General features: G+C 34.6%; 1 protein-coding gene and 1 pseudogene across 6 annotated transcripts; one reads left to right on the top strand and one right to left on the bottom strand.

Annotated features, from left to right (window-relative positions):
- The first annotated feature begins 42,708 nt into the window (after window positions 1-42,708).
- Window positions 42,709-49,860, top strand: LOC116031553 (transcription factor TCP2-like). 6 transcript variants are annotated; one of them, XR_004100614.1, is made up of 5 exons: window positions 42,709-43,002; window positions 43,268-43,352; window positions 43,956-45,908; window positions 48,334-48,418; window positions 49,485-49,860. XR_004100614.1 is itself a non-coding variant. In XM_031273787.1 (5 exons), exon 4 carries the CDS (start codon window positions 44,396-44,398, stop codon window positions 45,860-45,862), a length of 1,467 nt encoding a protein of 488 aa, XP_031129647.1. In that variant the 5' UTR covers window positions 42,711-43,002; window positions 43,268-43,352; window positions 43,697-43,791; window positions 43,959-44,395; the 3' UTR covers window positions 45,863-45,908; window positions 49,485-49,860. The 6 variants fall into 6 exon arrangements, 5 of the variants coding, with proteins under 5 accessions (XP_031129647.1, XP_031129645.1, XP_031129648.1 ...); XM_031273787.1 differs by lacking the exon at window positions 48,334-48,418 and adding an exon at window positions 43,697-43,791 and having other exon boundaries at window positions 42,711-43,002; window positions 43,959-45,908; XM_031273785.1 differs by lacking the exon at window positions 48,334-48,418 and adding an exon at window positions 43,697-43,791 and having other exon boundaries at window positions 42,711-43,002.
- Window positions 49,861-52,428: 2,568 nt separating this feature from the next.
- On the bottom strand, window positions 52,429-56,017 carry LOC116031565 (annotated as a pseudogene).
- Between the last annotated feature and the right edge of the window lie 5,414 nt (window positions 56,018-61,431).

Raw genomic sequence — 61,431 nt, 5'->3', positions numbered from 1 at the left:
TATTATTATTATTATTATTATTATTATTATTATTATTATTATTATTATTATCATTATCATTATCATTATCATTATCATTATCATTATCATTATCATTATCATTGGGACAATGCCTCTTAGTTTAGTTTTGTATATCAAGACTAGGGGTGTGTAATATGTTAACAGAATCGTTTTAACCGAAATTTTTAAGGCTTTAACCATTCACTGAATCGAATTGAAATTGTTTTCAGTTAATCGGTCGATTAACATATTAACCGAACTTTTTAAAGCTAAAGTTCTAAATCCTAAAAATAATACTTATAATAATAAATTCAATTAAAATAATACATATAATAATAAATGCATAAGAAAATATACAAAAATAATATCATAAAAAGATTACAAATTTACAAAGATTATACTTATTATATATATATATATATATATATATATATATATATATATATATATATATATATATATATATATATATATATATAGAGGGTCATGATCAAGTGTGGCCGCCTTTTAACGTGCGGTCAGTGCGGCCGCACCACTATGTATACAAATATACACCACTCAATGTTAAAAAATACATCTCACAAATGTGCAACATTAGGTACGCATCATCAAAAAATACACCACTAGGTATGTAAATATACACCACACAGTGTTAGCAAATGCACCATTAGGGGCAGGGGAGTTCTAGTTCATTATTTTGAGTGTGTGGTGTGTTTTATGGTGTTTTTGTGTATTTTAATTGTAGTGCGTTTTCTAACTTTGAACAAATTTCTATATATATGTATATATGTTTATTTAACTAAAAGAAAAACGTTGAGATTTCGTTAGTTTTTTAAGTTTTAACGTACACCACATTTAAGGACAGACATACAAACTTTAGTAGTTTATATTTTACTTTTTAAAATAATATGTAGGAAGTAATATGGTGGCGGAAGACATTGTCCCAGTATCAAATATCAAATATCAAATATCAAATATGATAATGATAATTATAATGATAATGATAATGATAATGATAATGATAATAATAATAATAATAATAATAATAATAATAATAATAATAATAATAATAATAGTTAATACCAATTTTGGTTCCTCGGCTATTAAGTACCCATTTTGGTCCCTCGACTATTAAAAATGACATTTTTACCCCTCTTTATAACGGCTAATGGATGACAATTGTAACGGAGGATCAAATTGGGTATAACTTTACTAGTTAGAGGACTAAATTGGGTACTGTTAATAGTATGGGACTAAAATCAAGTATTACCCTATAGTCGAGGCCGGGACTATTAACTCTTTTTTAAATATCTTTTAAGGTAACAATAAGTGTTTTCTAAATGACTATTTTGGTCATATCAAATTGACTATTTTGTGACATAATTCTTTGGAAGATGATTAATATGTGCATTTGTAACATATAGTATCTTAATTACTAAATTTAAAAAAATTTATCGTACTAAGATAAATAGAAATTCGAGAACCAGTTTAATATATAGAGATTATATTGGATCGCAAACTAATCTTGTATCCACCTTGATATGATATGCGTATATCCTATTAATATTGCAAAATATTCGAAAACTAGTTTAATTACTAAATTTAAAAAACATTTCTCATATAGAGTGAAGTTGTAGTGTTAAGTGTTGTACCCAGCCAGCTTGTTCTAGACCAATTCATATTGTAATACACTAATACCACTCTCATTCTATAAACCACTAAGCGCAATAATATTTGTGCATCCAGAATGCACTGCTTGTATAACCATGCGTGTTACAGATTATGGTGTATGGAATCCTTGTATAACCATGCGTATAGAATAATCCTCAAGAACCATTCAAGAATGAAGAGATCGAAGAACAAGATCAATTATATTCAAGAACTCCCAGTACTGCTTTCACATTAGTTAACTATCTATACATATATTTATACAACATGGGGTAAAAGTGTATGATATAACTACAATTGAGATTCACGCCCACAAAAACAAAAAACAAAAAACAAAAACAAAAAAAAAACAAAAAACAAAAAAAAAACTATAAATTTATACACTATAGCTTAATTGTATAACTCTTTATTTACTTTTCAACAATATTACTAAATCCATTATAAACATGTAACTTTAAACAAACAAACAAAAAAAAAAAGAGAAGTTAATTTTATAAACTCATCAAAATCACATTAAGAAGACTTAATAACTTAATTTTATTAAGGAAAAATTGCATCTTTGGTCCCTGAGCTATACCTAAGTTCCGACTCAGTCCTTGAGTTATGACCGTATATGAGTTTAGTCCCTCAGTTATTGGCGAAGTGGCGAGTTTAGTCCCTGATCGTTAAATTTGACGGAAAAATTAAAAATATAGCGGTAAAGTAGGAAATTCACATTTTATTCTCTTTATTATATCAAAATTACTTTCACAACATTATTTTTCACTTCTTAGCCTCTTATTTCAAGATTTTTCAATTCTAAAAGCATTTCAATAACTTTAGTATGACTTATTAGGAATCTGGCACTCGTATAACAAACTTAACACTTAGAACAAACAAAGAAACATTTGATCATTGTCTTAGACGTGTGAAACACACTATCCTAACAATTTTTTATTTTCTTTACTGAGCAACAAATGTAATCAAACAAGAATTTTTGAGATACAAAATGATGTCAAGTTCAGGTTGCTCTTATGAGAAATTCACAAACGAAATAACTTGAGATTTTTAGTATTTAAAAAATAATTATTTTGTATGCAGTAGTTTAGTCAATAGTTGTTTTTTGAATTTTCATAACTGAGTCTTAGGTTCCTTATTCATTACTCTGGTTTTTAAAAAGACAGCAGAGGTGATGGACATATATAATATAATTTTCATAGATTGTCATGATATACGATTCTTGATTAAGTTATTGCAGATCTTACGAAAGAATTTTACGTACTAAAAATCTCAAGTTACTCCCTTGGTTTGATTACCCTTAATGTTTAGTAAGAGAAATCATAAACTTTTAGGATAGTATGTTTTACACGCCTGAAGACAATGATCAAGTGTTTCCTTGTTTGTGCTAAGTTTTAAGTTTGTTATACGAGAACCAGGTCCTAACAGGTCATACTTAAATTATTGAAATGCTTTTAGAATTGAAGAATCATGAAATAAGATGCTAAGAATTGAAAAATAATGTTGTGAAAGTGGTTTTGATATAATACAGAGAATAAAATGTGAATTTCCTACTTTACCCCTCAAATTTTAAATATTTTTTTAATTTTTCCGTCAAATTTAACGGCCAGAGACTAAACTCGCCACTTCGCAAATAACTGAGTGACTAAACTCAGATACGGCCATAACTCAGGAACTGAGTCGTCACTACCACTATTACTCAGGGACCAAAGATGCAATTTTTCCTTTTCTTTAATATGATAATTATTGAGACATGATTTTTATTTTCAAAACTATCTACAAGAATACTTATCTTTATTATTATTTTTATTACAAGTTGAAAATACTAATTTTAATTATATTAAAAATAACAAATTATATTTTATATTAATTAAATTTTATATTTAAAAATTATGTTAATTACTACTTATTTTGATTTTCATATTTGGTATTAGTTTAGTCACACAATACAGATATTATAACTAGTTTCAGCTGATAAAAAGGAAAACGTTAGTTTTATTAAATCTTGTATCATAATAAGATACGGAGTATATGAATTTTTGAGTTTTTTATTGCAATGAATTCAACCTGGCCCAAGAATCATTGGATAGAGTGAAGTGTGAAAAATGACCCATCAAAGTATGGGCCATTAGATGGATAATGCAGTAAAGACTTTTTATTAACAATGGCCAAGCTAGCCGATGCTCAGTAGTTATTACCAATCATTGCATGGACCATGGTCCACATAGCTGTGTGTAGACCTGACAATTATGGACACGACCCGTTAACACGATACGAAATCGGACACTAAAATAACGAGTTAGTGGTTAGCCTTAACGTGTCCCGGGTCGTTAACGGGTTGACCCGTTAAGAACCCGTTACGTTTCGTGTCCTAACGGGTCAACCCGTTAAACCTATTAAGAACCCGTTTAACCCATTAAAATTATCGTGTTAACCCGTTTAAACAAACCCGTTTAGAACACGCTAAGAACTAAGGATGAATTTACTAAATTAGGCCAAGATCCTACACCAATTATTGATGTTCAACAATATGAAATTTGAATTTTTATTATTTTCAATTTTATTCTAAAAACTAATATGAACTTCTTTAATTATGAGTTTTGGATGCTATTTTATCATTGTATGAATGTTATAAATTGAATATTTTTTTAGTTTGTTTGATGGATTGAATTGTAGGTTTTATTTCTTTTTTTTTTTATTTTTATATAACTTAACTTTAGATTTTAGTTATTTAAATATATTAATTGGTTTAGCGGGTTTAGACGGGGTTCGTGTCGAAATGAACCGAAACCTGTTAACAAAACGTGTCTATCGTGTCAACCCGCCTAACCCGTTAGTAAACCGTGTTCGTGTTCGTGTTAAAAATTTGAACCCGTTAACCTTAACGTGTCGTGTCTGTGTTTAGCCTTATCGTTATCGTGTCGACCCGTTAACGAACCCGTATACACGAATTGCCAGGTCTAGCTGTGTGGACCATAAATAAAAAGTACATTTTTAATATACTAAAAGTACATTATTTTTGTACATAAAGTACATTATTTTAGGGTACATTATATTTGTACTGAAGGTACATTATTTTATAGTACTATAAAATAATGTACCTTCAGTACAAAAATAATGTACCTTATGTTCATGGTCCACACAGCTATGTGGACCATGGTCCACACAATAATTTGCCCAGTAGTTATGCCGTGGACCCAGGTCCACCAAAAACGACGCCGTTTTTTTTTTTTTTTTTTTTTTTTTTTTTTTTTTTTAATAACATATTGGCCTGAAATGTGGAACACAAACTCTACATTCACAATTTGTAAACTCCACATTCACACATTACAGGATTATATGTTTAGTAACTATATTACCACTGTTATGCATTCACACATTCAAAACTCTATATTCACAGGTCGTATACTCCATATTCACAACTTGAGAACTCCACATTCACACATTACAGGACTACAAGTTGCTAGAACTTCTTAACTCTATTACAGATTCACACATGCATAACTCTACATTCACGATTTCTATACTACATATTCACAATTTGAAACCTCCACATTCACACATTTCTGGGCAACTCTACATTCACACAATCATAAGTCTACATTCACGATTTCTATACTCTACATTCACACTTTGAAACCTCTACATTCACACATTTTTGGACAACTCTATATTCAACAATATGTTTACTAATTTAAAAAAAAAAAAAAAAAGACAAAACGACGTAATTTTGGACCCAGGTCCACCTTGCAATATTACAGTTTTATTTGACAATATATATTATTGCATGAGCTCTATTTCTTAGTTTCATTTTTCACACACGCTAGTTTAATTAGAGTAATATTGGAGTATTATTTTAATTACACTTCAGGTTCATTTGACAATATATTTTATTCTATGAGCTTTGAATTTTAGTTTCATTTTCCACACACACTAATTTCATTATAGCAGCAGCACTAAAATATCAATTAAACTATACTACAGTTTCATTTGACAATAAATTAAATGATCTCTATTTTCTAATTTCATTTTTAATATGTACTAGTTTCATTATAATAACACTAAAGTATCATTTTAATTCTATTACAATTTTATTTTACGATCATGATCCATACAACGCTATGTGAACCATGATCCACTGTATAACAACTCACCCTTATTCTGAGCTCATTTTCAAATTGTGAGATAGTAGCCACTAATGCAAATAATTCATTTTTTTTTCTTTATGAATATATGTTCTGTGAGACCGTTTCACATGAAACATATTACTACGTATAATTTTTTTGTTAAAATATACATATAATACTTTTCTATGAATTTATTAAAAAAAAAGTTTAATTTTTTTTCTTAGAATGGTCGGTGAATCATTGTGATTACATATGTGGCGTGGATTGCATATTGAATGAGACTATTAATGTCAAGGACCTTGTAGTCCAGTGGAATCAAACCCTTCTCTTTATAGGGAGGTGGTGGGTTTGAGTCTCAGTGGAAGCAATACTAACTCTTGTGCCCAACAAAACTACTTCTCAATAAATTCGACTTATTAGGCTATAATGAGTTAATTCTAGCAATGGTCCTCCGACTATGTTGATTTTTCAAAATTAGTTCCCGACTTTTAATTTGGACAATTTAAGTCCTTTGACTTTCAAATTCTTTCCAATGTTGGTCCTTTAGTCAAATTTTGATTAAATTGAGGTCAAATGAAGAGGTAAAATTGTCTGTTCACTTATATAGTGTATTATTACTCGTATTCCTTATGTCCTATACGCTATATATATAAATATAATCTCAATCGAAGAGACTTCGACTGAGATTAATGGCTTCAATTGAGACTTCGACTGTGATTATATTCATATATACAGCGTATAGGACAGGAGAAATACGAGTAATAATATACTAAACATGTGAACGGACAATTTTACCCCTTCATTTGACTTCAACTTAACCAAAATTTGACGAAAGGACCAACATTGGAAAGAATTTGAAAGTCAAGGGACCTAAATTGTCCAAATTAAAAGTTGGAGACTAATTTTGAAAAATCAACAAAGTGAGAGAACCATCGCTGGAATTAACTCGGCTATAATCATAAAAGAAAGAATTTACTTACAACCGAAATAATAATAACACCAGTAACAAGTCTCAGTGGTGGCAACTGTTGATTCTTTGTACTTCAGTAGGTTGAAGAAGTAGCTGAACAGATACTACATTATAACAGAGTCAGTAGTACTCAAAAACAAAAACAAAACAAAACAAAACAAAAAACAAAAAAAAAACCCCAGTAACGAGTGATTCAGTTTGTTCAGTTCCTGGATAACAAATTGAAAACAAAAAAAAAATAAGAACATCACCACTTAATAAAATGAAGTGTCTACTCACCTAAAAATTGTTAAGTTAGTGTAATTTAACTCCTCTACATCCTTATAAAACCGGATTATAGAGGCCTTGGAGATGAGAAATTTTACTTTTTGCACTCAAAAAATTCATGTCCACTGACAGGGCCGGTTTTTTTTATTTGCGTGGCCCTGTGCTGGTAAATAAGTGATGCCCTATCAAAATATAAATAAACTGCGAATTGAAGAAAAATTGTAAAGAGAAAAATGCAAAAATGCTTAAACAAATTCAAACTTTATTTATTATGAACAAAATTCTAAACATAATACAAACTACAAATATTTTGGGGCCAATATAATCACAAATACATATATAAATATTGGGCCCAGGACTGGACTAGGGGTCCCCAAAATTTTGGGGCCCTATTCTGTTGCTCATCTTGCACGCCCTAAAATCCGGCCATGTCCACTGATAACTAATATTTTTGCACATTAATTTATCTCCAAATTAAAGCATTGAATTCCATGTACCAATTATTATTGTTATTATTCTCAAGTGCAGATACATCCCCTTTGCTGTAGCGGATATCCTTCAAATGATCACATGACAAGGCTGACATATCCTTCCTAGAACTTATCCGCTTGCTTGGAATCTTTTGGGACAATTTGTGTCTTAATAAAACGTTTGACTTTTGTGAAAATATGCTTTTGGTAATGATGGCTCTTTCTATGACTCTCAAGTACACCACTGCTTTGTTGACTCAAACTTATATTCGTTGCAAATCTTGTATGTTATTAGAGCATCCTAATAGACATAGATTTTGAAAAATTTTTACAGATAAAAGAAAAAAGGAAAAAAAAAAAAAGTAAAACAAAATCTGAAAAAAAAAAAGTTGCAAATAACGCTCTTAGTTGGGCGCATTATGGTGCTTTTCACGCGATAAGGGGTAATTTTGTTTTTTGGGTGGGTCCCACTTTGAAGACAAAAAACCAGGTTATGGTACATCTATTAATGATATATTCATATATTTGTATTTTGTAATACATTACATGTTAAGACATTTGAATTCGATGTGCACTTCGCTTAGTAGGGCTATTTTGATTGTTCTAATTTTCCCCTTCTCTCAAAAGTGGATCTTATTACCCTAACTATCATAATATATGCAATTCAACATATTTTCCATTACATCATTGAAATTTCAACTCATCTTTAAAATATAATAATAATAATAATAATAATCACTGCCAACTTTTTAATTTCCAAGTCTTTCAAAACTTGAAAAGCTTGCATGTAAGTAGAAAAAAAAAAATCTCAATCGTTATACAATGGACTATGATATACCTTTTAAGGTGGACCACTGCTATAAAATACATTTTTAATATATTGAAGATTTATTCTTAATAAATTTAATGTTAAATACATAAATAATAAACATTTAATATGTTACATTCTTACATTATAATTTGCCACAAAATCTTGCATGGCTACTACGACGCTAGGTTGAAAGCACATTCCTTTTTTAGGGATAGGTTTAGTCTAAGATGCTTTCATCAAATGGCATATTTGAACGATCTCTTCACATTCATCACTTGCTCTCATGATTCTTGACTAATCAATAGCTTTGGTTTTTTTTTTTTTTTTTTTTTTTGGAAAATCACTAGCGTTGGTTAAAATGTTATATCGTGGACTAGGGTTGAAGTCCTATTCAAATTATGTATTTGCAGTTAACTTATTATGTACTTTGAGTAAATACACTATGTATATATTACAATTAACATATGGAGTATTATGTATCTTAAGTTAATAAATTTTATATACCTATTACAATTAGTGTATTATGCACATGTAGTTAAAATATTGTGCACTTTCAGTTAATAAATCATGTACCTATTACCATTAACATATTATATACCTTCCGTTTATTTAAAAATACATAATATGTTAACTAAAAGTACATAATAAGTTACCTACATTTACATAATTTGAATTGTTTCGGACCAAGGTCCATAATGTAATGTGGACCCTGGTTCATCATATAATTTGCGGTGTTGGTTAGGTCAAGTAACTTTAGATTCAATCATTATTGCGTAAACTACAAAAAATACAGTATTCCAACTCATAAAATACATTATCTTACACCATAAATTTTATTATTCTAACACATAAAGTACATTTTACATTATTCTAACTCATAAAATACGTTATTCTAACACATAAAGTACATTATTCTAGCTCATAAAATATATAATCTTATCCTATAAATTTTATTATTCTAGCACATATAAACTACATTATTCTAACTCGTAAAATACATTATCTTACCCAAAATATTTATTATTGTAACACGCGTACGGAGCAATAATTTTTAACATAAAAACAACATCATTTTGGACTGTGGTCCACTTAATAATTTGCCCTCTAGACTGCGTAGAGCTCATTTTGTTGGGTTTGGGCCGCCTAATCCCTTATTGGCCCATGAAGCACCCCATCCATTAAGCATATTAGGCCGCGTTTATCACCAAAATAATACATTTAAATAGAATAATTATAAATTTATAACTAGTAAAAAAAAAAAAGAGATATTTTTAATTGAATTAAAAAATTTATGTGGTTGTATAATTATATATATTTTTAGTGTAAAATATAGAAATAAGTTTGGTTGGGCCAAGCCCAATTTGGATGCAGTGATGTTGGGAGAGGGGCAAGGGCACGTGTCCTGGTCTGGTAAAAAAGGAAGGGCCTGACTTCTCGAAGACCAGACGGAGCACGTGTCGCGGTCTTCGTGAAGCATCCACCCACTACTTTTGCCCTTTACAATTTTTTTTAATAAGGTAAAAATAATAAGGTTAATGTACTATTATTAATTATTTCGTGAACTCACTCTTATGTTTGATTTGGGTGTGGATCATTTCTTATTATATTAACATTTAATTGTTGTGCAAGTATCAAAAGTAATTAGTTTATCAACTCGTTATGAGTCGACCTATTCATAAATAACCATCTTATTTGGTAAAATAGTTAGGGTGTGTTTGGTTGGTAGGTTTAGGCATAAGGAATAGGTATAAAAGTGATTGCTAGTGTTTGGTTGGTAGCTTTTGAAAATGCTACTATGGATTTGGGATATCCCATTAATGAGAAAACGCATACCCTCATTAAATAAGGGTTTCATTTCCCTTCCTCATTTCTTCCTCAACTATGAATAATCATTCTCATTCCACCTAACTACCAAACATGCTAAATACTTTCACCAAAACCCATTACCCTTACCAAGTATTTTACCCATTCTGATTCCGATTCCCATGTGCGAACCAAACGCACCCTTAGTTTATTAGTCAATTTTTGGCTTATATGATCACTATTAGCTGTTTGACTTAGTTAAAAAATCAATATAAGTGTTTGGTAATTAAACTTTTTGTAACTTCAAAATGCTAAAATTCAAAAAGTTGTTCAAAGCAACTTTTTCAATTAACTTTTTTTGAAAAGAAATTATACGAAACATCTATCAGCTAATAGCCATTTACCAAAAAATAAAAAAAAATGTTTAACACTTAAAACTGAACAAATCAAAATATTTTTATATTTAACGTAATTTAAACGATTTTATTGACAAATGACAAAAAATATCATGTCATAATAATTCTATCAATAAACCTCATTTGGTAAACTCAATCACGTTAGCAAGGTTGTAAAAAGGGTAATTGATACAAAAGGTGAAGTATATTTTATTAAATAAAAAATTAGAATAATATAATATAATTATATATAATAATAAGAGTGTAAGTGGGGGTATAAACAAATGTGGGCAGTGGAATAGTTTATAGTTGGCCTCTTTTTAACCGGCAAAGAAGTCCGCATTGGACTGCGCCCACACGCCTCACCTCTGTTGCTCCTATATGCTAAACAAACCCTCTTTTATTTTATTTTATTATTTTAATTTTAGTTTTATATTTATTTGGTTTTGGGAGACATTAAAAAGCTTTGGATCACAATCATAGTACACAATCACACACATGTTGTTCCACTCCATGTGTTTACACAATTTGTATTGTTTACCTTAGCTTGGTGTACTGCACATTGTGATTTCTAGGCCACCATTCCCCCTTGCCTACAATTATTTTTTTACTACCTATAATGACATAAAAATGTGTTGAATTTTTATTGATTACATGAAAAGATAAGGTTAACTTAGATGGCTTAGAAAATTAGGCACGACTAATGAGTTCAGCATATAGAGATGGAAATAGGTCGAGTCGAGCTTAATTTTAAAAAATTAGGTTTAGACTTATTACGGAAATCTAAGATTAGCTAATTAGGTAATTCATGACTCTCTTGCAAGGACTACGACCTGTACTATTGCTCCTCTCCCTTTCATTTGTGGCCGGTGCTCTAGTTTCCCATTAATGTTAGTTCATTTTTACCCTTCAAAATGGAATAAAAGGAGATTCCTATTAAGTTAAGATAACCTAATCTTACAAATATTTATAATAAAATAACTGTTTTAATGAGATTGAGATATAAAACAATTTTATAAACACCATCACACTATACATTTAAGATCATCTTAACTTAAGGGATCTCTAATAATGCGTTAAACAATCATTATAATCTTTCTCGTCAAGTGAATAACACAATTCTTGTTTGTCTAAAAAAAAATTTTGTGTTTGAATGTAATGTATGCTTATTTTCATTGATTAATTTTTTTTCTTAGTAGATATCCATCCATATACCGTGAACTTTATTATGAATTAAACCATAAATTAATTATTGGGTTGTCCATTGCTACATGTTATAGTTTTTATTTTATTTATATATATATATATATATATATATATATATAGTAATAAACAAATGAGACAATCTCTTCTTATGAGTCTCGTGAAATTCACCCAGCATGCATGAATTCACACAATCTAAACTACTATTTGTGTATTCGTGTAGTAGTTTCTGTGCATTTACGAAGGGTCTCATGAGACTCATTCGAATATGGAGATATACATATATATGCACTTGAATATATATATATATATATATATATATATATATATATATATATATAAAAAGAGAGAGAGAGAGTAGAGTGGGGGGTTAGACAGTTGATCTGATTGTTGCTATCAGTCCAGGGCAGCAAACAGACAAGTCCACATCAGGAGCAAACTTAACAAATTAAAGTGTGAAAAGATAAAAAAAAATGAATTATTAAGAATGGTGTGATAGTATGGGGTTAGGAAATGAATGTTTGTACATGTAGCCTGCCCAACATTATATAGAGTATTGTAAAAAGAGCGACAAAAAATGTGGTCCAAATCTTAATCATCTTTCATTAACAAATCTATAGCATCAAAGTACCACTTCAATTCCCCCCCTGGACCATTTCCATTCTCCAACATATATTTATGCCCACTTTCAGGTGATTTTTTTTCATTTTATAATTTATATAAAATATAATTGTTCCATTCACTGTCATCTCATCATTCTCCTGCTCAAAAACTGCTAAATATCCCTCCAACCATGTACCATCCACTGATTGATTAGAAATAATAATAATAATAATAATAATAATATTTTTTTCAAAAAAATAAAACTAATAATAATAACAACCACAACAACAACAGTTGTTGTGGCTGCTACTACTACTGGGTATTGCCACTATTACTAATGCTACTGCTAGTACTCCTACTACTAGTACTATTATTATTATTTTTTATTTATTTATTTTTTTTTTTTGGAAATAATGGAGGCCAGGGGTACACCCAGGAAGGCGAAAAAAAAAACATGTACTCCATATTATTCTTCTTGTCTTGAGAGTTCTACTAATCATGAGAGTTTGAAACGAAAAGCGTCTAAATCAAAGTTTTTTTTTTGAGCACAAAGAGTTAGTATCACCTCTAATGAAGTTCAAACTCATAACCTCCCATATGGAAGAGCCAATACTTTGTCATCTGAGCACAAGGTGTTTAGCGTCTGAATCAAAGTTTAAATATGAAAGTGATAATAAGAGAAGAGATTGGAAGTATATTGGTTCGACCATTGGTCAAAAGCTCGACCAATAAAGTTTATATAGTTAGTATTTCCTTTATGTTGCATTAAAAATCAAAATAACTAGTGATAATAATAGGAAAATTAAATATTGTGATTTGATAGGGGTATCACTGTTAGGATCGGAAAGCAACGTAGATGGAGGTTTCAACTGCATTATTTGGACGTCACATCTGCATATACAATAATGTAAAAGTAGAGAGTACTATTTATGGCTATTGGGCATGATGATGATGAGCGTTTGCCTGTAATTAACCGCTCATTAATCAACAACATGCTGCATTTAATTATTCTAATTAAATTAAAAAGATACTATATAATACACACAACTTTTATTGTTTAATATTTTTACACAAGTTGCCCACCACTTGCAGCGTAGCTAGCTAGTAGCTAGTAGCTAGACATTGATGGATCTTTTTGCCATTACAAAGTTCGTTGCACGTTTCTAATATTATTTCTACATCATTCTCCCAAGAATCTTTTAGATGTTGTCCAAAACTCCATGTTTTACGTATTCTAGTGATTCAGTATCCTACCCTATCTATAATTCTACTGTGTATATATAGTCTCTCTCAGACTCTGTAATGGTTAATAATTATTCAATACTATATCACTTTTTCATCTGGTATCAGTTAGTCTAGATTTACCTCTTGTTAGGGTTTACGGTTGAGCCTTCTGTTGCTTCGTCCAAGCGCACGGTTTCAGATGCAGCCGTCTCCTCTGTTACGACGGCTATGAACTGGTTGTCTACAGCTCACCACTTCATCAGCGTCAAGCTCATGTACAAAATTTTTCTGTTCTGGCGAACCCAAGTGGTGAGGGTTTCTAATGGGGTTCATTGATGGAACCGTTCCTGCTCTGGCTGCCACACTGTCGGCGGCTTCTGAGGGTGCGCTGCCCACGCCCAATCCGGCATACCTCGCGTGGCGTCGTCAAGATCAAGCGTTTTTCTCCATGTTGGTGTCGTCTCTTTCCGATGAGGTCATGCCTCTTGCTGTTGGATGTCGCACAAGTCGGCTGCTGTGGGAGGCCGTTACTCAGGCACTCGCTTCATCCACGAGGGCTCGGGCCCTCAATTTGACCGGTCAGCTTCATGGGCTCTAGCAAGGCGATCTGTCCGTCGCTAATTACATTGGCCGCGCGAAGGTAATTGCTGAGGAGCTTACGCTTGCTGGTCGGCCAGTCACCCTTGACGAGCAAAATATATACGTGTTTCGGGGGCTGCGGCCGGAGTACGGGTCCTTGACGGCTTCTCTCTTTATTTTGTTCGTGGGTCTCCAGTGACGTTGCAGGAGCTGGCTGACCATCTGGGAGCTCAGGAGTTCATTGTTGATGAGACCTATGGTGGGGTGTGTCGCCGACGTCCTACAGTGTGCAGCGCAGAGGTGGTGGTCGTCGGCCTCCTCGTGGTGGACAGCAGCGGTCTGGGCAGTGTGGTGCTGCTGGTTCTGGTCAGCGTGGTGGCCGCGGGCAGTCCAGAAGAGTGCAGCCCGGTCGTGGGTTCCGTGGTCGCGGCGGCTCGGGCGGTGGTTGGCGTGTTATCTGCCAGATTTGTGGCCGTACGCGGCATTCCGCGGCAACTTGTTATGATTGGTTTAATGATGCTATCGGTCCTCGAGCGAATTTGTCCTATCATGGTGGTGGTTCTATTGACTCTCAGTTGTGGATTCCAGACACGGGTGCAACGAATCACATGACTCAGCTTAAATGAGATCTTTATTCTATCTTTAATTCGTTTCGTGTCATGGTTGAGCGTTCTTTTAATCGTAAGATTACGTCTTTTCAATCTAATTTAGGGGTTGAGTATAAAAAATTTCATTCCACTCTTGCTCAGTTAGGGATTCGTCATAGACAGTCCTGTGCTTACACTCATGAGCAGAATGGGCGTGTTGAGCGTAAGCATAGGCACATTGTTGAGACTAGTCCGACTCTCTTAATTAGCTCATGCGTCTGTTCCTTCTCATTTTTGGGATTATTCCTTTGAAACTGCTGTGTATCTTATTAATCGCATGTCGTCTCCTACATTGAATAATTCTAGTCCTTATTCTCTTCTTCATAAATGTCCACCCTCTTATTCTTTCCTCCGGGTTTTTGGTTGTCTTTGCTATCCGCACTTGCGTCCTTATAATCGCCACAAGATGTCCTTCCGGTCGTCTCCGTGTGTTTTTTAGGTTATCCAGATTCTTTCCGAGGGTACCGGTGTATGGACTTGTTGACTAATAAGGTGTATGTGTGCAGGCATGTTCGTTTTGATGAATCTAAGTTTCCTTTTGCCCAGTATGCAGTACATGTGGCTTCATCTCCTCGTCTTATGCCTTGGGCTGAATCAGTTCTTCAGTCTTGTCCAGTTGATGATTCAGTGGCTCCGCCTGTTCCAGCCGATGACATGGTGGTTGCTAGGCCGCGAGGCAGGCCGCGTGGCAAAACTGTTCGGTCGACCACTCGGACTCATGCCATGGACACTAGAAGTCGTTCTCGGGCTCCTCCTGCTGCCCTAGCTGCTAGTGTGTGTCCATTTGATCCATCTTGCTATTCACAAGCGGTACGTCACTTGGAGTGGCGTGAAGCAATGGATCAAGAGTTCAATGCGCTGCTACACAATGAAGTGAGTAGGCAATAAAGTGGGGAAGTCGATGTAGTGAGGAGGTAATGAAATTAGGAGGGATAAGATTGAATTATTGGAATGATACATGATTTAAATTAAGTAATAAATTTTGTTATTATAGGGGTAATCAAATCACATACGTGTGTTTTAAAAAATTTATTAACCAAAAAATATGTATCACTTTTATTCTTATTCGTTGTGTCTAACTTCATGAACCAAACACATCTTTAGTGTAAAAAATTAATTTTTTTTAAAGAAATCATCATTTAAAAAAAAAAAAAAAAGTTCAATCAATTTATATGATCAAAATACTCTACCTTTTTAATTTCGATACTAAAGGGCAGAGGCACTGTCATCTAAGAATTTTCATGTGTGAGAGAGAGGCTACAAAACAAAAGGGTAGAGCAGCACGTGTAGAAGGGGTGGGTATGCCACTAATCCTTTTCTTGTTTAATTATGATTATGGGGTTATGGGGTTATGGGGTGTGTTGCCCCTGTCTTTTAATAATGATTAAGAGGGGTGTTTATGTACAAAATATAATTAATTATTCATCAAAGTGCCCAAAGAAATGTAAACAAGTAGTCTAATGCTGTTTTATTTGGGAGCAAAAGGATAATTAGTGGGAAGGTTTCTGCTATTGACAGATGGCCCATCATATGCTATCTTCCATACACTCATCATTATAATTAAGAATATTAATTGATTTGTATTAAGAATATATTCACATAATTGCTTGCATAGAATTAATTATTTTAACTCGATTTTACTTTTTATACATGTAACTGCTATATAAAAAATTCAGATCAAAGGAAGGTTTTAGGTAAAAAATAAGGTTAAATCATCACAATCATAGATTTAGTCTAAATCAATCGTCTAGAATGAAAAAATTTTTTTTTTTTTAAAATACGATGTGGTATTATTATAATTTTGAGTAGATAAGTTTAGATGTTCTTTGTTTTCGAGTGCACATTTTTCCTTCTTCGACGGTATATTTTCCCTTTTCCAATGCATATGTTTTGTCTCAGTACATAATTTTTTCTCCGAATGCACACTTTTGGCCTTCGAGTGCATATTTATGTGCCTTCAAGTGCACATCTTTGTGTCTTCAGGTACGCATTTTTGTGCCTTCAAGTGCATAATTATGGGCTAATGTTTATTATATCTTTTGCCTTCTTGGGACGAAAGTACCCTTGGTGATTATTACTTTTATTATTACACAAGGACATTTTAGTCTTTATATCACTTTTTTCCTTCTCATTCCCAATAATTTTATTCTTCCCCACCAAACAATGTAATTTGAATTCCTAGAGTATTCCTACCTTATTCTTTTCCCACCGAATTGCAATTCATTTCCTTCATAATTCCTTTCTCCCAACCAAACACCTTATTAAGTTGAATAACTTCTATTTTTTGTACCATAAATTGTTTCGATTGCACATCTTTGTGCCTTTAATTGCATAAAATTTGGCCATCGAGTGCACAACTTTGTGCCTTCAAGTGCACAGTGCACATTTTATGTTTTTAAGTGCACAATTATGGACCAGTGCATAATTTTGGCCTTCAAGTGCATATCCTTATGCTTTCAAGTCCACAATTTTTGCATTGGAATGAGAATTTTTATGCCTTCAAGTGCACATTTTTGCATAAAATTTTTATTTAAGAGTCAAAGACCACATTTATCTGCATGGGAGCATTTTTGTATAAATATTTTATTTTAAGAGTCATTGATCACATTTTACAATGCAATATCTATTCATATAATGGAGCAACTTGGTGTCACGGGATCACAAGGTACTTGGCGCCTATATATATATATATATATATATGGTTATAATCATATGAGAACCACCGTACCCTCTCATGAGTACATGAGAACCAATATCGTGCATTAAAAAAATTGATCTATAGATGAAAATAATTAGGGAAATTCAATATTCGCATGTGCATATGGAGATATATAACAGTACTTTGGTGCGAACAGACGCACAAGAAAGAACTAGGAACCAATTACAGTCGACCAAATGATAAGATTTAACGAATAAGATCTAATTCTTATATAAAAAAAACAATTATATATACTCTCTCTCTCTCTCTATCTCTCTCTCTCTATCTATATATATATATATATATATATATATATATATATATATATACTTTTTTCAGATCAAATTCAGACAAGCATCTGGTTGCGGACAAATATAGTCAATTTTTATATTTTAATATTTTTAATTTTAAAAATAGAAACGACGTCCGTTATTTTAAATAACCGACGTCGTTTCTTTTTTATTTTTTTTAAATAGAAACAACGTAAAAACCGACGTTGTTTCTATTTTTAAAATTAAAAAAATATATATAAAACTTGACAATAATTTCAAAAAAAATACAAAATACAAAAATTACAAATAGTTCTAATACACAATAATTTTGAATACTCAATAATTTCAGAAAAAGTACAAAAATTACCACCTATTATAAACAAATAATTTGAAATTATTTAAAAATATTTATAAGAATTCACAAAAATATTTTTAAAAATTTGAAATAAATTAAAACTATTATTTTCAAATAATAAAAATTCATTTATTAAAATAATACTTCAAACAAAATTTAAAAAACTAATAAGGAGGAGATGAACCGTGGTTCATGGCTACATACGGTGGTAGTGACGGCGCGATGGCGGTGTGGTGACCATGGTGGATGGTTACGGTGGTAGTAAGGGTGATAAGAACAAGAGGGCGGCAGTGGTGGAGTGTCGATGGTGAGAAAAGAAAAGAAGATGAAGATGAAGGAGAAGGAGAAGGAGAATGAAGGAGGAGAATGAAGAAGAAGAAGAAGATGATGAGGATGATGAATTGATGATGATGAAGAACAGGAACAAGATGAACAAGAAGAAGATGAAGATGAAGAAATATGGGCGGACTGTGGCGATGAGGAGGAGAAGAAAACAAGAAGATGATGATGATGAAGATTAAGAAAAATGGGTATATCTAGATATAAAAATATGTGGATCTAAGATAGGACATCGATTATTCGAAATAACTGACGTCATATCTTGATTTTTTTTAAAGTTAAACATATAACGTCGGTTATTTATTTGAAATAACTGACTTTATATGTTTTTTATTACACTAATGACATTTAGCGACAGTTCTTTCTAAGAATCGACGCTAAATTTTATGCCGATTTTTTTAACTAATGACATTTAGCGTCAGTTCCTTCCATGAGATTAATTAGGGAAATTCAATATTCGCATGTGCATATGGAGATATATAGCACTACTTTGGTGAGAACACACGCACATGAAAGAACTAGGAACCAATTACAATATAATCGACCATATGAAAAGATTTAACGAATAAGATGTAAATTTTATATTAAAAAAAACAAGGGATAAGGGTCAAATAGACGCTCAAACTATACCAAGTTGTGCAATTAGGCCATTCAACTTCAAAAAGCTTCAATAGGCCCTCAAACTTGTTATTTTGGAGTAAATAAGCACTATAAGCTATTTGTGACATGTAATTGCATGTCAACTATAATTCCGACCAACTCTAGCGAACATCCGGAGAACAAATCAAAACATCAACAACTAGCGATCGTGACGGTCGCCGGCAGTGTAGAAAGCGACCAACTTGGTCTTGTTCTCCGGCAATGGAGAAGGCGACCAAGTTGGTCGCCATCTCCGGTCGACTAGAGATGGCGACCAATTCAACTAGTTGCCATCTCCGTCAACTGGAGATGGTGACCAATTGGTCACTATCTCAAGTCGACCGGAGATGGAGACCAACTTGCATGGTCGCCTTCTGCACGGCCGGCAATGGTGACGGTCGCTGGTCGTTGATGGTTTGACTTGTTCGCCGGTCGGAGATGGTTTGATGGCACAATTGTAATTATAAAAATTGTAAAAATGTCATCATATTTTCTCCCTTTATATTGATTTTCAAACTTTGATCATGTTTAAATGGATGGACCAAGTTTATCTGCACATCTGAATACTACCTACATGTGAACCTGGCTATATATATATATATATATATATATATATATATATATATATATATATATATATATATATATATGTTATACAACATCTCCATCACTACAAACTAATTAATACTTGGTGTGGGTTGCACCCTCAAAGTCTCTTACTTGATGAAAAGCATGACCCGTAGAGTGAAACTTTGACATTATATTAGACTCAACCAAGAAGTATGTATTAATAAAAATCATACTTGTAACATTTAGATACTAGAATAATCTTTCTCCCATTCGCCTATCCTTTTCGATGTTATCATATTGTTTACTGAATATATAATTGGATGTGTAAAATGGGACCAGAACTACTTGATTGTTTGAAGATAGTGAATAAGAATAGGAATGAGTGAGGGAGTTCTCAACTTGACATTTGGGAGGTGGAAAAGAGCTTTTATTTTCCACCATTTAAGGAATAAGGAGCTCAATGCTTTCTCTAGTCCTTTTACATCATTCTTGGTGCAAAATCCAATGCCTCTTTCATTAGCATGTATTGACTTCATTACCCTCCCCTCATACCCCACTAATTACACAATCTCAATCCATCCTTAGATGTTCTCCATTTTATTAACTTGGAATTTTTTTTTTCATTTTGTGAAGAAATAACAAATTGGAGAAAGGAACATTAAAAAATGTGTTTATTTATATATATTTTTTCAATTTGAAAATAGAGAATGGAGAGTAAATCAAAATACTATACAATATTTTATAAGTTTTTATGTGGTGTTTGGTTCTCAAAATGAACACGATATAAAATAGCACTTCATGAAAAATGCCTATTTCACTGCTTGGTTAATTTCTAAAACCACGAAATAAAATTTCACAGAATCAATTATTACCTTTGTAATGGAATTAAATAACTATTCCCAATACGACATTCCTAACTCATTAAGAATATTTAAATTTATTAAATACCACAAAAATACCTTTAGTCAAATTTACTATATTATATATTTAAATATATACATATGCATATAATTATCTTTTTTGAGTATATCCACGAGGTGTTCCGGGCCTTTCTCCGTCCGTTTAACGGTCTGGATCCACCTGATTAATCGCTCCGGAGGTCAACCTGACTAATCTCTGCTCGCCCCGGGAGGCACGAGAGCTCACTTGCGACTTGAGCTACCCCATTGGTTATATAATTATCTACACATATGAATATATACATATATACAAACGTAATATATAAATGATACATCACAATAAATTAATTAATTAATTAATGTATACTAATTTAAATTTTTATATATAAATAAAAATTTATTTATTTATGTCTTTAGTATTTCAAGTATGGATATTTTTGTTATTTGATTATATATTCATTTTTTATTTTTTAACCAACTAACGCATCCACTGATCTGAGGCTTAATCTCATGATCTCATATTTGAGAAAGTCACTACATGTCATGTGACCAGCAAACACTTGAATATAATTCCTTATCTAATTCTATAATCTAACCAAAAAAATGGAATAATATTTTTATTCTATTTATTATCTATTCCTTTGCTTGTGTATGTCTATTCAGTTTCCATCTATTGTCACATTGGTGTGCAATAAGTTCTTTTTTCGAGGGATAAGTTCATGAGCCTTTATTTTCTTTATTTTATGGTTGTATTACAATAAATTAATTTTTATTTAAAAAGTAAAAAATAAAAAAGAGAAAAATAAATAAATAAATAAATGTGTGTATATGAATTGACTAACTCACAATAAATTAATTAAATATGCATATATCATTAAAAAAAAACAAGAGTCAATAATAATATTTGAATCTCATCATTGTTTCTTCTGCTAAGAAGAAAAGTACACCTCAAGCTAAGTATGGGATTAATTATACGGCTACATGATTAACGCTAAAAAAAAAATGGTGTGTTTGATTGATGGGTTTAGGCATAAGAGTTAATTCTATTAAAGGTCCTCCGACTATTGTGATTTTCTAAATTTGGTTCTCGTCTTTTAATTTGGACGAATTAAACCCTTGACTATCAAAAACGTTTCACCATTAGTCCTTCCGTGAATTTAGACGCTAAAAGCAGGGGTAAAATCGTCCATTCATATGTTAGGTCTCTTCTTCCAATTAGTTCCAATGGCCTAAGAGTGCTAGAACCAAACAAGAAACAATACTCATGTAATAGAATGAAATTAAAAAGAAAAAATATATATTAGATGTAAAATAAAAAAGCAAACAAAAAAAAATCTTTTCAAGAACATGAATATTTCATTCGAATGACGTGGGTTTGTCATAGTTCTGACGAGAGGTGGTTGTTAGAGTTGCAGGTTGACCGACGATAACGACAGCAGTTCCGACAGTGATCTAACAGTGGGCATCCGCGGTGACTCAAGCAGCAACGAACAACCCTTCGCCACCACCGCCGACATCTCTACCGTTCTCTCTTTTCGCGCCGGTGAATATACTCCGGCGAAGATAGCAGTAGCAGCGAGCATGGAACCTCCATGGATTCCGGCAAAACAGCATCCGGCTAACAGCAGCAACGTGAGCAGAACAATAGCAGCAAGACAGCTTACAACAGTGGCTTAAGGCAAGAGTTCGACGGCGACGAGGCAGATTCTCCGGCGAACTTGATGATGTTGTTGTTGAGGTAAGAATGATGATGGAATGATTAAATATTGTTGTTGAGGCAGATTCTAAACATTTTTTTGTTTTGTAGTTTGTTTGCAGTGATGTTTTGCCTTGCAAACAATTCTTCAACACTTTGAACTATAATCACACAATCATTGTGGGGTTAGAGTCCAGACACAATCATCCTCCCCCGAACTTACAATATTGTAGTCATCCCAGAGAGATATAGTCCATATACCCCATCCAAATGAGCTCCCTTGATCGTAGTTCTGTGGCTTGCTCACTTCATATACAATGACAAGGGTATCTAGAGATCCAGTTGTTACCTTGCTGGAGAGTAACGAATGACAGAGAGGAAGAAGAAGACACTAAGTACATGAAACATCTATTTTACCCCTTATTTAAACGGCAAACTAACCTTAGATTGACAGAAGGACTAATGGTGGAACGTTTTTGATAGTCAAGGGTTTAATTCGTCCAAATTAAAAGACGATGACCAAATTTGGAAAATCACAATAGTCGGAGGACCTTTGCTGGAATTAACTCTTAGGCATAAGGTATAGGTATCAAAGTGATTGTTATTGTTTGGTTGATAGCTTTTTAGAATACTACTATGCGTTTGGAATATCTCATTAATTGGAAAACTCATACCCTAATGAAATAAGGGTTTCATTTCCCTTCCTCCTTTCTTTTCCAACTATTAATAATCATTCTCAGCTCATTCCACCCTACTACCAAACATGCTAAATACTTTCACCAAAATTCATTACCCTTACCAAGTATTTCATACCCATTCCGATTCCGATTCCGATTCTCATGTGCGAATTATCTTCCTTTAGGGTGTGTTTGGTTCGCACATGGGAATCGGAATCGGTATGGGTATCAAATACTTGGTAAGGGTAATGGATTTTGGTAAAAGTATTTTACATGTTTGGTATTACGGTGGAATGAGAATGATTATTAATAGTTGGAGAAGAAATGAAGAAGTGAAATGAAACCCTATTTAATAAGGGTATGTTGTTCTCATTAATGGGGCATTCCAAAACCCATAGTAGCATTCTCAAAACCTATCAACCAAACACTAGCAATCACTTTCATACCCATTCCTTATACCTAAACCTCCCATCCAAACACACCCAAAGTATCAAGTGGCCCAGCATCTTGTGATCAGATGACATGTATTGGCTTTCCTATATGAGAGGTCATTACATCGAGCCTCTTAGTTGTATTAAAAAAAAGTATCAAGTGAAAAAGAAACCTTAGGTGAGAAATATGATGTAATTTCAGCACTTGATTCAGTTCAGATCAACGTTCAGTGCACATTGTTGTGCTTTCCAGTTTTTAAATCATACGTGCTTATATATATATATATATATATAAATCTGTTCAAATGTGNACACAATCATCCTCCCCCGAACTTACAATATTGTAGTCATCCCAGAGAGATATAGTCCATATACCCCATCCAAATGAGCTCCCTTGATCGTAGTTCTGTGGCTTGCTCACTTCATATACAATGACAAGGGTATCTAGAGATCCAGTTGTTACCTTGCTGGAGAGTAACGAATGACAGAGAGGAAGAAGAAGACACTAAGTACATGAAACATCTATTTTACCCCTTATTTAAACGGCAAACTAACCTTAGATTGACAGAAGGACTAATGGTGGAACGTTTTTGATAGTCAAGGGTTTAATTCGTCCAAATTAAAAGACGATGACCAAATTTGGAAAATCACAATAGTCGGAGGACCTTTGCTGGAATTAACTCTTAGGCATAAGGTATAGGTATCAAAGTGATTGTTATTGTTTGGTTGATAGCTTTTTAGAATACTACTATGCGTTTGGAATATCTCATTAATTGGAAAACTCATACCCTAATGAAATAAGGGTATGTGTTTTCTCATTAATGGGGCATTCCAAACCCATAGTAGCATTCTCAAAACCTATCAACCAAACACTAGCAATCACTTTCATACCCATTCCTTATACCTAAACCTCCCATCCAAACACACCCAAAGTATCAAGTGGCCCAGCATCTTGTGATCAGATGACATGTATTGGCTTTCCTATATGAGAGGTCATTACATCGAGCCTCTTAGTTGTATTAAAAAAAAGTATCAAGTGAAAAAGAAACCTTAGGTGAGAAATATGATGTAATTTCAGCACTTGATTCAGTTCAGATCAACGTTCAGTGCACATTGTTGTGCTTTCCAGTTTTTAAATCATACGTGCTTATATATATATATATATATATAAATCTGTTCAAATGTGGTCGCGCCTTCCCGTGCGGTTCACACCACTCAATGTCAGAAAACGTACCACAATTAAGATACATAAAAACACCATAAAACATACCACACACCCAAAATAATGCACCATAACTCTCCTGCCCCTAATGGTGCATTTGCTAACACTGTGTGGTGTATATTTATATACCTACTGGTGTTTTTTTATGATGTGTACCTAATGATCCACATTTGTGTGTTGTATTTTCTAACATTGAGTTGTGTATATTTGTATACATAGTGGTGCGGCCGCACTGACCGCACATTAAGGGGCGGCCACACCTAATCATGACCCTATATATATATAAAAGAGCATTTGATCATGAATCAATCACTAATTACTAATTTTAGTTGAATATTGTGATATTTTATGATTTGTGTTGAAGATCATGCATTAAATTAAATTTAGTTTTTTCAATAGTTGTTTCATATTTTTCTATTTCCCATGCACATTTTTGCCTTTTCAGAGTTTCAGTGCACATTGTTGCGCCTTACAATGCACATTGTTATGTCTTCCAGAACATTTTTTTTAAANAACGGCAAACTAACCTTAGATTGACAGAAGGACTAATGGTGGAACGTTTTTGATAGTCAAGGGTTTAATTCGTCCAAATTAAAAGACGATGACCAAATTTGGAAAATCACAATAGTCGGAGGACCTTTGCTGGAATTAACTCTTAGGCATAAGGTATAGGTATCAAAGTGATTGTTATTGTTTGGTTGATAGCTTTTTAGAATACTACTATGCGTTTGGAATATCTCATTAATTGGAAAACTCATACCCTAATGAAATAAGGGTTTCATTTCCCTTCCTCCTTTCTTTTCCAACTATTAATAATCATTCTCAGCTCATTCCACCCTACTACCAAACATGCTAAATACTTTCACCAAAATTCATTACCCTTACCAAGTATTTCATACCCATTCCGATTCCGATTCCGATTCTCATGTGCGAATTATCTTCCTTTAGGGTGTGTTTGGTTCGCACATGGGAATCGGAATCGGTATGGGTATCAAATACTTGGTAAGGGTAATGGATTTTGGTAAAAGTATTTTACATGTTTGGTATTACGGTGGAATGAGAATGATTATTAATAGTTGGAGAAGAAATGAAGAAGTGAAATGAAACCCTTATTTAATAAGGGTATGTGTTTTCTCATTAATGGGGCATTCCAAACCCATAGTAGCATTCTCAAAACCTATCAACCAAACACTAGCAATCACTTTCATACCCATTCCTTATACCTAAACCTCCCATCCAAACACACCCAAAGTATCAAGTGGCCCAGCATCTTGTGATCAGATGACATGTATTGGCTTTCCTATATGAGAGGTCATTACATCGAGCCTCTTAGTTGTATTAAAAAAAAGTATCAAGTGAAAAAGAAACCTTAGGTGAGAAATATGATGTAATTTCAGCACTTGATTCAGTTCAGATCAACGTTCAGTGCACATTGTTGTGCTTTCCAGTTTTTAAATCATACGTGCTTATATATATATATATATATATAAATCTGTTCAAATGTGGTCGCGCCTTCCCGTGCGGTTCACACCACTCAATGTCAGAAAACGTACCACAATTAAGATACATAAAAACACCATAAAACATACCACACACCCAAAATAATGCACCATAACTCTCCTGCCCCTAATGGTGCATTTGCTAACACTGTGTGGTGTATATTTATATACCTACTGGTGTTTTTTTATGATGTGTACCTAATGATCCACATTTGTGTGTTGTATTTTCTAACATTGAGTTGTGTATATTTGTATACATAGTGGTGCGGCCGCACTGACCGCACATTAAGGGGCGGCCACACCTAATCATGACCCTATATATATATAAAAGAGCATTTGATCATGAATCAATCACTAATTACTAATTTTAGTTGAATATTGTGATATTTTATGATTTGTGTTGAAGATCATGCATTAAATTAAATTTAGTTTTTTCAATAGTTGTTTCATATTTTTCTATTTCCCATGCACATTTTTGCCTTTTCAGAGTTTCAGTGCACATTGTTGCGCCTTACAATGCACATTGTTATGTCTTCCAGAACATTTTTTTTAAATCGTAGGTGACGAACTGTTTTTTTAAAAGATCAATTACTCTTGATCAGTAATTATTAATTTGAGTTGAATATTGTTTATTTGTTTATTATTTATGGTCGTTTATGATTTGTGTTGAAAATCTTATATTAAATTTAATTTTTTCACAATTAATCTTAATCACTAATTACTAGTTTGAGTTGAATATTATTTACTTTTTTTGAAGATAAACGTAGCTATTCCATTAATTCATAACATAAAACGTTTACATCAACGATCAATGAAATGGTAAACCATTCCTTACAGTCAGACATAGAAACAACTTTTCTAACTATGCTATAGAAAACTTGAATCGCAGACTGTTTCATAACTAGGAAGCTATGTTCCTTCAAGGAGCTTAAAGCTTCATCAAAGATCTGGGTCTTCATCATCATTCTTTTTTGCTCGCCCAGGATAAGATCAACACTTGCCGAAATCAAACTAAACGATTTATGCTAATGATAATGAAAAGCTCGTGAAAGTAACGAGAGGAAAAAGCCCGTGAAAGTAACGAGAGGAAAACACAATAATAGAGAAAATAAAAAGTGGTAAAACCAAAGTAGGGTTGGGAGTTCAAGACTACCAACACAAACCCCAATACCTACCTACTATTATTTTATTCAAAGGGAAAGAAAACAGAAGAAGAAGATCTGTAGCGGTGGTCGGAGGCGGACGGAGCTGCGACGGTGGTCGGGGCGGAAGAAGAGCGAGAGTAAACGTAGAAGGTGACCAAAACCGCCGGCATATATATAGTAGTAACTTATATACAAAAATGAAATGTACATAATAGTTATTACATATTTAGGTAACTTAGTTTGAGGAAACTTAGTTTGTTGCTCCTTAAATTTTAATACCATATGTCATGGGATCAAGCCCCATCAGCTACACTTTCATTAACTTCGTTTACTTGAAATATTCAATTCTCTCTCTTCTTTTCCACGAAGTATTTTCAATTTTGCAACTAATATACACTCTTTTTCAATTACACGACACTTAAAAAAAAAACAGAAGAAAAAGAAATGTATTACCAATATCACTATATTAGTCTTTTCCATGCACAAAAATAGATGTCTAATAGTAATACTCAGTATTAAAATTTTAAAATCTAAATGAAATCAAATTTATTTATTATATTACTCTAGTTTATAATGTCTACATATATTATTATCATTAAAAATATAAGAAAATATATGATAGAAGTATGTGCATGGTAACAATAATAGAAAAGATCGATAACGTAAGTTATAATGATAGGGATATTTTTGTCCAAAAAAATGAATAGTACAATTCTAAAAACACAATGTACTAAAAGGTCGGTGCAAAAAATACGGTCATAGATCAAGAATATAATTTAGATTGAGACTTATTATGTTTTTAGATTATAAGTGAAGTTTAATTAGTATATATTATGAGTGAGTAGCATAATTATATAGAATTTAATTCTTATTTGTTAATAAAATAGGAAGCATTATTTTATTGAATTATTTGTTTAGACTTTCTAAAAGAACAAAATGAGATAACTACAAGTGTAAACTGAGAACTTCACTTTTACATTTTTTTTTAATGGTGATGGAAATCAATATATATATATATATAGTCAAATCAAGAAAGTTAATAGCCCCGCTGAAAGTTAAACTTATAATTTTACGATTATCAAATCAACAAGCTAATCATTTTGTATGGGTCGCCCCATTCAATTTTACATTTTGAGCAATATTGTGATTATACTTTTTTTCTCTCTAGCGGTGTCTAGGGTTTTGGTTCCCCTCCTAGGGTTTTGCTAGGTCTCCGTTCGTTTTTCTTCTTCCTTCCGGTGCTTTCCGGTCTCTTTGTGTTATCAACGTGTGCATGGCGACTACTTCGTCGGATACGGGTGTGGCGGATCTTACAGCAAGATGGGCGGACATGGTTCTCGAGGATGAAGAGACGGCTTTTGAGCCGGTTGGGGTGGAGGCTGTCGATGATGCGGCTCAGGGGGAGGCGTCATGGGCGGTCGTTGGGAGGTTCCTAATGAAGAAGTTGGTTAAACTGGAGTATATGCGACAAGTCCTCGCTTCTGTCTGGCAGCCTGTCAAGGGGGTGTAGGTCACAGAATTGCAGCCGAATCTCTTCCTCTTTGTCTTTTATCACATAACAGATATGCAGCATGTTCTTAATGAGGGCCCTTGGTCTTTTGAAAATAGTTCGCTGGTATGTCGACAAGTCTGCGATGGGGTGCTGCCGGTTGACGTAGCCTTGGATTCGTTGGACATGTGGGTTCAACTCCATGATTTGCCTATGGGATATACATCTGACAAGGTGTTGGAGCAGATTGGTAACTTCATTGGCACCTTCATTAAATGTGATGATAGGTTTGTTGGTTCGCCATGGAGAAGCTTCTATCGTATCAGGGTTTCGATTCCGGTGAATAAGCCTATTAAGCGAAGGATGCGTCTTCTCAAGCGTGACAAATCTTTCTGCTGGGTCTCGTTCAAATATGAACGCCTCCATAACTTTTGCTTCTTCTGTGGCTTGTTAGGGCATTCCTACAAGTTCTGCCTCGGTGCTAGAGAAGCGGTTGTTCCGGTCGATCAATTCCTGTACAGTGCCGACTTGAGGGCGGGTGGCAGTAGAGGGCCTAGGGCGGTGGGAGAGGGCTGGCTTGTGCCAGCGGAGGAGCCCAATCATCGTGGTAGTCGTCAGGTTGGTGTGACAGACCCGGCAGCCACGGTAGTGACGGAGGAGGAGGTACGGGCTACGGAGAATGCGGCTGTCGTGGTGGCAATGTCTAAGCGGAGGAGAGAGGGGTCTGGAGGCGGAGTCAGGCGACAGGGGAGTACTGGCGGTGATGTAACAATGACAGAGGTTTCAAAAAACTTGCAGCAGGCGGGTACTGGTCCCCAGGCCCGCCCTTCACAATGAGTACCCTTAGCTGGAACTGTCGTGGCTTGGGCAATCCACGGACAATTCGAGAAGTTGTAGACCTTGTGTCTCGTAAGAAGCCTGACTTTGTCTTCCTCATGGAAACCAAGGTGAGGAGGGAACATGCAGAACGATTACGTATCAAACTTGGTTATGAAGGTTTATTTTATGTTGATAATGTTGGGTTGAGCGGGGGTTTGGCTTTGCTATGGAAAAAGAACAATACGGCAAGACTATTGAGTTACTCGAAGAATCACGTTGATGTCGAGGTGAGTATTACTGGTTGTGGTATATGGCGTATGACCGGTTTCTACAGGTTCCCGGAGCGGGTGCGTAGAAATGCTTCATGGGATCTCTTGCGATCATTGGCAAATAGATCATCATTGCCTTGGGTGGTGCTAGGTGATTTTAATGATCTTTTATTCCACCATGAGAAACGCGGTGGCAACCCGCACCCAGATGCACTACTACGTGGGTTTGGGGATGCTATTGATGATTGTTGTTTGGCTTAGTTGCCCATGCGCGATTATCAGTTTACATGGGAGAGGGGGAGGGGTACTGTGGATTGGATGGAAGAAAGGCTTGATAAGGTGCTTGTTGGGGAAGGCTGGTGTGGTATGCTGCCACATGCGGCTGTTACTAACATTCCTACTCGCACTTCTGATCACTCGGCGCTGTTCTTGGAAGTCAAGGCATCTCGGCCGTGGCAGCCAAGGGCTCGCAGGAGGTTCAAATTTGAGATGGCCTGGCTCATTGACGATGGGTGCAGGGGGCAAGTAGAGGATGCCTGGCAAGAGGGTATGACCGGTGGTTTGCTCCATTGCATTGACTTCTGTAGTGATAGATTACTACGGTGGGGTGGAGACTGGTATCACAAGTTTGGGGAACAACTTAGCAAACTACGCAAAGAACAAGAGCACCTGAGGGGCTGCACGGACCCTGCTTCCCTGGCAGAGTACCAACGCCTTGAAACACTCTTGTGTCAGCTGGAGGCGCAGGAGGATGCTTTTTGGAGATAGAGAGCGAAGCAGCATTGGCTCAAGGGTGCAGATGCCAACACAAAGTTCTTTCACAGGTATGCCTCTGCCCGTAAAAAGAAGAGTTAAAAAATGAGTCTGGTGTGTGGGTAGAGGAGGAGGGTCTGAAAAATGTTGTGCTTGATTATTTTGATGCTATTTTTATGTCGAATATTACACCCCCTACGGAGGCTTTCTTCGCCTCTGTTATTCCCCGGGTTACCTAGTCTCAGAATGAGGCACTTTTACGGCCATTTGATGCAGAAGAGGTGAAAACTGCTTTGTTTTCAATGTTTCCTGACAAGGCTCCTGGGCCTGATGGAATGAACCCGGGATTCTTTCAGCATTTTTGGGATGTGGTTGGGGGAGATGTCACTACTTTTGTGCTCAACTGTTTGCAAAATTGTGCTTTCCCGGAAGGCCTTAATGAGACTAATGTAGTGTTAATACCAAAGAAGACTGTTCCGGAATTGGTGTCTGACCTAAGGCCTATCGCCCTATGTAATGTGATATATAAGATCATGGCGAAGATGATAGCAAACAGGATGAAACCACTGCTGGAGGGAGTGATCTCTCAATCACAGAGTGCCTTCATTCCAAATAGGCTGATTACAGATAATATTCTTATTGCTGCAGAGGTTGGCCATTTTCTGAATAGGAAACAATGTGGGATTGTTGGCTGGGGTGCTTTTAAGCTGGATATGGCTAAGGCTTATGACCGGATGGAGTGGGCTTTCCTACGTAAAATGTTACTGGCTTTGGGGTTTGTGGTGGAATGGGTTGACTTGATTATGTTGTGTGTTACCACAGTATCCTACAACTTCCTTGTGAATGGGGAAAACATTGGGCAGGTATCTCCTTCTCATGGTATTCGTTAGGGTGACCCACTATCACCCTACTTGTTTATTATTTGTGCAGAGGGCCTTTCACTATTATTACAGCAAGCTGAGGCCCGGGGATCCTTTCATGGTTGCAGGGTAGCTAGAGGGGCACCTTCGGTCTCACATCTTTTTTTTTGCAGATGATCGCCTTCTGTTCTTTAAGGCTAATGCACAGGAAGCTGGGGAGATAAAGCGATGTCTGGCTGAATATGAGGAGATGTCAGGTCAGGCAGTCAATTTCAATAAGTCAAGTGTGTGTTTCAGTAAGAACACAACAGCTTCTGACAGGGACGTAGTAGCAGCTGTTTTGGGAGTCCCTCAGGCTCCCAATTTTGGGAAATATCTGAGACTACCCTCCTTTATAGGGAGGAATAAGAAAAGTGTTTTTTCATATATAGAGGACAAAATAAAGCACAGAATAGGATCTTGGAATAAGAGGCTCCTCTCCCGGGCAAGCAAGATAGTGTTACTGAAGAGTGTGGCTCAATCAATGCCTACATTCTCAATGAGTGTATTTCTACTGCCTGATTCTGTGTGCTTGTCAATTGAGAGAGCTATGAACCGGTATTGGTAGGGATCAGGCGGAGATAGGGGGATTCATTGGAAGGCTTGGGATCGCTTATGTGTTCCTAAGAAATATGGAGGATTGGGGTTCAAAGATCTGAAGGCCTTTAACCTAGCTATGTTAGGCAAACAAGCCTGGCACTTCCTTACTAACCCGGAGTCTCTGGTGGAGCAAATATATAAAGCAAGGTACTTTCCACAGACCACTTTCATTGATGCAACTGTAGGTGGATGCCCGAGCTATTGCTGGCGTAGCATCATGGCATCCCATGAATTGATTTGTTCAGGTGTAAGGAGGAGGATAGGGAATGGTAATACCACTCTGGTTTGGGGACATCCTTGGCTTCCTGATGATCCTGATCCAATGGTACAAACTCACATGCCTCAGGCCCTAAGTGGGACTTTGGTGTCAAGATTAATTGATACTGTTACTAATACATGGGACCAAGAAGTTTTACATGATGTATTTGAGTTAAGTGATGTGAACCGTATTCTACAGGTTCCAATTAGCCTCGGGTTTGAGGATGCATGGTATTGGTTTGGAGACCCTAGGGGTTGTTATACGGTAAAGGATGGCTATAGACGCATGAGTGGTGAGTATGAATACCAGCCCGGGACAATTTGATAAATGGTTAGCGCTGTGGAAAATTAAAGCCCTGCCCAAGTGGAAGAACCTTCTTTGGAGAGCTCTCAATGATGTTCTACCTATTACTACGAACTTGATTTTAAAGAGGGTGGATGTTGACCCTTCATGCCCTATGTGTCTTCTAGCTCATGAATCTTTAATGCATACATTCCTACACTGTGATTTTTCTAGAAGGGTTTGGCATGAGGCTTCAATTTCTGTTACTAGCTTGGTAGGGGACACTTTTCCTGTGTGGTTTTCTAATGTGATGGACTCCCTCTCATCTCAAGATCTACTTGTGGCCTTGGCAGTTATGTACCAGCTCTGGAATGCACGAAACAAGGCTGTGTGGAATTTCTGTTTACCATCTCCTCAGTGTGTTTGGCGCATGGCGCATGCAGCAGCAGTTGCTTGGCAGTAGGTTCACATGCAATCACCGCCTCCATCATCCGATGGCGCACAGGTGGCACCGAATTCCGTAGCAGCTGTGATGCACGAACACGCCGATCACTGCCATTGCTACTTCGACGCTGGGTTCCAACCGACGACAAAGAAAGCCTCTGTAGGTGCTGTACTCCTCACGGCGACAGGGGTGTTCGTTGCGGCGTTCAATGGCCTTCTACCGGATTGTTTTTCTCCACTTATGGCCAAGTCTTTGGCCTATAAGGAGGTATTATCCTGGCTCAGGGGTCGTGGTCTTGCTTCGGTCACTCTCTTCACCGATTGTGCCTCCCTACAACGTTTGCTCACGACTGACAATATCAATCTTTATTCTTATGTTGCATTTTCAATTTACGCCTCAAGGGCGATCATGTCTTCGTTTAATACTGTTTCAGTGAATCTGATTCCTAGATTTGCGAATCTGGGAGCTCATTCTCTCGCTTCTTTGGCCTTTTCACAGGCAAACGCTTTGTTTTGGGATCTCATCCCGCCTGACACTATTTTAGGTTTAATTTAATATACCGCTTTTGGTTGGTTTTCAAAAAAAAAAAATTATGATCACATCACCTTTGGTATCCACCTCTTAAAGTCTTGAGTAGATTTATATGAGACAATTTCAAATGAGATGTATAATATTTTTTTAGTTAATGAATGTGGTTCACAACACGAAAATAAGTAATTAAGAGGGATTCTTGCGGTATAAGAGGAGCTTAATTGTGTTCTCGATCCAATAAAGATTGGTTTCAAACATAAGGTTGTAGACCTTATTACCTTAATTAGTTGAGTAATTAACAGTGTTTAGTTGCTCTTAAACATTGTTTTAATAGATTTAAGTTATCACATGGGGATGTGCTCCAAAGATTAAAAAAATCCCTCAGTTAGGTTAATATGGTTATTATTTATTAACTAGTGTTAATTTATTATTTCCTGGCCATTTTAAGTATTTAAAAGATCTTATAAATTTTTTTTTTTGGCTATCAATTTAAAGTGATTAATAACATTGAGCGCCGTTAAAAATTTATATGGTTAAACACCGAGCATGTTTTCCTATCTTTTTATTATTGGTGGTCATAAAGTGGACACTTATTAGTGAGAAATTATTTTTTTTAAAGTAATTTTTAATCATAATTGTCAAAAAAAAAATGGTAATCATGGCCATTGGCATGTGTTTCTACTGGTAGTAGAAAACTAAAATTCTAACTTTCTGCCGGACGGTAGAAACAATATACAAATAAAAATGATTTCCTTTTTTTTTTTTTTTTAAAATCTATTTTCCTTCTTCCTTTTGATTGTCTTGATCTTTCTCTTCTATTTTTTTTTCTTATCTTTCGTGAGGGAAGAAAAAATTTTCAAAATTTGAATTAACCATCAAAAAGTAATGTGAAAAAGGTCAAATAGACATCTAAACATTATATAAAAAATAATTAGGCCTCCAAATTTTAAAAATGAACAAATAAACCTCAAACTTGTTATTTTAGTGTATTTGGACCCAATAACTAATTATCCACCTAAAATAACGTTCGGACATTAGGTTTTAACAATTGACGAATGGTCACCTGTCACCATTGTCAGTGGAGAAGGCGTTCCTTCAAGAAGGCAATCGGCGCCTTCTCCAGTAGAGAAGGCAACCAATCTGGTCACCTTCTCCTTCAAGAAGGCAACCGTTTGGTCATTTTCTCTATCGGAAAAGGTGACCAGCTGGTTGCCTTCTTGAATTGAAGGAGAAGACGACCAGATCAGTTGCATTCTCTAGTAAAAGAAAGTGACCAGTGGTCGCCTTATTCAGTTAAGGCCATAATCAGTCATGGAGAAGATGACCGGCGGTCATCTTTTTTGTAAGTGAAGGCAATAAAGGCGGCCTGCATGTACACGTCATCGAAATTTTAACAGTAGCTTGTTGGTTACCGATAAATAGTACTTATTTGACTAATTTTAATAAGTTGAATTGCTTAACTGTCCCTTTGTAAAATTCAGGGGCCTAATTGCTCTTTGCTATAATGTTTAGGAATTTATATGACTTTTTTTTTTTCCAAAAGTCTTTTACCTTAAAAAAAATGGTTAAAAAGTAAGTTCTTTTATCTTTTCTTTCTAAGGTTTCTAAATTCAAAGGTGGTTAGAAAACTTTTTTGGTTGATTATAAAAATTGGTAAAAGTCGTAGGATTTTCAACAATGTCATGATCCATGGAATATACCTTGTTATGTGCACTATATAGTTTAAAAGAACTTTCGGGGACTTGTAAATTGTTGTGGTACATTTTGTGATTTACCTCATTCACCAAAATTTTAAGGTAGAAGTAGCTCGGGTAGGATTCTCACGATTTGGATTCAATTTTTCTTTTCTTTATTAAAAATTTGAGAAAATAATATGGAGAAAAAAAAAAGAAAAAAAAAGCAAGTGTTTAGTTCTGGCTACTAATAAAAAGAAGTATACTTTATCTCTTTCATGATTATTATATCTATTGTTGATGTCATATATAAAAGATATATTATTAGAGTAACAGTACACTTACTCCCTAAAATAGCTTACATTTTCACTTATATATTGATCATGACCATTGCATCATCGGAAAAGATTTTGTAAGAGTGTATTAAGATTAGTGAAAATGTTAAAGTACTAAAAGATTTATCGAAAAAGTCTTTGTAAGAGTGTATTAAGGTTAGTGAAAAGGTTAAAGTACTAAAAGATCGATTCAAACATTATCACCGACGACCCACCAAATTCTAACTTGTAGCCTTAGTCTAAGTGTACACAAATAAACTAACAAGAAGGAGAAACATATGATGTGAAGTAAGTAGTAGTTAGCATCACCTACTAAGTACTAACATTTATTTCAGTTGAAAATTTTGTTGGTTGGAGAATCAGTTGAAGTGAAGTACTGACATGCATGTAAAGGCAATAATCTTTGGTTGTATAATTATTATATTATAATTCTAATGGTTGTAAATTAATTACCTTAGCTTGTATACTTTCATATATAACATAGTGCACCTCCATGAAACTATAGGTCCTTGCCCATTTAATTTCTTAACATCAATACGTACCCTCAAATTTATTGCGAATATATATAAAGTAACAAATGTGTATGTTTACTCATCATGTAAAGCTTTTTTAAGTAAAATATATAGTACTTGAATTTATGAATCGCAATTTCAATTCGTCTCGCGGATATTCACCTGAATCCGCCCCGCATGGATTGAATTTTTTGGGTGACAGTTGATGGTGGGTCGTGAGTTGGTCTTAAAAAATTAAACTCGTAGTGGATCAGGTTGGGTTCAAGTTTTATGTACAGAACTCGCTTAGAACCCCATCCACTCGACCAACCACATATATAAATATAAATGAATAAATATGTATATATATATATATATAGAGTAAAATAAGTACTAGTGTGTAGTTAATTATAAATGTTTCTAGAACTTTTACTAATTTTTTATTATTTTTAGTTTTAAACTAACAAGTTTATTTTTTAAAAAATTTAACAATTTAGTTATTATATTTGACTAGTATTTTCACACGTGTGATGCGCGGAATTGAGTTGCTATAATATTTTAAGAATATTTGGATCGATATATAATTATATAAATTATAACATCAAATATTATATAGTGCAATTGAAAAGATGATTTGAATCGATTATTTTATGTGATGTTATCCTTGCTTGAATTTGACAAAATAAATGTTGAATTAATAGCTAATGTGTAGATGTAAGCATCTAATGCTGAAATTTTGGGGATTTTATGTATCAGTGTTTAGGATTTGTATAACTTGGGCAAAAGTGTTCTTTGAAAAAAAAAACATAATATCACCGGTTCAAATTACAGATTATTGAAACCTCTTTGTAGACGACATTAGTAGTAGTAATAGAATCCTGTCCATCCTCGTCTACAGCTAACACCTTCAGGCCATCAAAATGGGTGACTCGGGAAAAAACACGTACAATTGACAGTGATTAAACACCAGTTTTTTCAACAATAACCCAACATGAGTTAGTGTTTGACCTTGCCTTTTGTTGATAGTCATGGAATATGCTGGCATCAATGGCAATTGTTTACGTTGGAACTTGAAGGGCAATCTCGTATCAGAAGGAGTGAAAGACATTCGGGGAATAAGAACTTTGGTTCCTTCATGTGTCTCATTAACTATTCTTGCTTCGACAATGTGATCTGCCAATCTTATGACGATGAGACGGTACCGTTGCAAAGACCAAGAGAGTTGTCTATGTTCCACAATAACATAACATGTGCACTAACCTTTAATGTCATGGTATTCAACATCAACATATAGGTCTGATATTTCATCTAAGATCAGGGCTTCAATTTCGTTTGCAGAATTTGCCCTATTTATTCTTTTGGCAAATAGCAAGATGTGCATGTGAGGGAGTCATCTTTTTTGAAATTCAATCGTGTAGTCATAAATATGTTATTTACTGCAAATACATAATCTAAATGTCATTTTGGATCAAGATTCACAATATAAGGTGGACCCTGATGCATGATATAACGATTGGGGGAGGGGGAAGGGTCCGAACGAATGTCAATGTGATATTATTGGGGGCTTAGTCCAGAAAAGTACAACTTTAATTTAGTGTGATTTTCATTTATTGAGTTGCTCTTTTCTTTTCTATTTGAAACTTTTGATGTAAACAACAACAACAGCAACAACAACAACAACAACAACAACAACAACAACAATAATAATAATAAATAAATAAAAATAAGAAAAATACTATATTATCGATCCATACTTGTTTATCTTGTGTTGTTGATTAAGGTTTAAATTTTTTATTGTAATTAAGGAGGAATGTAGGCTTGCCATTGACGCATTTTAGTTAGCATTTAATATTGGAATTACTTGTAGCATCATGTAACCAAGGGAATACTTGTAGCATCATGTAACCAACGTTAGAACACTTATGGGCTTGAGTATTATGGAGTATTAAAAGTAAAACTTTTATACCAATAGTAACGAGTTCGATTCTCTTGTTAACATTATTCTTTCAGTCAAATCAATTTATATTTCATGTGTAGTTTGTAGACTATCACTGCACACAAAAAATAAATCTAAAATGCATAATTATGTTTATATATTTATAATTGTTTAAAACAATATGTCATTGTATTGAAAAAAACAAAAAAAAAAAAAACAAAAGCCAGTATTAAGAGAAATAAGTGTTTGATATATATGATATATTTAATTTATCATCGCAACATATATATATCCGATTGTTTTGCTTTAGACTCCAAGCTAACTTAAACGATTGTATCTAAAAACTAAAAAGTGTGAATGAAAGTTATATTTTTCATTTATGTTTATTTTTTTCATTACTTTTTTTTATATACATTATAATATTTGAGTTGTACTATATAATGTTTTGGTCAAAAATACCCCTACCATTATAACTTTCATTATCTTTTTCAACTATTGTTGCCATGCACATGCATCATATCTACCATATATTTTCTTATATTCTTCAATGGTAATAATTTATAGACATTATATATATTAGAATACTATATAAGTTATTTCCTAAAATATAAATATCAAATCTATAAAAATGGTTTACATTATTATTATTATTATTATTATTATTATTATTATTATTATTATTATTATTTACAATAATATAAATATCTAAAATCTAAATAAATTTAAGATTTTAATATAGAGTACTAAATTAACAATATTAATGTATTTTAAATCAACAATATTAAATTTAGTTTCTCGATTTTTAAATTGAACAAAATTCAATACTTTAAAATGTGCATTGATATTGGGTGCGCTTTGCCCATTGAAACACGACGTTCAATTCTTTTAACGTGCGCGGGCAAAGCCCACATGATTTCTAGTCATGCCCGATAACCACTCCGGCACGACCACAATTACTACAACCTTCCAGGCATTACATCTTTAACTAAATAAAAACCTTCTTGAATGAATTATAATATGTTATTGAGTGACAACATTTGAATAGTTTCTTACTTCTTATATATAGTTTTATCTCTCATTTATTTGGGATGGTAATTTCACTCAAATCCGGTAGAAACGAGAAAATTTTCAGTACCGTTTCTTAATATTTATACTAATTTTTTAAGAGTTAATTACTGAAATGATCCCATAACTATATATATATATATATATATATATATATATATATATATATATATATATATATATATATATATATATATATTATAACAACGTACTAATCCTAATGCATAACAATGTTTTGATGTTATACGATTTCGTGTTTTAATGTTATTGTACTTTTAATATTATTTTATTGTTTTAATTGTTTTAATGTACAATATTTTGGGAGGAAAATATGATTTCGTTTTGGTGCGTTTAGCAATGTAGTTCGAAGTAGAATTTAGGAAAACAAATGGCAAGAAGGAGTAGTTTGCCTAGGCCGTGGGGGGGGGGGGGCGCCAACCGACGACTCCAGCGTCGTGGGGGCAAAGCGGACGATTGTTAGCAAGTCATCGGACCACTCCCGAGTCTATGCCCTTGGGGCCTTTTCGCCCCTTATCGGCTTGCCTTGGCTATTCATCGACTATTGGAGGGCCTCAACTTAGTTTGGCTGGCTAGGGTTGTTCGATAGAGGAGGTAACCGCTAGGATGGATCGCTCGAGCAAACTGCGTAGGCGAGCCGCATAGTGAGGTGGGGTGGGGGTACATGCGTAGTCTTCGAGTGGTTACTAGGAACCCCTAACGTGCTCTGCGACGTGGAGCACAATAAAATGTTTGGTAGGAAAACACGACATCTTATGGGGCACACGTATGGAGGAGGATTTGAGGTTGTGCAATTGAAGTTGGAGTAGAAGGGGATGAATAGGTTGAGTAGAAGGGGATGAATATGTGATAACATATTCCTAGGTGAAAAAGTGATGATTAATATGATCTATTCATTTAGACAGATCAATGATAAATAGTTGCTAAATATAAGGAGAAAATGAGTGGTATCAACCGGTTGCACCCCCACATGGTAGGGAGTGGGTTCGAGCCTCAGTGGAGGCGGTATTGGTTATTTGTGCTTCATTTGGTTGAGAAAGTATCTATGAACATATACTACATTGTAACAGAGTCAATAGTACAAAAAAATGAGTGGTATCAATATTATAAATATTGCAAAGTTAAAAAGTTTGTAAAAATTATCAAATTGACCACATCTTCATTTTATTAAAATCATCAATGACTAATGAATTTTAATAAGCAGTTGAGATTGATTATCACTTTTTACAAAGGTGGTTATCTTTTGAACATATATATATACATACATACATATATATATATATATATATATATATATATATATATATATATATATATATATAATTTAGTTCTCATGGGTTGTACGGTTAAATCTGAGTCATTGATCTTACTTAAATCAACGTTTATGATTAACAAAATAAAATAAAAAACACGGTGACAATTTGGTAATTTTTGCATCTAAGTCAAATTTAAGGTGGGTGGTTTTTCTTCTTAAAGTACGTGATTTTTTTGTGCTTAAAGTGCGTGAGTTTTGTGCTTAAGGTACGTGGGTTGTGTGCTTAATGTGAGTAGTTGTTGAAACTTAAGGTGCACCAACTTGAAGCTTAAGGTGTGTGGTTTTCTTGCGTGATTTGTATGCTTAAGGTGCGTGAGTTGTTGAAACTTAAGGTTTTTAAGGTGCGCGATTTGTGTACTTAAGGTGCGTGATTTTGTGTTAACCGCACAGCAAGCTATCTCAGCACCAGATATATATATATATATATATATATATATATATATATATATATATATATATATATATATATATATATATATATATATATATATATCTCATTAGGGGCGGACTCTAATGAGAACAGGCGCCCAGGAGAGGAATAAGAACAATTTACAGTTGTCCACGTGTCCAGATCAACGAATCAGATGTAATTTTTTTAAAAATGACGTGGTGGCATTTTCATAAATAACTCAAAATTTGGTGCAATTAAATGTGTTATATGTGCAAGTAAACTCACTTACAAGTGCACATATTTTTCACTTACAAATGCAAGTAATTTACATTATTAACATTTGTGCACCTAGGTGTACCTAATTATAACATTAGGTGCAACTAGTTATAATGTTAGGTGTACTTAGTATCTATGCCCAGTCTAAATTTTACTTGCACCTGTAATACATTTTACTTGCACTTATAATACATTTTATTTGCACTTAGGTGCACTGCATGAAATTGATACTTGCACTTGTAATACATTTTATTTGCACTTCTGATAAGCTAGATCTAGACGCGTGGACGGTTGACATGCGTTATGATTTTTCTCTTGGACAAGTGATTCTCATTTGAACGCGATCCTATAATATATACACACACAAGTATTTTTGAATATAACTATTACAGAATACATTTAATATATATATATATATATATATATATATATATATATATATATATATATATAGTAATAACATTAATTTTTTTCCAAAGTTGGTGTGTGGATAAAATATTAAACACGTAATATATTAACCCATAAATAATTAAACTCATTTCAAATATAAAATTGAATTTAGAATACGAGTATTAATGTAGAATATGCACTCCAAGAAGAAAATAATGCACAATCTTCTGAGAATCTAATAAAGTAAATATACACTAGGAGAGAAATTATGCACTCGATGAAGGAACAATGCACTCAAAGAAGGAAAATAGTGCACCAAAAAGAAAAAAAACTGAAATAACTTCCACAAAATTATCATTCTACCACTGCATTTTTCTAAAAACATTTTTCTTCATTCGGGATGCTTGATCCGGACGAAATCAATGGTTGAGATTTAACATCATTTTTATTTATTTATTTTCCAAGATAACTATTACGGAATACATTTAATATATATAATCTAATTATAGTTATAACATTAATTTTTTTCCAAAGTTGGTGTGTGGATAAAATTTTAAACGCCTAATATAGTAATATATAACCAATAAATAATTAAACTCATTTCAAATATAAAATTGAATTTAGATTACAAGTATTAATGTAGAATATGCACTCCAAGAAGAAAATAATGCACAATTTTTTGAGAAGCTAATAAAGTAAATATACACTAGGAGAGAAACTATCCACTCGAAAAAAGAACAATATGCACTCAAAGAAGAAAAATAGTGCACCCAAAGAAAAAAAAATTGAACAAACTTACACAAAATTACCATAATGACACCGTATTTTGTTAAAAACATTTTTCTTCATTTTGGATGCTTGATCCGGACAAAATCAATGGTTGAGATTTAACCTCATTTTTCTTTATTTATTTTCCAGTATAACTATTACAGAATACATTTAATATATATAATCTAATTATAGTTACGGAGTATAACATGAATTTTTTTCCAAAGTTGGTGTGTGGATAAAATTTTAAACACGTAATATATTAACCCATAAATAATTAAACTCATTTGAAATATAAAATTTAATTTAGATTACGAGTATTAAAGTAGATAATTGATGAATAATATCCTGGCATAGATTTAGCATATATATTTGATTAAAGGGTGAATGGTGTGATTTAAGAAAGACAAAAATTTACGTTGTTGGCAAACGAAAAGAAATTACTAAAAAATAAAAACGGAAGAAAAAGCAGGAGAGAGGGAGAACGGCGCTGTGTCTGTCCTTTCCCGATAAGTCCCGTGATTCGCCCCAATGCCCATTTCATTTCTCTTTTATCCCTAAACCTTAGGGCTTTGATTCTCTCCCTCTCTCCCTTCTCTCTCTAAATTTTAAACAAGTTTTCAAAGAAAATTCACCTGAATTCTTGGCTTTACAGCTCCATTAAAATTTTTCATTCTTGTTTTGGTTTGTTGTGGTTGGGGTTTTGAATTAAAGCGGAGGACATGGTAGAAGTGAATCACTGAGAGAGTCTCGTCGGAGTTCGCAAAATACTAAGATAAGCCGGAATTTCGGGTACCCATTCTTAATTTCTCCGAGCCGAGCTTCCTTTCATCTCCACTTGCCACACTAAACCCTCCTCCTTCAATTCGATCTGTATATCTTCATTTCCTGGGAAACCCATTTTTTGTGGTGATACCATTCTCCTAAAAACTCGTAAAAATGCAAGCTTTTTTTTTTTTTTGTTGCCATTATAAGGAGTGAATGGCGTTTAATTAGCAAGAATTTATGTTGTTTTTGTTGTTGTTTGTGTTAATGGGTGTTGTTGAATGTCTGGCAGGAGCTGATCCGGACAAGGTTTGAGTTGATGGGAGGGGAGAAATCACAGATCGAACAGTTAAGGATTTGACTTTTGTCACGACGAGGTTAACACTAGCTACAACCTTCTTGCGGTCTTGTGGGTACAGCCACACACAAACACAAAAAACACGATTTATTTATTTATTTATTTATTCTTTTTTTTTTTTAAATACAATACTACCAGTGTTAGATTTAAAACCCCAGAATATCTACACAGTTGCAATTTGTATTTTATTTTTTATTTTTTTTTTTTGTGGTTGGTCATTATCTTTGTGTTGAGCAATAATGTCTGCATTTTCTAGGGTCAGCAAGGCTTTAATTACAGAAAAAAAAAAGAAAAAAAAAGAAAAAAAGTAAACTCTCTCTCCATAGCCCTCACTCAAAAAGCCTTCTTTCTTGCCTTTTTCAGATCAAGCCATGCCACTTTCTTCACCCCACCCACCCATCCACCCCAAGCTAATTAAATCTGAAAGCTTCAGATCAAAGGAGGCCTGCAATTTCTGAGTGAGTAAAACCCCAAATGAAAAATGAGATGATTAGTAGTAATTAGGTTATTTATTAGGTGATGTGTAGTTATTAATTACCCCCATAATGAAAGTGATGCCTGTCTTGTTTTAATGGTTTCTGAAAATATTTGTACTTTAATTAATTGTGGGTTGTGTTCACAGAAGAAGCTGATGAGGATGATGAGGAGGAAGAGCTTGTAATAAAAGAGTTTTCAGAGAGAGCTTTTGAAAGCAGTGCCGCCAGGAAAGAGAAAAAAGCTTTTGGCTTTCTTTCTTTGTTTTCTCGTCTTCTCTCCTCTCTAGTGTTCTGACATTTCAACGGGTCCTGAACGTGATAATATCAATCCAATCAATCAATCCCCCACAACACACAAAACGTATACGTATGGGGGTTTGTATGTATATGTATACATTACACCACAAACCAAAGTACTACTGCGTAATCATCATCAATGCAAAGGACACCCAAAACCCACCTCTATAATACCCCCTCTCTCTCTCTCTCTCTCTCTCTCTGTAGCTGAGCCCTAATTTCGATTCTTGAAACCCAGTGCACGAAGTCTGATTAAAGAGAGAGGTTTTGGGAAAGGTATGAAAGTGGTATGGAGATGGAGGAGATTGAAGCTCATCAGGGGTGTAGTAAGTTCCAAAGAATCGGAAATGGGAATGGGAATGGGGCGAAGATAGCCCACAACGGAGATGACCCGTACCCGGACGAAGAAGACGACGGGGAGCTCAAGAGGGGCGGCGGCGGGGCCGCCGCCAGAGGATTGAATATTAGCAGTAGCCATGGCGTGGGGGTTGGGAGCCTCTGCGGGTGGCCTTCGTCCTCTCGGATTGTGCGGGTTTCCCGGGCTTCCGGCGGGAAAGATAGGCACAGTAAAGTACTGACATCAAAAGGGCTGAGAGACCGACGGGTCCGCCTCTCGGTCAACACGGCTATACAGTTCTACGATTTGCAGGACCGTCTCGGGTACGATCAGCCCAGCAAGGCGGTGGAGTGGCTGTTGAAGGCCGCGGCTCCCTCTATAGCCGACCTGCCTTCTTTGAACGCTCCCTTCGCCGAGCTGAGCGACGAGCGGAGGTCGAGCGCAGGCCTGCAAGAGCAAGAGCAGGGCGACATTGAAATGGAAGGGGATCACAATATGCTGCTCTTATCCAAGTCTTGTAGTAGCACCTCCGAGACCAGCAAGGGGTCGGGCGGAGGCGGGGGCGCGGGTGCCGGCCTCTCGCTCTCCCGGTCCGAGGGTCGGATCAAGGCCCGGGAGCGTGCCCGCGAGAGGACCGCCGAAAAGGAGAAAGAGAAGGAAAAGGAGAATACTAATGACACCTCGTCCCACCACCACCACCACGAGCACCACGGTGTCTCCGCCCGGCCCCACTCCCACCCCAACCACCACAATTTAAACCCAATTTCTTCCTCGTCCTTCACCGAGTTATTGACCGGAACTACCAGTCCTAGTAATGTTGCTGCTCAAAGAGACACAAACACAAATTTCTTTGCTAAATCTCCGACCCCCATGGATTATTTCACTAGCGGCCTGCTATCCCGCCCAATGGATCATCACCACCACTCTTCATCCTCGGCCTTTCCTGGGAACATTATTCATATGACGAATCCTAATAATCCTCTACCTTCTTCGGTGTCTTCCCCGTTGTTCAATATGGGTGGAGGGGAGCTTCAGCACTTCTCCTTTGTTTCAGACCATTTACCCGCCCCTGCCGGAAATAATGGCAATCCCCAACAACAAAGCACTAACAATGAGTACAACCTAAGCTTCAGCATTTCGCCGTCTTCTTCATCTTCCGGCCTTCCTGCCGGTTTCAATAGGGGGACCCTTCAGTCCAATTCTTCTTCCCCGTCTCTCCTGCCTCATTTCCAGAGGTTTCCTCCCTTAGACGGATCGTCACCGGGTTTCTTCACCTTCTCGGCCGCCGCCCCTAATGCCGACAACCACCATCAGCACCACCAATTTCTGCCCCGATTCGACGCCCGTTTGCAGCTCTACTACGGGGACGCCCACCCCGCCGCTCGCCCCTCCGACCACAAGGGAAAAGGAAAGAATTGATTTCCGTTCACTGTCACTTCATCTCAACCCTCCATCTTCAGACCTGGTAAGCTCGCTCTTCATCATTTTCCTGTTTCCCTGCACGCCTTGAGCTTTTTTTTTTTTTTCCATGTTTTAAAATTTCAAGGTGCTTTTTTGGGTTTACGTGTTGCAGTACCATGAACTGGTTCTTGATTCTTGGTTTCACCAAAAGTGGAGTCCATTGGTGTATATATTATATTTGCTGAAATCTAAATGCTACTGTTGCCTTTATGGATACCTGAGAATAGGGATCGGCTGGCTGTCTCTTTGTTTGTTTCCTTCTTTGAATTGGTTCCCTTCTTCCTAGCATGTCTATGACCTCTGCCTACTGGCCAGGTGTTAATTACTTACAGGATTAAACTCCACTTTAACAATGGCACACCCTAAACCTAAACCTAAACCTAAATCATCCTCCCTTTTTTTAAAATCCCAATTCTTTTTGTGTGTCTCCATAACAGTCTAAAATGGGGCTCAATAAATCTGCCCTAACATCCAAATTAGGTCTAAAGTATTGGTTCTTTCGTGGGGTAAATAGATGTTAATTAAAGAGATATAATAATAAGTTTTCTTTTTATGATCAACTTATACCCGGGTAGTTTGTTTGTCGCCTGACTTAAAGGTCATGACAGGAGGCGGGAGTGAGGTCTGGATTGGATCCTTGTGCGACATTCTGCGCATGTGAAAATTAAGATCTGACCAGTGGGTTGATTGCACGACTCGCAATTTACCTCCTTAATGACTCTAAGGGCAGGGTCTTGTGGGCTTAAGATTAATCCGGCGATGTTGGAATCACCTAACTAAAAAAAAAGGCTAGGGCTAAGTTTTTAGTCATACTAGAAGATAAAATGATGAACTTTGAGGAAAAAATAAAAACATGTTTGGCCTATTGTGTACCCTGTTTTGAACATTATTACCTAAGACTTAGATGGGAGTATAGGTCTAAATGAAAAAGAATCTTATGATCTTATTAAACAATATCTACTAGCTAATCATTTCTTAAAATATGATATATGAAATGATCCTTAGAATTGTTTAGGTCTTCATAAGATCTCAAAAGATCCTGGTGATCCTTAGAAGTTCATGACTGTCAACTCAAAGATCATATCAAACTTATAAGGAAATGAATCCAACTTGTCACTTTTTGTTTAAAATTACAAATTTATACCACCTATGCTCTCAGTTTACATGGTATTTCTGCTTTTATATTTCTATATATATATATATATATATATATATATATATATATATATATATATATATATATATATATATATATATATATATATATATATATNTTAAACAATATCTACTAGCTAATCATTTCTTAAAATATGATATATGAAATGATCCTTAGAATTGTTTAGGTCTTCATAAGATCTCAAAAGATCCTGGTGATCCTTAGAAGTTCATGACTGTCAACTCAAAGATCATATCAAACTTATAAGGAAATGAATCCAACTTGTCACTTTTTGTTTAAAATTACAAATTTATACCACCTATGCTCTCAGTTTACATGGTATTTCTGCTTTTATATTTCTATATATATATATATATATATATATATATATATATATATATATATATATATATATATATATATATATATATATATATATATCCTTCAAAGTGGTTTGTTTATCAAGAAAAGTAATCATATGTAATTTTTGTATGTAGAAATCTAGAGTAAGGTTTCTGAGATATCATGGGAACATACCTAAGATGTCTTATACAACTCTTGAGTTCTTCATAAAGAAGTTTATATAAGAAATGGAAGGAATTGTAATTTACATCAATCTTAATAGTCTTAGTTCTCTTTAGATACTAGTGGATTAGATTTTTGGAGTGTAATGGTCGGGTGGGTTGGATGCGTGTAAGGGGGTGTTTGGCAATGAGCTGATAGCTAATTAAATTAGTTGATAGTTGATATATGATTGTGTTAGCCGGATCAGGTTTATAAATACTTCTATCGTGTATACTTTTAACATAACACTTTATATAACTTTATATACATCATTTAATTTACTATTCAAATGGTCAAATTGTTTTTTGGTTTATTTTTCTTTTTAACATTTTTTTTTAATTTTTAAATTGAACTTTTTGTGTATTTAATAAAACTTTTAAAATAATTTTTAAATATATAAAGTTTACTCCGTATTTGCTAATACTAAATCAAATCAACTCATACAAAGAATCATCAATTTTTCATTCTTTTGATAATGTTGTTTATCAGCATGTTAGGAGATGTAATATATGTTCTTGTTAAAGGCTATTGGTTCTTAGGTTGGTCTAGAGCCTTTGAAATTCCTCCCTACCTCCTTGTATTTGTGTCTTATTTTTTTAAAACCCCTGCTTAATTGTATTGTTGTTTTTAAAAAATAAAATAGTTTTTGTCAGCTTTTGTCAACTAAACTAAGAAACACTAAATGATCTAACTTGCAATGCTAATGTAGATACCTACATATATGTATGTGTGTGCTGGTACTGGTTCAAATGCGGCTGGTGCTTCCCGTGTGACCGATGCGAATTCACCATTAGGTATGTAAAAAAGTACCACACACTGTTTGAAAATGCACCACACACCAAAAAAAATGCACCATGCCGCATCACACCTAATGGTGCATTTCCGAATACTTTGTGTTGGCATTTATGCGTACCTAATGGTGAGTGATCGCACGGAAACATGACCTTGTGTCTGCTTATGTAGAAATAGTGAATATTAGTGTAGAGGTAAATATATGTGTGCTTTATTAATTTTGACATTATTTAAGAAACGATTTATGGGCATTAAGATAGATACTCGAGGGTTGGAGTTGGGATAAGCAATCGGTTTAATAAGGTGAGTTGAACAATAAATGTGGAGGATTTTGATCCAAAGTTGTAAATTAGGAAAGAATGGTTCCAAAACCAAATAAAGGTATTGAAAGAAAGCAAAATTTCTTTATTCTCATAATGATAAGTCAGCATTCACTTTAAACTATTGTAATAGTAGACTTCAAATTATTTTAACTTTTTTTTCCTACTCTCATGATTACTATGTTGCTCATTTTATAAGCATAGGAAACTTACTTTTATGAAGGCCTTTAATTTTATCTGCTTTTTGATATAATTGGCTTACAAGAACAAGCAATATTCATAAAAGAAAAATAGCCAAAATAGCATAATATATAACAAATCCATCCCTTTTTTTCCTCATGATAAGCTGCATAACAACATATGATTCCTTGTCTGCATATAACAACCTTTGATATAAACCTAATCAATTTAAGAATTGAAAATTGATCAAAGGGTAATGAAAAGTTGCAATTAGTGAAGTAGGATTTTGTTGAGTTCTTATATTGCGATTTGTTCCTCTCGTCACAGTTCACAACCGATTTGATTTATCTATCTATGTTGAGTTTTTACTCTGAACTTGTGAATTCTTTTTGATACTTTTGAGTTTGAATATGCAATCGTGCCATACTATTATCTTTTGTTGCATATATAGTACAATCCTGGCAACCTTAGCATATCATATATGATGCATAAACAAATGCTTATTTCATTAAAGATTGCGAATGCTGAAGCGTTTTCTGATACATTGAAGCAAATTTCATTGATGCAGGCAGCAGGTAAGTGAAGATGGAAGTGTGAAGGGCGGCGCTTATTGTAATGGTTTGTGAGATGGCATTTTATGATCCATTACAAAGTGAAAATATTGTGAGGCACCCAAAAATATAGATGTTGTACACTCCAGGCAGGCAGGCATATGCATTTTGCTAGTTGCTTTTATGGCTGGCTGTTTGGGTGGTGCCCAGTGCCCAGTGCCCAGTTTGTTATTTTTGCTGAGAGATCAGATGATATGTTAGTTTGTTGATTGAAACATTATCCCTTCCCATCCCCTCCCAGATTTCGATCTCTGATCTGTGTTAGTTTCGATTTAAGTGTGCATAACCGCCATCAATTGATCATATCATATGCTACATGTTCTTTCAGCATAATCTTTTTTTCTTTTTTTTTTTGGCAAGCTTCAGCATAATCTTCTTGTGTGTGTTTGTTGAATATGCATGCTACTTTCATGTGATTTTATCTTAAGTCATAGCTTATATGGGAATGGGATGGAGAAATCTAACAATTCTTTTGCTATTTTAAGGTATTTAATAATCTTGGAAATTATTTTCTGTTTTTGTTTTTATTTACGTTTTTAATAGGGATAAAGTAACATGATCCAAATTTGTTACAATACCCCGTTTGTTTTCTTTAATGAGATTGATAAAATCGTTGGGTTGGGTGGATCCCGCTTGCGGTAGGTTAGGTCAAGCTTAATAATACAAATATGGGCTAAGAAAGTGGGCTTGGGACTTGCAAGCACAAGCAGGCTTGAGAGAGATCATAATGGGGATTGAATTATTGGATTTGTATGTTCAAAGGTTTAGGAGAAATACCTTGAGTTGTAGCAGTTCTCTGTTTCACACCTCTTGGATGAGAATACCACTAGTTATGCCGTGGATTGGGTCCAAAAACAACGCTTTTTTTTTTTTTTTTTTTTTGCTAAACATATTGGCCTGAAATGTGGAACACAAACTCTACATTCACATACACTATACTTTACATTCACAATTTGTAAATTTCACATTCACATATTATAGGATTATATGTTTAGTAACTATATTACCACTGTTATGCATTCACACATTCAAAACTGTATATTCATAGGTCATATACTCCATATTCACAACTTAAGAACTCCACATTCACACATTACAGGGCTACAAGTTGCTAGAATTTCTTAACTCTATTACAGATTCACACATGCATAACTCTACATTCACGATTTCTATACTCCATATTTACAATTTGAAACCTCCATATTCACACATTTCTGGGCAACTCTACATTCACACAATCATAAGTCTACATTCACGATTTCTATACTCTACATTCATACTTTGAAACCTCTACATTCACACATTTTTGGACAATCTATATTCAGCAATATGTTTACTATTTAAACAAAAAAAAAAAAAAGACAAAACGACGTAATTTTGGACCCAGGTCCACCTTGCAAGGTGGACCTGGGTCCACAGCATAATTTGCGTGAGAATACACCACCCTATAAATACAAGCTAGATGACATATGATATATTAAAACAAGTTTATATATACCTCCCACTCAAGACCCTAACCTTCAAGCTTCCTAATATGTAGGATTCCATATTTGATGAATATTCTATAACACTCCCCCTTAAGTTGGAGGATTGAAACAAAAATATTAATTATGCCCAACTTGTTACACAAATAACTAACTCGCGTCCTAGTTAGGACATTTGTGAATAGATCCCGATTCTCCTATTTTTACGAATTCAGTGGAGATTAACCCTCGTTGTATCTTCTTACGAACAAAATGACAGTCAATTTCTATGTGCTTGATTCGTTCATGAAATACCGGGTTTGATAAAATATGAAGAGCAACTTGATTATCACACCATAACTTTGCAGGAATCGAAACTTTTAAACTAGTCTCATTCAAAAGGTTGTTTATCCACATCACTTCACATGTTGATTGTGCTATCGACCTATATTCAAACTCTGCACTCGAACGAGAAACCACGCTATGCTTTTTACTCTTCCACGAAACCAAATTACCTCCAAAGAAAACACAATATCCAATTGTTGATCTTCGATCCTCTTTGGATCCTACCCAATCAACATCCGTAAAACACTCAATCTTAGTGTGACCATGATTTTTATACCTCTGGTCGCCTTCTCCAGGAGAAGGCCGAAGGCAACCTCTGGCCGTATTCTTCAGCAAGGGCGACCATCCTCGCCGGAAAATGCGATCAGCGATTACCTCTGTCGTCATTGGAATTTTTCACCGATCACCAGAAAAGTCGTCGCCGGTGGCTGGAATAAGCAAATGACCTGTTAACAATGTTAATTGTTTTTTTTTTATCGGTTTAGTAGCTTAATTACTTTGTTTTACTTTGTTTTTTCTGAGTTCAGTGGCTTATTTGGAACTTATTTGAGTTTGATTGCTTAATTGCTAATTCCAAATAGTTCGATGGCTTATTAGTACTTTTTCCCAAAAATAAATAACCATAATGCAGATACCAAGTATCAATTACTGAAAGGTTGATTTAATTTATAAACGAGAAAGATTTGTTGTATAAGTACCATATAGTGCAACACTTTGCACATGAGTTAATACCTCCAATGGTCCTCCGAGTATTAGCGATTTACCAGATGTGGTCCCTCGACTTTTAAATGACCTCCAATGGCCCTCTAAGTTTTAAAAAATAACCACCCGTGGTCCTAGTTCTTAAAATAACTCGAGTTTAAATTGACCACGAGACGTCCTAAAAGGACCATGTGTGGTTATTTTTTAAAACTTAGAAGACCATTAGAGGTCATTTAAAAGTTGAGGGACCACAGCTGATAAATCGCTAAATACTCGGAGGACCATTGGAGATATTAACTCCTTTGCACATTTATCATGAGAAAAACATCCATATCCTACAATATTCACAGGGAGGTAAGTAATAACAAGGGGCAACATTTTTCCAGATGTCTTTTGTACTCTTTAAAAGCATATGCCATTAACTATTAACCAAAGCAGATGTCTATTATGTTTCATTTAAAGAAAAAAGGGGGGTGGGGGTGCAAGGAGACAGATTTCAGCTACTGTAATGGGTAGATAGCACAGAATACATCATGACTCAAATGGGATTAAGAACTCATCTGTAGAAGCATGACTGGCTTAGAGTATGTATTATGTATCAATGTATGTCCAAACTCCAAAGGCAAAATTGTGGTTTTTTTTCTATTTGACTTCCGAGACCGACAGAGATCAACCTTACTCAAAAAGCAGCATTCTTCCTGAAATAGAGATATTTAAATCAACAATTTGGACCAAAGATTATATTAAGGTAAATATGCATGCATATCAATGGTGCCGGCATGGACATTTTAAACCATACCAGAGAAAGACACATTCTTATAGATGAAAAAAAGGGAGACTAATTTCACGCACAGATTGCTAAGGTCCCTCTTATTTTACACTCTTTCGTTTTCACTCAATCCATCTCGAATTTGATTCTTCTTACCCTAAACCCTAAACCTATAAAAAAGTCTAGGCGAAAAAAATTGAATGGTTTATGGATCGAATAATCACTTATGAAAGATCAGGTGCGGCATGAAGAATCGCTTATGGTTCATGGTGCGAGATGACACTTTAGCCTTAAATTTATAATGCATACTATCTAGTTAGTTAATTAGTATGTAATAATTATTACATAATAATTTGGAAACTTAAATATAATTAACAAAAATTTGTAATTAGTGTATATTAATAATGAAAAATAATTGTTTAATTATTAGAAATCATAAAAATAATGAAATTAGTAATAATTACATAATGACTACAATTTTTTGTACTTATATAAGATTAGTAATTATTTTTTTAGTTGTAATATAATATGATAAAATAATTTATGACTACTTTAATAATAATAATAATAAATAATTTATTTTTTAAGGCAATAAAAAATAATTTTTAGTCAAATTATTTATAAAATAATTTTACTTATTACGTAAAAATTCAAGTAATAAATAGAATAATAATATGCTTGCAAATAAAAGAGTGATAAATTGTTGTGTTCATATTTATGATTCATTTAACAATAGCAAGGCTGAGTTTTCACAAGTTAACCACAATGTTTGTAAACAGGCGTAAATCTGGCCAAATGATGCAAGAAGTTGGTATGCATTGGCCAAAAAAAATTTGTGACAAGTTATCACAAAGAGAGCAACATGCGAACAATGCAAATATCATAGGTATAATGATGCCATTGGATTGTACGCGCCAATGCTCTTGATACTGAACACATTTCTGAATGCCCTGAAGTTTATTTACGAGTAAACTTGACGAATGGTACATGTAAATGCAGAAAGTAGTAAGATTCACAGACCACCCTTAGAGTTGGTAACTGACCACCAATTTACACCGTAATAATTTTGCGTGCCAGCATTAAAACAAAACTAATGAAATTCAAAGATAGAACATATATATGTGTGCAGGGATGCTCATCTGTTGGAGCAACTTCTTGCAACAACACATATATGTCACAACCATTGGGTCTACAAACACGAATGCACAAAGATAAAAACACAAACTGGGAAAGACAATGGCGAGAAAAGAACTTCTATTTCCCTCCATAAATAAGAAACGAGTAGTTGTTTCATCTAACAATACAGTAGCATTTATAAAGAACAAAGCCAATGGTAGCAAGAATCGTGGATGACTACCACAGTTTATAAAGATAACAGCAAAAGCAAGTTCTTATAAGTCGTATTTGTAAATTATATGCAAAGACATTTAGAAGTGGAACAAATCAAAAACCGAACCAGGAACACTATGTTAGATTGTATGCAATGCAAACTTCAAACAAAGAATCTATTAACATTTAACAGTCCAATGAATAAGAAAAAGCACAAATGGCCATTGATTTTTTTGCAACACATATAACAGTTGAGGGAAATGCAGCATCATACACATAAAAAAAAATGTAGTATGAATCAACTAATTGATTCGCAGATGCAATACTTTCAAATGCAACAATATAATGTTATCCATTAATGTTGGCCAAGGGCCAAGTCCAGCACTTTGCCTCTCAAAAATGTGATGGTGGTCTATAAGGAAATAAAATTGCGTCTTCTATGAGCTATAGTTTTTGCGGTGGCCAATAAACGGCCATGTTTGGTGGCTAGGGGGCCTCCATCCAATACCATGTCTCTCGAAAATGTGATGACGGTCTATAAAGAAATAACTAAAGTTGGCACTTGATTCAAACAATTCAAAATTCATATAAGTGCAAAAAGAATGGCATATTATAATTAACAAGATAGGATATTCACTCTCAATCAAAAGATGGATACCTCAGGGATTCATATCTAACAGCTACTTGCTTATTGATTATGTGGTTGGAATGATTGAAGTGTCAGAATGAGTTCATCTCCAAGAAGGTCCTCCCCTTCACCAACATCCTAGCAGCTGTTCCATACGGCTCCTCAAAAGCCGAAGCTAACCAATTCCCATCAGACCCAAAAACATCTTCTCTGGGCACCTCACTAGGCCTAATGGCCACCAGAGTTGCCCCTTTCAGCACCGTCCCATCAAGCAACTCCAAACGAGGAGCACACCAAAATAGCGTGCTCAGTGCTGGCAACTCCACAGGTATCGTTGCGGCCGAAAGAGGCTTCACCCTTATACACAACACACCCTGCCCATCACCATCGCTCAAGATCAAACTATCCAGAGCCTTGTGCTCTGAGATAATCGGCGTAAGCAAATAACGCCTAACAGAAGCCGCAATCGTGGAACTTATTCTATACACCACACGAAATTTCATGTCCCGGCTAACGTAAAAGGATTCAGGAATGGTCCCATCGTCATAGTTTGGAGTCACCAACGAGGAGGCGCCAAGGATAACGCAGTAATCGAGCGTGGAACCGAAATCGATTCTCCACCTCAACAAAACCCCTTTCATCAATTCCAAGCTCGCCGCTGGGCAGCTCGATCCGTAGAGACTTGATTTCGTTAAAATTCTTCAAAACCTGAATTGGGGGCGAACAAGCGTCGGCACGCCGGCGAGAGTTGGCAAAGAATTGGGTAAAAGAATCCAAGTATTCGATCAGACAATATATGAAGAGAGTGAAGAGAGAGCAGAACCGGTTGTCGGTCTTGTAGTCCACGGCAGCAGAGGAAGAAAAATCATGGTCGGCGGAGATAACGCGGTCGACACGAACGACGACGTTTTCCACCTGGGAAACGAGCGAGTTAAAACGCCTGGACACTACGCCGCATCGGCCGAGAGCTTTCACGTCGGCGATCTTGTTGAAAACCAGGACTATGAGAGAGTCCGGCATTCGGTCGAAGTGATCAACCGGTTCCGGAAAGATTCTGCAGTTCAAATCTGTCCGGGAAGAGCCCATTTCCGTATAGACTCCGATATCCAGTGTGTTATACATATCTTTCTATCTATATCTTTATATGAATAAAGATAAAGAGATGTATTAGAGGGAAGAGTTCGCGGATCTAACAGAAAGGCCATGATTTCCGAGAGAGAGATCTTAGAGATTCGCCGGCGAGGTTGAGAGGGTTTGAGAATGGTGCATACGTGGAGCGGAGTGATGGTCTCAATGTGTGGCGTCTTTTCATTGTCTCATATAGGTAGGCAGTAGGCTAAGTGTGAGAAAGTACTATACTAGAGAAATAAAAACTAATCTAGCTTTATATTTGTCAAAGTTTAACGACTTTGGCATGCATGCATGCATGACCTTGGTCCACGTCTATCGCGAGCAGAACTCGTTGCTGATTTTTTGGCCTAGTTGGCTATGAATAGTAGGGTGGATAGAATGTTTTTTGCGTCTTCCCCGATGGGCTGTGAGAAATTAGCTCACGATGACTAGATAGGGGTTGTTTATCTGCGTCTCATTCATGAGACGGTGTAGGCTGCTTCTCTTTTATCAGCCGGGGTCCCCCTCCTATTGTATTCCAAAAAAAAAAGAAAAGTTTAACGACTTTAATTAGGTTTTAAAATAAAATGGGGTGATATTTTTTTTAATTATTATAAATTTTATTATACAAATTTAAACACTTAAATATGTAATTTTAACAACTAAATATGCAAATTTGATAATTTTATAAAATCAACGAAAAAAACTAAATTTTAAATCTAAACCGTAAATGTTATACCCTAAGTAGTAAAAGGTGAACCACTAAACCAAACAAAACAAAAAATCAGTCATTAACTATAAAATTGAAAGCCTAAGTGTAATGCACTTTTTATATTTTTACAAGTGCAATATTTTAATATTAAATGTACAAACTTGGAAAAGTTTGAGAATTGCACATTTTAGTGTTCAAGTTTGCATAGTAAAATTGACGATAATTACGAAAAAAATTTCTAATGAGAACCACTATCCCATGAGTCCATGAGAAATTGAGAACTAATCTAGTACATTAAAATATTCCATTAGTCCTTCAATTGTACATTTTTAATTGTACTAGTCAATATTTTTTTTTTTTTAACTCTGGCGAAATATACTCTTATTTTTAGAAAAGTTAGGATTTTTATCCTTCTAACGACAAAATAGTGAATCCATGAACATAGGATTTAGCAAAAACATAAATTCAAATGTGATTTTACAAATAATACCTATTAATAAAATTTAGAATATGAACCAAATCACAAATTTTAAAAATAAAATTAGGGATGTTTTATGAACATCGGCAACAAATAAAGATTTAAACAATTAAAGCTAAATGATTGATGAACTAAAAATGATTTTTTAAAATTTAGGTTATCTCGTTCGTCGAACTAATCCTAAGCCTACAAGACCCCGTCCCTATAGTCTCTATAATCAATTCACCTAATTTGCCTCTAGTCATAATCGACACAAAGTGATGTGCTGCAGATTGGGAGTTGGTGGTGGGTGCCGGAGCAGTGACGGTGGCGCCAGTCACCGTATGCTCAGAGGAATTGGTCGACATCGTTAGGTTGGGAGAGAAAAGAGGGGAGTCCTAACGCTAACTGATACCAAATGAGATTATCAGAATTGCATTAATTCAAAACAATAGAATAATACAGTCCTATATGACTAAGGAGACACAAAACTCTCCTGTACAATAGAAAGCTAAGTCAAGATATTTTACACCATACATTTTACTAAATACAAAATATAAATATAAATATTAATACTAATATTATTTACAATGACTTTAAGTCAGGTGACGAACCAACTATGCTAAGCTTCGAGAGCAAAATGAATTATTTTTAACTAGTAAAAACAGTAAAGTTGGATACAGTGATTAATTATGTAATTTTAAAAAATATTAGGGGTGTTAATGCATTGTCGAGAAACTTAAACCCTCAATTTGAAGCCAAAAATGTAAAAGGACAAAAAAAGAAAAGGAAATAGAATTGTTGAACCCTAAATCGAGTAAAGTTCTTCTTTTTATCTCTCATTCCTTTGCCAGAGAGCTGGTGCCGCCTCGCCGGCAATCATACACCGACGAGTTCTCTACATTGGAGTCGCCGGGCGACTAGGAATTGAACAAAGATAGGGTTTTCAGCGAGGGCAAGAGCTCCGGCGACCCAAAGGCCCACTACTTAAACTGTTTGCTCCGAAATGTAATTTACTCAATCTTCTCCTCTTGACATTCTATGCACTTGATTCTTTATTTTTATATTTTCATACTCTTTTGATTTTAATGAAATTTGCTTGTTTGTGTTTAGTTGTAAGGATTCCCCATTTTAATTGCGGTTTGTAGGATCGAAATAATTAGTGGTGCCAAACAATTTGGAGCTTTTGATTAGACTAGAATACTGGTTGATTAATGCTCTACCTGGTGTTTTAGATGGATATATCATTAAACACAATCATGGAATTCAATGAAAATGCCATAAGAATTACTACTGATAAAAAATGACTTTTCTTTCTAAGTCATTCTATTAATTCTTCTGCTGTTTTTTGTATCAGTTATTCTTTAGTCTAATTCACCTGCCAATTCCCACAATTTGTTGTTTGGTTGAATAGTGTGGGCCTTTTACCTTTGCTGATAATATTTGGAATTGATACATTTACACTGTTAGTTTGAGAATTATTGCCTTCTCATACTTGTACAGTATAAGGAGTATACTTAGAGGTTCAACTGGGGGGTGTGGTTGAGTGGAAAGGACTCATTCATCCTTAACCAAATATCAAGGATTTGATCCTTGGCTTTGGGTATGGAGTGACTTTAAATCTCCATTAGAGGTGCTTACAATTCAGCGAGGGAATTAGTCATTGTGTGATTGTGTCCGCCGGTGAAAACTCTGGTACACCCAAAAGAAACAGAGAGTTAGAGGTTATGTTGCATAGGTTTAGATGTTTGTTAGTTGGTTTTGACTAGGATAAAAAACTAGCAAGTTTGAATGTGCTTGTGATGATTCCTATGTTCCCGTGTATTTGTCGTTCGTTTCGGCATTGCATATTCAAGGAAATATTAAGGTGGTTAGATAACTACTATCTTAGATTCCTCCTTATTTTCTTGTTTATTATCTTCTGCAGAGTAATCTTTGCCAGAACAAGCTTGAGTGACATCTTGAGTTCGAGACTTTTATCCAATTATAACTTTTGTGAATGGACACCTTCCAAGGAACAGGCACTCCCCAAGTTCAGGATGTAAGCTCGAGTGGGCCTGAGCAAAACAACTCTACCGGTCATGTGGCCAGTGTCAAGAAGCTCTTGCATCGTAGAATGTTGGTTGGTGTCAATGATGGCCGATTCTTTGCAGGCTCATTCTATTGCCTTGATAAGCAAGGAAACATCATTCTTCAAGACGCCGTTGAATACCGTAGCACCAGACGCTCTTCCCCTTCCCCGATAGAACAGCGAGGTCTTGGTCTCATTCTCATCCCTTTCTCGTGTCGGACTTCATGTCATGTGGATTGCTCCATTGAAGAACAGCTGTCTCTCGTATCCTTGCATGAGCAGAATTCATAGTAGTGAATGCAGGTTGCTCTCCAACAAATCTTCAAATTAAACAATTTTTTTTTCCCATTTCTTTTTTAATTTGTTTACAGAAATCTTCAAATTAAACAATTTTCCCATTTCTTTTCTAATTTATTTGCAATGTGTATATGACAGCAAGACATTGTGGCTTTGTGTTTTCCTGTGTATTGTAATTGTCCTCCAATCTCTACCAAAACTCTTATGTAAACATTCCATATTTGCTTTCAATATACTCATAATGCCTTTGGTTAGGTAGTTGCATAATTACTTGATTAGTGATCACAAAAGTTATGCTTTTTCCTTTTTTGATACAATAAATTCTTTTGAATTTGAGTTTCCATTAAATATTATTAGGAGAAGGGTCAAATAGGCACTTCAACTATACACCAAAATGTAATTAAATTCTCTTAACTAAAAACAATTGAATTAGATACTTTAACTCTATATTTTTATGTAATTTAGCACTTAACTTTTTAAAATTTGTGCAATTAAATTAATTTGCAAGTAATTTAAGTTAATAGCAGGTAAAAATATTGAATGAGATGATCTTGCGTTTGGAAAAAATCGTCACCGAGGTTCGTAAAGTTAAATACTGATGGTAGATCCCAAGAACGAATGAAATTTTAATCAATTTATTTGAATTAAAAATACATTTTTAAAATTTTTTAAAATAATTTTTAATTAAAAAAAATATATTTTTACCAATTACTTAAAGGTATCTTATTAATCAACTTAATTTCATTAAAATGATGAATTATGTTATTTAATTATAACTTTTCTTAATTTAGAGATTTAATTGCATTTTGACTTAAGAGCCTATTTAACCCTTATCCCAATATTATTTCAAGAAAAACTATTCTAAAGTTTCATTGCATTCACAATATTTGAACCCAAAACCACTTAAAGGAGAATCAATTTCTTTCTACTTAGATTAGGGGTGGGCAAAACGGTTCGGGTTACCCGAACCGAACCGAAGATGTTCGGTTCGGTTTTAAACCGAGCCGAAAAATCGATCGGTTCATGTTTTAGAAGAACCGAACGGTTCGATTTTTAACCGAACCGAAAAACCGAAAGATTTTAAAATTAAATATAAATATATATTATATATAATTATAAATAAATAAATAAATATATATATATATATATTATAATTAATAAATAATATATATATTTCAAAACTAAGAATGAATTTGGAAATTCATTCCAGTAACTGGAATGAATTTCCAAATTCATTTCAGTTTTATAATTTAATTTCTAGTTTTATTTTTTAGTTTAATTTGTTTGAATTGTTAATTTGTTAGGTTGGTATTTATTATTTAAATATTAGACTTTGGATTTGGGTTATGTGATGTTTCATGTATAGTTATTACGGTGCCCCGCTAAGTCGCAGCGCCCCCGACCGCCTTGTCGCCTAAGAAATGTTAAAATTCGGGAGTCGTAAACCGAACCGAATTAAATCCGAACCGAAACCGAACCGTTTCAAACCGAACCGAAACCGAACTCTAATGTTAAACCGAATGGTTTGATTTTTTTTTAAATCGAAAAACCGAAACCGAAACCGAAACCGAAAAAAACCGAACCGAAGACCGAAACGCCCACCCCTAACTTAGATCATGGGTCATTAGACTTATGTTTTGAAGTTGGCATAGCTTGAATATTTTAGTGTCACAACCATATTGTTAAACAGTGGTCAAACGGCATAACTGTGATTCTCTCAAATGATACTACGTTATAACAGAGTCAATAGCACAGTGTACAAGAAGCATGTTAAGGAGCATATCCCTTTTTTTTTTTTTTTTTTAATAATGGGAAAGGAAGAAAATCTCCACAATCCTAGTAGCAAGTTGGCTCCATAAATGAACCCACCTTGCTAATCCATTCTCATATTGTCTTCATTCCAAGGAGGATCCATTGCAACATTCTGGATTCAGTTCAATGATCCATCAAAGTAGCAAATACACATAAACACAACACAAAATAAACCAAACAATTTTTTTTCCCCAAAAAAAAAAAAAAAA

The sequence above is a fragment of the Ipomoea triloba genome, chromosome 10 (genome assembly GCF_003576645.1).
Source record: "Ipomoea triloba cultivar NCNSP0323 chromosome 10, ASM357664v1".
Taxonomy (NCBI): Eukaryota; Viridiplantae; Streptophyta; class Magnoliopsida; order Solanales; family Convolvulaceae; genus Ipomoea; species Ipomoea triloba.
This window is presented reverse-complemented; position numbering and strand designations above follow the sequence as displayed.

What these genes read in the sequence shown, in the direction of transcription:
- LOC116031553 (XM_031273788.1), top strand. Translation starts at nt 44,396, where the DNA reads ATGGAGATGGAGGAGATTGAAGCTCATCAGGGGTGTAGTAAGTTCCAA.